This window comes from Mustela erminea, chromosome 2 (assembly GCF_009829155.1).
Source record: "Mustela erminea isolate mMusErm1 chromosome 2, mMusErm1.Pri, whole genome shotgun sequence".
Lineage (NCBI taxonomy): Eukaryota > Metazoa > Chordata > Mammalia > Carnivora > Mustelidae > Mustela > Mustela erminea.
This window is the reverse complement of record NC_045615.1, coordinates 117,354,052-117,426,140: the sequence shown is the minus strand read 5'-3', so window position 1 is coordinate 117,426,140 and position 72,089 is coordinate 117,354,052. Positions and strand designations below refer to the sequence as shown.

The 72,089-nt window shown below is 39.3% G+C and overlaps 1 protein-coding gene across 1 annotated transcript; it reads left to right on the top strand.

Annotated features, from left to right (window-relative positions):
* The first annotated feature begins 32,694 nt into the window (after window positions 1-32,694).
* Window positions 32,695-65,594, top strand: SEPSECS (Sep (O-phosphoserine) tRNA:Sec (selenocysteine) tRNA synthase). The gene is made up of 11 exons (XM_032334004.1): window positions 32,695-32,913; window positions 33,708-33,862; window positions 36,500-36,618; window positions 36,950-37,108; window positions 40,347-40,500; window positions 42,280-42,382; window positions 49,336-49,465; window positions 49,579-49,670; window positions 60,441-60,534; window positions 62,371-62,461; window positions 63,862-65,594. The coding sequence occupies exons 1-11, from the start codon at window positions 32,800-32,802 to the stop codon at window positions 64,163-64,165; spliced, it is 1,515 nt and encodes a 504-aa protein (XP_032189895.1). The 5' UTR covers window positions 32,695-32,799; the 3' UTR covers window positions 64,166-65,594.
* The last annotated feature ends 6,495 nt before the right edge of the window (window positions 65,595-72,089 follow it).

Here is a 72,089-nt window from a genome sequence, read left to right as displayed (position 1 = left end):
TAACTATTTACTGAAAGGGAAACATGTCCATAATATATTAAGTAGGAAAAACAAAGCTGAAAAATTATATATGGTTATTTATATTTTTAATTTTAAAAAGATGGACATTGGGGAGGGTATGTGCTATGGTGAGGAAATAAATAAATACAAGAAAAAAAAGGGAAAAAATCTCCAAAAAAAAGCATACAAGTATTTGCATAGGCAAAATATTTTCTTAAATATTTCTTTTATTTTAGAAAGAGAGAGAATATGTGTGTGCACACATGGGTGGGGTGGGGGGAGCAGAGGGAGAGAGAAAATCTTGAGCAGACTCCCTGGTGAGTAGGGAGCCCAAGGTGGGGCTCGATTTCACAACCCTGAGATCATAACCTGGGCCAAAATCAAGAGTCAGATGCTTAACCAACTAAACCACTCAGGTGACCCTAAGACTCAATATTTTGATGGGCATACAACTAATATGGTAACTGGCTACCCCTGGGTGGTGTGTTTGCAGAGGTGCTCTTTGTCTTCTTATTATATACTTTCTTTTCTTATCATACTTCACCAGTATTTTGATCTTCTTTTTATTTTCTACGAGCACATATTATTTCATAAAAAGAAGAAACAAAACAATTTTTTTCTTTTTGGGTATTACAATGTGAAAGGGTTAGGTAGATATTACTGGTCTGAATAGGTGGATTTGGAGCCTGGCAGGTCAAGAATGACACGTGGAAAAGCACAAAATACAATCCATCTGCAGATTACAGGGCAGAGGGCATTTGCTTTCTGGTCCTCTTAATACCCATCTCTAGACACTAGTGGCTATGTTTCCTCATGTGTCACATGGAAGGGAAAGGGAGGTCAGAAACTGGTTCTGCTAAAGCAAGAGTGTTATGGACTGAACTGTTTCATCCCAAAATTCATATATGGAAGCCCTAAGTCCTAGCACCTCTGAATGCGACTGTAGGAGATAGGGTCTTTAAAGAGGTGATTAGGTGAAGATGAGGCCGTTAGGGTGGGCTTTAGTCCAATCTGATTGGCATTCACATAAGAAGAGGAAATTAGAGACACGGAGAGACACCAGGGGTGTGTAAGCACAGAGAACAGACCGTGTAAGGGCATAGCCAGAAGGCAGCCAAGGAGAGAGGCCTCAAGAAAATAAACTTGTTGACACCTTGATCTTCCAGAGCTTCCAGAACTATGATAAAATGTCTGCTTATGCCACCACGGCTGCTGTTTTATTATGGTAGCCCTAGGAAATGAATACAAGGATATTCATGATTTTAAGTTTCTGCATGTTGCAATGTGTAAATTTTTCAGCCCAAATATTTTCACAAATACTGCCTTTTTTGCCTTCACTGAGAGTACCTTTCTTCAACAAATATTTCATAAGAAAAACCTCATCAAAGAAGTTGTCTCCATTTATGATGCTGCATAATTATAGGCCTCCTACATTTCATTTCATTCCAGTTCAGAACATAAATTGGTCCAATTAAAAATAGGTGCTTTAGCAAATGATTCATCTTAAAGTTGAGATATTTCAAAATGTAATTACAGAATTTCAATATTAATATTGTACACTAGTTGAAGTCTCATTGTTTAATTTGTTCAGCACCTCCTGTGCTTAGGAAAGGATAAATTTCCAGGCTCTCTCTTTGCAAATCATGCTCCCAAAGACAATTTCGGAAGTTGATTTGATAGTTATTTTGATGAGAAAAGTTCATTAAAATCACAATGAGATACCACTATATCCTAGGACAGATAAAATAAAAAAGATGGACACTACCAAGTGTTGTCAAGGATATGGTACAATCAGAACTTATCCACTGCTGGTGGGAGTATAGTCACTTTGGCAAACAGTATGGCATTACCTTACAAAGTTAAAGATTCATCACCATACAAGCATACAAGCAGAAATTCTGCTTCTGGCTACTTACTCAAAAGAGATGCAAACATCTAGCCTAACAAAAACATGTACATGAATGGTAGTAGCAACATTATTCATAATAGCCCCAAACTGGAAACAAGCCAATGGTCCATCACTGTTGAATGGATAAACAAAATGTTATATATCCATAGCATGGAAAACTACACAGCAATAAAAAAGGATTTTTTTTTTCTTTTTTGGAGAGAGGAAGAAAGAGAGCAGAGGGAGGGGCTAGAGGGAGAGGGAGAGAATCTCAAGCAGACTCCCTGAGGAGCTCAGAGCCTCATGTGGGGCTCCATCTTATGATGCTGAGATCATGTCCTGAGATGAAATGAAGAGACTCAGCCAACTGAGCCACTCAGGCACCCTAGAAGGAAATATTAATACAAACAACGACACGGAAACATCTCAAAATATTAGACTAAGTCAAGTCAAACACAAAGTTCAAATTAGGACTATTCATATGAAATTCTATAATATGCAAAACTATAATGACAGGGACGTCAACGGTTGCCTGGGGTCAGGGTAGGGGAGATAAATCAATATGAAAGGGTCTAAGGAAACTTTTTAGGATGGGAGAACTGTTCTACTTTTTTGAGTGTGTTAGCAGTCAAATGCTAAATGTTAATGTTAAATTCATCAAACTGGACACTTAAAATTACTGTAAATATTACCTTTATTAACAAAAAATAGGAAAATTTTCCCATTAGTTTTGAACAACATACAATGAAAATTTAGAGGACTTGCATACAAAAAGAATGTTTGATGCAGTGGGATCAGGACAAGCAGATTTGGTATCAGATCACTTGGTCGTTGGCTTGTAGCCTCAGGCGATCTCTGGGTGAAATTCAAAACTGGCCTCCATTTGCAAAGGGCAAGCTGAGACTGAAGAAAGAGGCATGCCACTCCAGATTGGTAGATGGCAGTTTTAATAAACAAAGGAACTGAACAGATAAAACTAGTCTTGGCTAACAGTAAGATGAGTAGTTCTTTGCACTTGCTTATCAGAACCTTGGGAGTTTATATAGACACTTCAGTGGGATTTAGTCATATGTAAAGTCCAGATGGTCTCAACAACACCTTACTCTCTCAAGGCTACATTCTTGAAGTGGCTCCTGCTGTGGAAACAGTGGGAAGAATGTACATTCCAAGAACAGGGGAAGGAGTGAGGAGCCTCCACTGGTCCCTGTCCACCTGTGCCTGGGTCAGCCAGGTCACATCCTCTTGATGACCTCTGGCATGAAGACATTGTGCCAACCCTTTGAGAAAGCATGATCTTCATTTTGAAGAGGATAAAGCAGAGTGCATTAACATGAGTAACTTGACCAAGGATATAGCTACTAAATAGTGAGGCTGGGATTCAATTAGGTTTGAGTTCAGAGCTTGCTTCCATCTACTATATGCCTTTGCCTTCTTAATTGGACCTGACATTAGTGTTTAACATGATCTTTTGGGGCCACTCAAACATGCTGTGAATAGTATTTAATGAGAAACCTCATTTTTAGCCCATTTTAAATGTTGTTTTCCTATCCATCCTCTATTACAGCACTACGCTCTACCAGCGGTCCCAGAATGAGTCTCAGGGGTCCCTCCCTCACACCAGGGTTTTCTTCATTTCATTATTTTTAAAAGATTTATTTATTTACTTATCAGAGAGAGAGAGAGAGAATTCATAGAGGGAAAGGAAGAGGGAGAAGCTGGCTCTCTGATAAGCTGGGAGCCCAATATGGGACTTGATCCCAAGACCCCCAGATCATGATCTGAGCTGAAGGCAGATGCTTAACCAACTGAGCTACCCAAGTGCCCCTCTATCTCTTTCATTTCAATCTCTCACATCCTTTCACTACCCATCAGTGGTTCATACCCAGGAAAGTCCAGTCCTCCAAAGGGTACTTGAAAACATGTGTGTGTCAGGAAGCATTTTGGACCTACTGGTACTTAAGGGGCAGAAGATGGCAGTGGTGAGCATTATTATCCAGCTCAAATTTCCAATAGCACCCCCCCCCCCAAACCTGGGCTAAATCCTGTCTTTAGAGACCTAACCTAAGGTGTCTCTGTAAGACTTTCTCTGCCCAACCTGGCCCCAAGTCAGGGGGCCTGACTCTTGAATAACTCTCTGCTATTGTGTCCTCTGCTCTTTTGCATAGCTTTTCGTCCTGCCTTTTCCATTTCTTTCTCTCCTTGATGTCAAAGTCTGTATATCAAAGCACATTGGAGGCACCCTGGCTTCCAGAGTGCAGTCTGCCATCCCATTGTGTCCAGCACTTTGGGGCTACCGTGCTTTGCTGGCTTGGTCACTCAATCACAAATGATTTAAAAAGGCTTCCATTGGCAGTGTCGTAGGGATTTCTCTAGGGATCAGTAGCTAGAGAGACAAGAACAGGAGGACCCTCTACAGAATGAGGAAGATACGTGTGCTATGGATGCATGGGAGAGATCCGAGGCTGGGGGAGGCTGGGTGGAGTGGGGGGCTCTAGCCGGGTCTGGCCTTTGCCCGGGCAGCCTCAGAGCTGGTTCTCCCAAACCCTCCTGTTAGCACTTAATTCTGCTCAGGCAGTCACTGTGATTCATGCACCAGGCCATTAATCCAGGAAGAAGCCGCTAAATGGGCAGACGAACAAAAACAGGAGGCCCTTCTGAGAGCTGTAAATTATTTCTCATAACAGCTTTATATACTTGAAAGTGAAGGGTATTCCAGGAGCGTGATGGAAAGTACCCGGAACCTTAGTTTCTAATAGAAACCTAGGAAATCCCATTCAAGCACACATAGAAGACTTATTTTGTACCACTTGCTGGACTGGCACAGAGATGAATAAAAAGACAGTGCTTAATCTCTCAGGAGTTCAAAAACTCCACAGAGTGACTCTCAACTCTACTCTTCCCACCCTGCTATCTTGTCCCAAGACCTAGCCCCTGCTATCTTGTCCCAAGACCTAATCCCTCCAAAGCCTCTCTAGATCTTCTTCTCTCTGCCCCTACTGCTATTGCTAGGTTTTCTGAAAGTCTGAATGAATGGGGAGCCATGGACTCTTCATCTGGTTTCCCAGGCTATCCCTGACCCACGTGACCCAGCATCCACACTCCAGCAGGTGAACATTTCGGAAAAGCCATCTGATCATAATGCCCAGTAAAAGGTGCACACCCAAGGCAGAACACTTTCAAGGCACTCAATTGTTTTAAGGATGAAATTAGAACCCCTCACCCAGGCCTTTCATCACTGCAGCTCTGTTTGCACACCTGGCCTTTTCCTGATATAGTTTTTCCATCCAGACGTGCCAACCCCCTGGCAGATTCCCAGAATTCTATGCTCTTCCTCTTGCTCTCTTATTCACTCCGTGTCTCAGCACCTAGTCTGACCAACCGAGCTCTCAAGATTCACCCCAGGTTCCGTGTACTCCTCCTGCCCCCTGGGTGAGGGGTGCCCCTCTTTGTGCTCCAGCACTTTCTCACACATCACATGCTCCCTAATCTGGCTTCTTAAGGCTCTCTCAGTAGACTTTGATTTTTCTCAACTAAACTGCAAGAACTGTATCTGATCGGTCTCTGACTGCCACAGTAAATGCTTGCTGAATGTATTTGAAGGAGGGCAGAAACAAGATCATAATAGGTAAGAGAAGAATAGGTAATTCAGGGCTACCTTAATGCATGTTTATCTGCACATGGTCCCTGATTCTTTTCTTTTCTTTTTTTTTTTCTTAGCAAATGATACTTTATTTTTTTCTTATTATGTTACGTTAGCCACCATACAGTAAGTACATCATTAGTTTTTGATGTGTTGTTTCATGAGTCATTGTTTGTGTATAACACCCAGTGCTTCATGCAATACATGGATACCCATCACCGGGCTAACTCATTCCCCCATCCACCTCCCCTCTGAAACCCTCAGATTGTTTCCTGGAGTCTGTAGTTTCTCATGGTTCATCTCCCCCTTTGAATCCCTGCCCCCCCCATTTTTCCCTCCCCTCTCCTAATGTCCTCCATGCTATTCCTTATGTTCCACAAATAAGTGAAACCATATAATTGCCTTTCACTGCTCAACTGCTTTGTTTCTAATACTGCATGTGGAAAAGTTGTGGGCAATTGAATGTCTCATGGTTCCTGGATGATGTCTGGGAGTGCTTAGATCTTAGAGGAGACAGGTTTGTTATCTTTGAGGAAATTGAAACACAAGTCTCCAATATAATTCTGTCTTACAAATGATACAAACCTTCATGTTCACAGTGGTATCTACATGGAAGATCATAGAATGTTCAGTAGGTTGAACATTTTGGTGAAGTAGTTGAGTTTGAAACTTCATGAGTTTATTAAACAACCTGCCTTGTTTTTGACTTGGTTTTATTTAGTGGGACTGTATATTGGTTCTTAGGCCTACCCTAACAATGGTGGCTTGAAACAACAGATATTTCTTCTCTCATAGTTCTGGAAGCTGGAAGTCCAAAACCATGTATTGGACAGCTGCGCTCCCCCTGAAGCCTCAAGAGTAGAATCCTTCCTTGCCTCTTCCAGCCTCTCTGGTTGCTCCTGGTGTTCCGTGGCCTGTGGCTGCCCCCATGGATTCATGCCTCTATCTCACACGGACTTCCCTCTTCTCCCCGTGTTTCTCTTTTTCTGTGTCTTCAGAGGACACTTGTCATTGGATTTAGGAGATTACCCAGGTCATCCATGATGATCTTGTGTTGTTATACTTAACATGGTTAAATCTGCAAAGACTCTTTTTTCAAGTAACTTCATATTCACAAATTCCAGAGATTAGGGCATAGACATATCTTTTTTTTTTTTTTTTTTTTAGGAGGCATAATTCAATCTACTACAGACTGTAAGGAGTAATTTTAAATACATTTATAAAAGTCATTTGGATGAAATTCTAGGGACCATGATTATTTTACCTTAATAACAAATATTTTGAAATGCTTGTGTGTGGTGGGGAGGGATCTTATTTCCTCAAGTTGGAAGGAGCTGCAACTGAGTGAGCATTCAGTTTTTTTGTTTGTTTGTTTTTTTGGAACATTCAGTATTAATATCAAATGGGAATGCCACCTACTGGCTGCTAAGATTCACAACTGACAGAACTTGGATCTAACACTGAATGCAGAGCAACGTGTGTTTGCACAGATTGTAAACCTAATTATGTGGTACCTGTTAGGACATTTGAAAATGTAGAATGGCTCTTCAAACACCTTGGATATGTTGAGTTCAGTAAAGACACTTGTCAAATTTAGTTTTCTCTTGGGTTTCGAAGCTGTGAGCTTGAAGAGGGTCCACTTTTTCCCCTTCAAGTGATGTTATTTCATGCACATTAAAAAGTGAGGAGAGGCAGATGTACTCCCTTGGAATCCTTGAGCATCAACCCTAGAGTTTACAATAAAAAGAATGGAAAGGTACTACATTTATAGTACTATGGTGCCATGAAATCAATCCATTCCTTCAGTCCAGGAGATGGCAAACTATGTCACAGGCCAAATCTAATCCACAGCCTGACTTTGTAAATAAAGTTTTATTGGAACAGAGCTATGCCCATTCACTAATATAGTATTTGTGGTTACTTCTGCACTACACTACGGAGTTGAATAGTTGGGACAGAGATATGACCCTCAAAGCCAAAAATATTTACTGTCTGGCCCTTTATAGAAAAAGTTGGTCAACCTCTGATTCCACTCAATCAATAATATTTAACATTTGGAATGTACATTATGTGTTAGGTGCTGTGTTGTTTCATGTAATTTTATTTCATACTCCTTAGTATGCTATTAATTGACTATTATTATTATTATTATTGACATTTTACAGGTGATAAAGCTGAGGCTTAGAGGACCCAGGTCTGGATCACAAAACAGCTAAGTGAGTAGGTGGGACTTGAATGGATGTCTGTTTGATTACTAAACCCGAGTTTTCATTTATCAAACTAAATACAAACTTTTTGGTCTCCTAATTACCTAAATAAGCACAGAGAGTTTTACACCCCAAGGACCGTAAGGAAAATAGTATATATTTCTTATTTCTTTTTGAAAAACACAAAAATGCTTTTTAAGCCTTGTTGGAACAATACTGAAAAATAAGCTTTAGCTTATTTTACTCAGTTAATATTTGGTTACTTAAACTGAATCATATGCAGATAGGCAATGAACTTGCCTATGAAGTATAGTCTTTTCTCCTGGTTATAAACATGATGAAAAGGAGATCCCTTTCCAAAGCTACACGTGGAATGGAACCTTGGACAACAGACTTCATATAATATTATGGTTCTATTGGCAGACCATGTTTGCAGTGGGGAAGAATATCTCAAACCATGTTATCTGATGCCCAATTCTAAACTCTCCCCACCTGACTCTCCTCACCCTGATTCCATGTTCAACAATCAACCTACTGGTTATTCAGACCTGGTATGCTGCAAAGTTATGTCTGTGAGGGACATTACAGTCCATGTGGATGGCAGTTCCTAGGGTTCACAGTATACAGCCAGGATACAGCTTGGGAAGCTGTATATAGGTGGCTCTGGAAAGAATAGACAACTCTTGCGGATGCCTATAGTTCTAATGAAAGTTACACCACTCGTAAAATAAATTGGTGTCCAGTTGTATGCACTGCTATCTCTGAACCTTAATTAATGGGAGTGTACTACTAAAACTAACCCATGTTTTATGTGCTGACACGGTCAGAGCTCACATCAGTTTTGGATTTGGCAGAGGAAGAACCAGTCCCTGGAGAGTGGTAATGCTGTGAATAGGTGCCACATTATGAGGTCTTAAGGTAAAGAGCCACAAACTTCCTTGGCATTACCATGGTCAAACCATGTTTTCTCATTTGTGGAAGATGGTTTTCTGTGCCACTCAGAAGTGAGGGACTAATTCCCCACCTTTTGGGAGTGCCACTGGCACCAAGTCCTCAGCTGTCCAAATGGACTGTTTCAGCTGTAGAGGGCTGCCCTTTCCCCTTGTTCCACGTTGAGACAGCTTCAAAGGTCAACCTACTGTAGGTAGGTTTGCCAGGGGTGGGGGGGTGGCTCCTACTAAGACTTCTCCCACTGCCTAATCCTGCTTTCTTCTCTTCCTCCCCCAGAGGCTGATAAACTTCCTGCCTGTTAATTTCCATCTCAGAGTCCGCTTCCTGGGGACCCTAACCAGTCCCACTCAAGCCTCAAAATCGGAGACCTGCAAACTTAGGGCTCGGCAATCTATGAAAATGACAATGAAGAAATCTCCACTTACTCACCCAACAATTATTTATTGGGCACCAATGATGAGCCAAATTCCTTCTAGGCATTAGAAATACAGCAGTGAATGAGAAAAGTATCTCCCTTTCTGGAGAACTTTCTTTTGTGGGAGATAAACAACTAAGCAACCAGACAAAATCAGATAACACTTTAACATGTCAGGTGGAGTTACATACTTGAAGAAAAACAAATCAGGGTGAAAGGTTAGAGTTTTGAGATGAGCCGGGTGGTGACAGGGAGCAGAAACCCAAGGGAAGTCAGTAATGCAAGTGTTCAGGAGAAGAACATTCCTGCAGTCAGCTAAAACAAAAAGGCCTGAAGTGGGAAGGAGCATTGGATTTTTAAAGAATGGTAGGAGGGCCAGAATGCAAGGCAGGTTGTGAGGGGAGTGATCAGAGGCCCAGATGGGTGTTTTTTATTTTTAGCCCTGTGGGAAGCATTCAAAGTTGTGAGCTGGAAAGCAACAAGATCTGGCTTAGGTTTAGAGAAGTCACCCTGATTTCTTTCCCCCAACCCTGCAGTGGGGGGAAGACTAGAATCATGAGACCCGTGAAGAAGCATTGTCTAGGAGAGGGATCATGGTACTTAGACTAGTGTGGATGGGTTAAGTGGCTGCATCTAGGAACGTATTTTCAAGTTAGAGCCTCAGGACCTGCTGATTGGTATAAACTGAGTGTTTGAGTCCCCCACCCCCATCCATATGTCAAGCCCTAGCCATCCATCCCCTGCCCTCCCCGCCCCATGATGGAATTAGGAGTTAAGGCCTTTGGGAGGTATTTGGATCAGGTGAGGTCATGAGGCTAGAGCTCCCATGATGGGATCAGAGCCCTTATAAGAAGAGGAAGAACTTCCCACTACCATTTGAGGACACAGCAAGAAGGGAACCATCTTTCTCTAAGCCAGGAAAAGGGTCCTCACACTAACTGACCCTGCTGGCACCCCATCTTGGATTTCCAGCTCCTGGACTATGGGAAATATATTTCAGTTCTGCAGAATATTGTTACAGCATTGGAGGTGATTGACACTGATGCGTTCAACAAGGGCCTAGACACGGGGACAGAATCAAGGTGGCTCATTGGTTTCTTGACCTGAGCATATGGATCAATGGTGATGCCATTTACTGAGCTGGGCATTCTCCCCATTTGCAGACTTCTTGAGTTCTTGCATACAATAAAGTGCCCTCCCGGGGGGAATCCTTCACTATAGGCCCTGAGAAGAAAGTAGAGGAGATAATATTTTAGTTAATACAAATACGCACTTACTGTTCTATAAGAAATATTCCTGGCGGTGAAGTGAGGAATCTGGGAGGTTGCAGTCAGGGACATTCTACTTTTATTCTTACTGGGAGAGTTGTCATCGCAGTGCAGAACAGATGTAGGGATGATACATAAGCTTTGAAACCAGAGCAGTGCTGAATGCAATTAGGCTTCTCTGGTCAGTTCTGCTATCCATTCATTTAATTACAGTTTTCTTCTTTAACTCGATGTAATAAATTTTACTGGTATATTTCATAATGTTGAACCATCCCAGCAATGCTGAAATAAAATCTATATGGAAATGGTATACAATCCTTTCAATAGACTGCTGGGTTTGATTAGCTAATAATTAATTATCCAGCTAACTTGTTTATTAATATTCAATGTTCTTTCAAAAATAAGTTAAGGGTATTTTATGTCTATTGTCTTTGATTTTCTGTTTTATGAATTTTAGCTTTTAATTTTATTAACTGCCTTCTCCTGCTTTCTTTGTTTTATTTTGTGCTCTTTCTAGTTTCCTTCTGTAATATTTATTTATTTATTTAAGAGAGAGAGCATGCATGAGAGAGAGAGAACAGAAGGATGGGCAGAGGGAGAAGAGGAGGGAGAGAGAGAACCCCAGACAGACTCCCCACAGAGCACAGAGCCTCATGACCCTGAGACCATGACCTGAGCCAAAACCAAGAGTCAGATAGATGCCTAACCAACTGAGCTAGCCAGGCATCCCCTCTTCCTAGTATCTTAAATTGACCACCTCTTTCATTTGTTTTTCATATTTTTTCAAATAATGAAAGCATGTAAGCATCAACCCAAATTCAAATTGCCATTTGAGTATCATGCTACCTGCATGCATAGGCTTAGGTATGAAATAATTTATTTATTATTTCCTGGTTTAATTTTGCTTTGTTTTTAAAATTCAGTTTTAACATTCCCAAATTGCTTAAGGATTGTTATTTTTTTTTCCTCTATAAACAATGTATTTCAGAATTTATCAAAGTTGTCTTTCTGATCGAGTATATGACCAATTTTTGTAAATATGCCTTAAATATTAGAGTAGAAGGTAGGTAGAAAATGAAATTTCCGTTACTTGTGGGGTTTCCGTGAAATTGTGCGATTCCCTGAGGAGCACCCATGATGTGTTTGACTCCGTTTAACTCTGTTAAGATGGTGCTTCCATCTTAAACTGAGTCTGTGCCATTTCCTTCATTAGGATATCTCACTTGATCTCGTTCCTTCCACCTGGGCAATGTTAGTCATGTCTCTGCACTCGGAGCAGCTGCTGGAAGTGCACAGGCTGTCATTTCTGAGGGACTCAGCATGTCCTCACAGTCATGACATTGGCATGTTTGAGGAAACAAGTCTTATATAGAAGATACGAATAATCTGGTCAACAGGCACCAGAGTATCACTTTATCATTTAAGTCCCCTTGTTATAAAACAAAACCACCTCTTCTCTTCAGGGAAGAAGTGAGGGAATGAGGCCAGTGGGTTTCTACGGAAGTCCGACTTGGGTTCAAACTGCAGTTTTGCCTCTGACTGTCTGTCTTTCACTCCCTGAGCCTCACTTTCTCACTCACAAAGGTGGAGCTTCACTCACTTGATGATTCCCTCACTGAAACACTATTATTTGGGTATTTGGTACCTAGTAGTGGCTAGGGATTCATTGATGAGCAGTCACAAACACAGTCCCCTACAGATAATAATTTCTACTTCATAGTATTGTGTGAATTAAGTGGGGGTAATTCGAATAAAGGGTCTGATACAGAATACATTGGTATTGTTACTCTTAGCCTTAAATTGTATGTGATTCAAATGCCTAATGGAAGCAGCCACAATAGGAACTTGGTCTTTTTGTTGAAGATGTCCAGCTTTAGGAGGAGTACTTGTTGGTTCTTACCCTGCGCTGTTCACTCTGGCCTACAGAAGACCCACCACCACCTCATTTAGCTCAGTTAACTCTGTGCATCTGAGCAAATTATTAGCAGAAAGAAGGAAGGGGCCTGGAGGTACCCTCCCCACCCATTCCAGATTCCTCTTGGTTAGTGCATTCTAGGAGAGATCTTTCGTTCCTTCAAAAATATCAAGTATCTTTTGTACATTGGATTATGTACTAAAAGCAGAATAAACAAAACAAAGGAATGGTGGCCTTTGTCTTCGAGAAGCCAAGAATATTCGAGACCCAAATTCTAAAAATGCACCAGACCTCCGAGTATCCAAGAATGTAATAAAGAGGGTGTTCTTCAATGAATGTCCAGGATAGTGTTTGGAAAAACCTAGGTCTCATAATTTTTATAAATTCAAATGCAACTCAGTGTCACTTGGGGATAGAATTTTCCCTGATGCCTTAATCATCTGCTAAGCAACTTTCTGCCTCCCTTTGCATTCACTTTTATTTCAGCCGGACATCTCCTAACACCCTGAGAAGGAAATGTTTCTAAGCTATAAAGAACTTGGAATGTGTTTTTCAAAAATACACTTTTAAACATTCAAGGAATTTCAAGAAATGTACCATTTGCCTAAGGGCAGATGATTTAAAAGATCTCTCTTGCGATGGCTTCAAATAAGTTAGTGATTGGAAAGCTGATGCATGAATATAAGACATTATTATTCCACACCGATGCTTCAGAGGAGGGAACTAGTTAGGGGAATATTTTCCTCCCGAACATTTATCCCTGCTGAAATAAGTCAAAATACCCAATGTTCTTTGTATTCAGAGGTGACACTGGTACCAGCACGACTGTCAGTTGCTGTCAGTCCTGGGCTTCTAGAAGCAATGTCACGGTGCTTTAACTTGCTTTTCAGTTTGTTCAGCGTGTCTTTGAAGCATCGCCTCTATTCGTCTCTTCCACAGCTCACTGTTCAGCCAAATTGCACTATTTCAGCAGGAACTCAACTAAATACTTAAAAGCCAGTGGGCAAGCCTCCTCCTTGTTGAGGATTTAAGCCTGTGTTTTTCAAACCGCGATCCTTAGATAGGCAGGCAACAGCCACATGGCCTGGGGTGCTAGCTACATTACATACTCCTGGAACTCATCCCCAGACCAAGGCCTTCTGAAATTCCGAATGGGAGATCAGATAAACTGTGTTTAAAACAAACCCCCCACTGATGCCCCGATGGTTAAGATCTACGAGTTGAGGGCTTTCCCAATCACCAACTCTGTTTTGGTTGAGGCTCGTGCATTTCTTTACACAAAGGACATCAACAATCTGCAGAAACGGGTTCCCAGAAATACACCTGAACATAACCAAGGGCAAGTCTGTTCATATGATTCAAATCTTCCCAGAAAACACTCTGTCCTTTAAATTTACTAGGGCTTGTATTTTGAAAATATCCCATGTGCAATCAAGTATACCTTTCTAAACGGCTAGACAGCAAACAAGTCTAGTTCAAAACATTAACATACTCTGAAGGAAGAGGAGCTTGAGTAGTGGGAGTAGATTTACAGCGTCCATAGGAAGGAAAAAAAAAAACCTCTCTTGGCTGATACATATGCAAGAGTTCTTTTGGGCATTTGCTGAGAAAATTAAAAGTGTAGCACCTTCCAAGACAGGCACACCCCTGGCCCTGCTTGGGGCAGGTTATCCTCTTCCTTCTGGCTGCCTTGATGCGGTCCCATGGGCTCAGAATTCCATTTCCATCTGTATTGTTTCTATAAGCAAGACAGCATTTCTGCATATATTTTTTTAAACATTTGCTTTTGACATTGTAGATTTGTGGGAAACTGCACAAAAACAAATATGCAGGGAGATTCCGTATACCCAGTCCTCCGTCTCCCCAAAGATAACATCTTGTACAACTATAGCAAAATAGCAAAGCCAGGAAAATGAGGTTGGCCATTGGTACAATTCACAGAGTTTATTCAGATCTCACCAGCTTCACCTCCATCATTTTCCATAATCACATTTTAATAGCCTTGAGGCAACCCCCAACCATGCTGAACTTCCTGCCTGGACTGTCCAGGTTGTCTCTCTAGGTTCCAATGACTGGTTTTGTTAGTGCCCTGGTTACAAAGTTACATTGAGTGCTTAGGGGTCTGACTATAATTCTAATATTCCTAAAAACATTATTTTGAATGGATAGTTTTGCTGAATGTGTGGTTTTCAGCAACAGCTCTTCCATGCCATAGCAAACATACCTGTATAATGGCTGCAACGTAATAGTTTATTTTTTACCTCCAGGAAGGTGCAAAGAAGACCTTCTGCTGGCAATCAAAGTCACCCAAACTCTCTTCATCTTGTCACTCAGCCACTTTGATAGTTAATTTTGCTTGTCAACTGGACTGGTGCCCAGATATTTGTTAAGACATTATTTCTCAATGTGTCTGTGAGGGTGTTTGTGGGTGTGGTTAACATCTGAATGAATAGACTGGGTACAGCAGATTGCCCTCCCCAAGTGGGGAGGCCTTATCCAGCCTTTCACAGGCTTGAAAAAAATAAAAGACAGAGAAAGAAAGAACTCTTTCTGCCCGACTGTCTTTGAGCTGGAACATGGGTCTTCTCCACCCTTTGGGTTCAGACTTGGACCGGAGCTACACCATCAGCTTCCTGGTCTGTAGGTCTTTGGACCTGGGCTGGCACTGCATCACTGGCTTGCAGGGCTCTAGCTTGCCAGCGGCAGACCTTGAACTTCTCAGCCAACATAATCATGTGAGCTGTTTCCTTATAGTAAATCTCTTTCCCTGTCTATATCTTATTAGTTCTTCACTCTTAGAGAACCCTGCCTAATACAGTCACCCTCTAGGGCCACGATGTAGTTGCAGTTCCAACTCTCCAGTAGCTGGGGACAGAGGGAAAGGAAGACACAGCTGCTTCTTCCAGCTTGGGCTAGGACAAGGCACATTTCATGTTCACTTATGTTCCTTTGGCTAGAACTCAGTCATTTGGCCACACCCAACTGCAACAGGGAGAAAAGTTTTTAGAGAAAGTTTCTCTCTCTTTAACTTCCCCAAAGGGAGGTTTTCTTAAGAGGAAGAGAGGGGAGAGGGAATGGCTTTTGAGTAGGCAAAAACCTAGTGTCTGAAATAAGGGTAAGTGCCTAGATAGGGCTACAAATTTTCATTATGGAATCATTTATAAGGGTGAAAATGTTTTAACAACCTAAATAAGCCATAATAGAACACTTGTTAAATACATTATAATGGATTTATACAACAGAAAGGAAAATGTGATGTTGAAAATGGTATTTTAGAAGAATATATGGTTTAGAAGTACATTGAAGATGTTTATAATGCATTATTAAGGGTGAAAAGCAGGGAACAAAACATATATATGACATGTTCCCCTTTTTTGGAAAACCACCATCACAACAAAACTAGTAAATATGTGCACAGAAGAGGGACTGGATGAACATACACCACAATTTTAACAAATAGTTATCCCTCTGTGGGAAATTATAGCTGATTCTTGTTTTAGTCTGTTTCAATCTGTATTTTCTAAAATTTTAAAGATATAACAAAAATCTTTTATGCTTGAAATAATAATTATAAAAAAGTTGTTTTTCTAGGAAGGAGAATTAACAAAGGTGACCGTAAAGCAAGGATAAAAGGGACAAGGTCACAGAAGTGAACGGATGATCTGGGCTTGAAATTTTGCTCTACCCCTTATCAGTTTGTGACCTTAGATGAGTTATCGACTTTTCTACATCTTTATTTCATCCATAAAATGAGAGCAGTGGTGATGAAAATACTGGCCTCTCTGGCTTCCTGTGATGCTTAACTAAAATATTGTTCTTGTTGTTCCATACTTGGCACACAGTAAGTGCTCCCAGGCCTTCACCACTGTTCTCATGACCATTATTAGTAGTGATAGTAAAGTATCTTGGGGCAAATTAAAGTCATGGGGTAATATGGTGGTGTTTGAATGTTCTCTCTCCATCAGAGCCATATATCAATCTTCATAAAGAAAGCTCTGCTTCTCCCACATCAACATTGGTCTAGTTTCATCTCAGTTTTAGCATGATTCTTGTTCATAAACTTTCAAAGAGGTTCTTTGTTATTACCATCCAACCTAAACTCTGATCTCATTTAAAAAAAAAACTGCAAATTACAATCTTGATTATTTCATCTTAATAGAAGAAGATCATACCATCAGTCAGTCATCGTTAAAGATGACTTCTAAAGAATTGGGGTTTTAAGCAGGTGCATCGACCACATTTCACCGAACATATCTCTCTCACCACCAGCACACACATACACAGCACCATTCCCAGTGTTTCCTTTTATGTAGGGGTAAGTCTCCTGGTTTTCTCCAGTCTTTCTCTCCCTCCTCTCAATCAGGCCCTTCTTCTTTCTTCTCTTTGGGGAGACTGCCCTGGGCTGGCACTGGTTGGGGATAAATCCAGCTGATTCTGGACGCTGTATAGGAAGTCCATTTGGTGATGTCTATGACATGGACTTTATTAGTAATAAAAATGATATTTTGGTTTCTATCTGCCTTATCATTTGTCTTATTTCTTAATTCATTTAAAACGTGGATGGATAAAGCAGTTTAGTTTATTGGGCCATATTCAAAGTTCCCAAGAAACACACACACACACACACACAAGTTTCTTGATAATACAATTTAATAATAATAAAGGTGACATTAATAAAAGAAAGAACAAGAACCATATGATATTCTTAATAGATGCTGAAAAAGTATTTGACAAAAAATAGCATCCTTTCTTGATCAAAACTCTTAAAAGGGCAGGGATAGAGGATACATACCTCAAAATCATCAAAGCCATCTACAAAAACCCCACGGTGTATATCATTCTCACCATTCTCTAAGGTCAGGAATATGGCAGGGATGTCCACTATCACCACTGCTATTCAACATAGTACCAGAAGTCCTAGCCTCAGCAATCAGACAACAAAAAGAAATAAAAACAACCAAATCAGCAAGGAAGAAGTCAAACTCTCACTCTTTGCAGATGATATGATACTTTATGTGGAAAACCCAGAAGATTCCACTCCAAAACTGCTAGAATTCATACAGGAATTCAGTAAAGTGTCAGGATATAAAATCAATGGACAAAAATCAGTTGTATTTCTATACATCAACACCAAGACAGAAGAAAGAGAAATTAAGGAGTCAATCCCACTTACAATTGCACCCAGAACCATAAGATACCTAGGAATAAACCTAACCAAAGAGACAAAGAATCTGAACTCAGAAAACTATAAAGTACTCATGAAAGAAATTGAGGAAGGCACAAAGAAATGGAAAAATGTTCCATGCTCATGGATTGGAAGAACAAATACTGTGAAAATGTCCACAGTTGCCAAACTGTGGAAGGAACCAAAATGCCCTTCAACAGATGAATGGATAGGGAAGATGTGGTCCATATACACTATGGAGTATTATGCCTCCATCAGAAAGGACGAATACCCAACTTTTGTAGCAACATGGATGGGACTGGAAGAGATTATGCTGAGTGAAATAAGTCAAGCAGAGAGAGTCAATTATCATATGGTTTCACTTATTTGTGGAACATAACAAATAGCATGGAGGACATGGGGAGTTAGAGAGGAGAAGGGAGTTGGGGGAGATTGGAAGGGGAGGTAAACCATGAGAGACTATGGACTCTGAAAAACAATCTGAGGGTTTTGAAGGGGCGGGGGATGGGAGGCTGGGGTACCAGGTCGTGGGTATTATACAGGGCACGGATTGCATGGAGCATTCAAAAATAATGAATACTGTTACACTGAAAATAAATAAAAAATAAATTTAAAAAAAATCCTTGAGGAGAACATAGGCAGCAACCTCTTGGACCTCAGCTGCAGCAACTTCTTCCTAGAAACATTGCCAAAGGCAAGGGAAGCAAGGGCAAAAATGAACACTGGGACGACTTCAAGATCAAAAGCTTTTGCACAGCAAAGGAAACAGTCAACAAAACCAAAAGACAACTAAAAGAATGGGAGAAGATATTCATAAATGCCATATCAAATAAAGGGCTAGTATCCACAATCTATAAAGAACTTATCAAACTCAACACCCAAAGAACAAAAATTCCTATCAAGAAATGGGCAGAGGACATGAACAGACATTTCTGCAAAGAAGACATCCATATGGCCAATAGACACATGAAAAAAGTGCTCCACATCACTCAGCATCAGGGAAATACAAATCAAAATCACACTGAGATACTACCTCACACCAGTCATAATGGCTAAAATTAACAAGTCAGGAAACGACAGATGCTGGCAAGGATTCGGAGAAAGAAGAACCCTCCTACAGTGTTGGTGGGAATGCAAGTTGGTGCAGCCATTCTAGAAAAACATGGAGGTTCCTCAAACAGTTGAAAATAGAGATACCCTACGACCCAACAACCGCACTACTTGGTATATAGCCTAAAGATACAAATGTAATGATCTGAAGGGGTACGTGCACCTGAATGTTCATAGCAGCAATGTCCACAATAACCAAACTATGGAAAGAATCTAGATGTCCATCAACAGATGAATGGATAAAGAAGATGTGACACACACACACACACACACACACACACACACACACACAGACACACATACTGGAATACTATGTAGCCATCAAAAAAATGAAATCTTGCCATTTGCAACGATGTGGATGGAACTAGAGGGTATTATGCCTAGCGAAATAAGTCAATCAGAGAAAGACAATTATCATACCATCTCCCTGATATGAGGAATTTGATAGGCAGGGTGGTGGGTTTGTGGGGTAGGGAAGGAGAAAATGAAACAAGATGGGATCAGAAGGGAGACAGACCATAAGAGACTCTTAATCTCATAAAACAAACTGAGGGTTGCTGGGGGGAGGTGGGGGTACAGAGAGGGTGGTTGAGGTGGACATTGGAGAGGGAATGTGCTATGGTGAGTGCTGTGAAGTGTGTAAGATGATTGTGATGATCTGTGATGATTCACAGATCTGTATCCCTGGGGAAATAATACATTATATGTTAATAAAAATAATAAATAATAATAATAATAAAGATTTTTTGTTTGTCTTTTTTCCTATTTTACTAAAGCTATGGTGGGAAGCAGATACCAAAGAGGGTATACTGAAATATCTAAAGTAAAACAATCTGACTAGAATAGGAAAGATTAGGCGAGTGCTCAACATGGATTCAGTTTGCATTTTTAGGATAGGATAGTTGTTTCTTAAAATTTCATAGTGCCAACAAATCACTTGGAGATGTTGCTGAAATTCATAATACGTTTCAACACGTCTGGGGTGAAGCCCAAATTCCATATTTCCAGTAAGCTCCAGAAAATGCTGATGCCTCTGGCCCATAGACAACCCTCGAGCAGCAAGGGTGTAGGATATTATGATATGGGTGTATGATATTATTATTATTATTACATTACCTTCACACTGAATAACCACTTATCAACTTACTTATTTTGAACTCTATTTACATTAATAATTATTCTGTCTAATCTAGTATTTATGATGGACCTCCAATTTCCCAAGTGTACTTTCATCTGGATAGCATATCCCATCTCTCACCTGTCCCTACTTTTCATGGTTTTTCATTATCAGTAAGATTTTGCTGCATTAACAAGCCACCCCAAAATACAGTGGCTTAAAACAACAACCATTTATTTCGTTTACAGTCTTGTGGGTTTTAATTTGGGTTGGGTCCAGCTGAGAATTCTTTTGCTGGTCTTTACTGGGCTGAGGCTTACATTTAGAGCCAGCTGCAGAACACTAGGTCGTTGTTCCCTGGGCAGTGCTGACTATGGACTGGCGCAACAGGGGAACTAGACTACGTTTTTTGTCCTCATCATCCAACAGGATGGAGCTGGCTTGTTCACATGGTGGCAGAAAGATTCCACATGCGGCATCAGGTAAGTCCATATGTGCAAGCCCTTTTCTTACCTCTACCTGAATCACATTTGCTATCATCCACCCTACTGGTCAAAGCAAATTGCATAACCAGTTTCAGCACCAGGATGACAGTTACCTAAGGGTGTGGAGGATGGGAAGCAGAGGCATTTGTGGTTGCTTTTGCAATCCAACTATTCAAGTTCTAATTGGCCTTGAGGGCTAGGCTTGTATTTGTTTTTTGATTTTTTAAATCTCTACCGTTATGGGTCTCCTTCTTCTCTTCCCTTCTCCTGGAGCACTCTTTCTATTTTTAGACAGAGCCTTAATCCACTTTCAAATGCTACCTCCCACTTAAGCTTGATGCCTAAATTGAATGGGGTCTTCAACCATATAGCACATCTCATTTAGATAATTAATTATAGTTACCTATATACAGATGGCATCCTTCTCTACTAGATGAGATATTTCTAAAGTGTTTTTGCTTGTGGCTTGCCCATGTTTGTATTACTGAAGCATTCAGCAAATAATATCAATTTCTACAATTTATTGAGTGCTACTATCTATTGAACATAGTTACTTTGTAGATCCATCATCTCATACAAAGGAGGTATTCATATTGGCTCCTTTTTATAGATTAGGAAAATAAAACAGAGAAGTAAAATAATTTGTCCAAGAGCACAGAGCCAGGAAGCTATAGAGTCAGGATTTGAACCTCTATCTCTTAAATCCAAGAGCTTTGTCTTTTCAATTAGTCTCCCAATTTAACGAAAATACATGGTTTTGAATAAGCCACATGCTTATAATTAAGAACTGACCAAAGAGGTTATGTTCATCTTCTTGGGAACGCAAGTCAGACTTTGAGTACAGAAGACAGTCTCAGAGTTGATGGGCTTTCATAGAGTTAAGCTCAAGATTCTGACTCAGGTCTAGAGGTTCACAAATGGTTCTCAGTTCTCTGCGGAAATGGTTCTCAGGCTCTGTAGAACTCAAACACTGATAAGATGATTTCAGACTCACAAGGTTTGAAATAAGTCTAGAATGCTAACTTATTAGTGTTTGTGGAGATAGAGAAGAGAACCCCACCAGTATAGAGGTCCAATTGTCAGCCTGATCTTTTATCAATAGGGCAACTAAGATGAGAAGGATGCAGACTGTGCTTATTTCCTGCTCCTTCCAAAAACATCTTGAGCCCATTGCAAAGGGAGTGGGTATTTTTAAGTCATACAGTCTTTAGGGAGGCATGATGAGTCATTCTTAATGAAAAGGCTGAGTCTGTCAAACTAATGGGAAGACTCATATTGAGTCATCGTTGCTCAATCTCTCTTGGGCGGTACTGGACAAATTCTTTTCGCTCAATGTCTCCATTTTCAACATTCTCTAAGAAAGTGCATTGATTCGGCTTCACTTTCTCGGTTTGTGATTGTGAATTTGGCTGTATTCTGATAACTCTGACCCTGATATTCCCTTCTCAGCATTGTAATTGCAATTTGGGCAGCTGTTACAGGGAACGTTGATGCCTTAAGTTTAGTTACTTAGGGATAGGGCATTTCATCAGTCTTTCTGTAGGTGTGAATTATGCAGGAAAAGTTATTATTTATTTTTGGTGAAGTGAATGATGCTTTGCACTTGTTTTTCACTTGTAAAAAATGTGGCACATGAGTGAGATTTTGGAGAAAAGAAATGCAAATGCCTAGAGTAGCAGTTAGGATTGAATGAAGGAAGCAGATGTGACTCTGGATATTTTAACTATGAGGGAACTTAGTATAGGGAATAAGATGTTTACAGAATCATTAGGTGGTCTAGAGATGTGGACTCTAGACTGGGCTTCTAGAACTGACTCCCAGAATACTGCAGAACTGACCCACCAAAGGAGCTATCACCTCTAAGATCACCGTGGGGGCTATGATGCCAAGAAGCCATTCCAAGACTGTTCTTGTGTCAGTAAGCCACACTGCCTCTGGACACCCAGAGGATGGACCCTAAAAGGCCAAAAAACCCTCATGGCACCACTGCCTTGCTTGCCAGTGACAACGCAGTTGAAAGAAGCAAGAAAATGCTCTCCACCTTCCAAGTCTGATGCAAGTACATCTAATGAGTTACGCGTAATTTGCTTCTGGAATGCATGTTGGGAGGGTGTTTGGAGAATGTAGTTTGTAGTATCCAGCCTCGGGTAAGGTCCCTGAGAAGGAAGCTGGGCAAGCCAGTGCACGCTCCGGGTCCAGTGGCTCCCTCGCTACCATGGCCATGACTAGCTGTAACAACAGAGATCATGGCCTCACATTTGCCAAATGCTTCTTTGGGCCCCGTGCTGAGCTGAGCCCCTGCGATCCCTCATTGCCTTCCCCTCATTATTCTGATCCCCCTTTCGCAGAGACGCACCTGGGACCTAGAGAGACCCAGTAATTCACACAAACTTATGGGGAGGAAGACAAAGAGCCAGTCGAGGACTCCATCTGCCTGATTCCAGAGCTGCTTTCCTCAGCACCGCTTGACCACTTGCCTTTATCCGGGCTCTACCTCCTGCCCTTTCTCTATGTCAAAGGGCTGGGAGACTCGTCCTCTCTCTCTTTCAAGTGTCAGCAAGCCCCAGGCTCTGGGCCAGTTCATAGACCCCAGACAAGTTTCCTGCAGCTTTTCTCTCGCTCCTGCTTTTACAGGGATTATATCCATCTCTGCAGATTTAGTGCTCAGAGGCGGTTTCTCTACCTACCTCTCCACCCTCTGGAGAGAGAACTGCTTTACTCATCCCAGGGAAGGTCTTAAATTACCTTCTGCTACATCCACATCGACTTTCATTTCATCTCTTTCCATCTGAAATAGAGAAGATGAAGGCGAGACCAAGTTTCTGAATTCTGAGTCTCAGCAAAATGTAATTACTACTTTTCCCCCCCTAATCACAGGAGACTTCTCTGAGCAACCTAGTTACTGATTCTGCTCTTCCCCAACTCCCTCCTTCCAACTGCTCTTTGAAGCTTGGCGTTGGCGTGGAAGTTATTTTGCTTTGAATTGCTTAAGAGGCCTCGTTAATGAGGTTGATGACAGCCATATCCTGCCATGCTTCTCAAGACACTTGTCATTTCCCCTACCCCAAACATTCTGGAACACATGTGAATAGAATGACAAAATGGTACAGTCCTTATTTGTTATTTGCATCTGCCAATGGAAAATATGTCCTCTACAATTCAAAATGCCCTTATAATCTGAGATGTCACCAGTTTGTTCCTGTGTGTCTGCCTTCTGTCCTCTCTCCTCACCTGGGTTCATTCAGCAACCACCAAATGATAAGCTATCTTTGGAATCCATTCTTATCAGTTCTCCATTCAAAAATGTTTGTGAATGCATCCCATGTGCCGGGCCCTGTGCTAAGTGCTAGGAAGATTAGGTGAATAAATACAAGCTTCCAGAAGCTCCCATTCCAGACATTACATAAGCAATCAATTCGTAAAAGAATTTTAAGTGAATATACATACGATTTACTTCAAATTAAGTTCTTGATTAGATAAGACATTCAGGGGAGGCTTCTCACATGAGATGACATTTATACTGGAGGGGAACTAGAAGACAGCCATGCAAAATGAAGAGGGCAAGGTCTTTGAAGGCAGCAGGCAGAGCATGTGTATAGGTCCTGAGGTGAGAAAAGAAACAGGTGTGTTTCTGGGTCTGTAGGGAGGTCAGTGAGGTGGGAGCTCACCAGTTGAGGGAGGGTGGTGCTCAGTGTCTGTGGGGGGCTGGACCTTGTAGGGCCTTACAAGTCAAGATCAAGAGCATGGACTGCATGCTCAGCCTGCTGGGCAAACTTTAAAGGGGAAGCATATGATTTGATGTATAGTTAAAAGATACTTCTTGCTGCTGAGTGAGGACTGGAGTGGGATAAGGGATGATAAGCCAAAGTGGAGAGTGGAGTGCAGAGAGGCCACTGCATTTGTCCAAGGGGAGATGGCAGAGGCCTGGTCTACGTGGTGGCATCGGCAGGGGGAGGGGGAGGAAGGGGTGGAGTCAGGCACGACGACATTGCTGACGGAAGAGGTGTGAGTGGTTCAGGAAAAGAAGGGTCTATAATGCTTTCTGCACTTTCAGCATCAAGGAATCTCGGTCCTACTACGGTGGGGTGCTCTTCTGCTCATAGGGTCTAATGAGCTTTGTGGCTCAGTACACTTCTTGGCAACTTGTCCTCTCTCCCCTCTGGTCCTAATCTTGTTACTCCATGCACATCTCATTGGATAGAACCCTGATACTACATATTGACAGGGTGGAAGAGTGGGAGAGAGCACAGTCCCTTAAGTCAGACGTCTGGTCACAACCCTGGCTATTTCCCTTGACCACCGGGGCCATCCTGCTTAACATTCAGCTTTGCCAGCTCTAACGTGGAGTGAAGATACTCATACCGGCATTGTAGTGTTCCTGGGAGGATTGGATGAGCCATTGCAGGTAAGGATAGAGCAGCACCCAGCACGGGGGCTCGGTACAAATGTTTATTAGTGTAAATCAGAGGACCAGGTGCTTTTGAGCTATCTTTATTTCACTCTGTGACCACCCTGACAGCAGGATATAGTGTTTCAAGGCACCCCCCAAATACACCCAAACCTTTAGTGGATTAATAAGAAAAGACTATTTTACTAAATGTTTCATAAGGATATGGAGGATGGGAATTTCTTCCAGAAGGTATAGCATTTCACTTCAAATCCCCCATTGAAAATCTGGCCCCTTCTCTCCCTCCTTGGCCCCTTGCTGCCCATCAACCTCCCCCCCACACTGCCCTCTTGCAGTTTCCTGGTCTTTGGACCTGGACTCTCCTCACTTCACCTGTAGCTTTTTCAACCCCCCAAAAGAAACCACTATTGGTTTCGCTAATCTCCTTTTTGTTTTCTATTTCCCTAATTTCTGGTCTTTCTTCTTTCTTTCTTTCCATATTCTTTGGGTTTATTTTCTGATATTTTACTAAATTTTGAGATAAAATCTTAGCTCAGAGAGTAAAGCCTTTTTTTCCCCCTTTTCTACTCTATGCTTTCCCTCCTATTCCCCCCACTCCCCTCTTGTATACTTTAAAAGTTTCCTTCTAAGTATGCTTTGAGCTATTTCCTGTAAATCTTGATATGTGGTATTTTTATTACTGTTCAGTTAAACATTCTTTTTAATTTCTACTGTAATATTTTTTGATGTATAGATTATGCTTAATTTCCAAATAAGCCTTGTTTTTATTGTTGATTCTTAGCTTAGTTGCCTTATGTCAGAGAGTGCGCTCTGCATGATTTCGCAGCATTGAAATATGTTGTGACTTGTATGACCCAGGATATGGTCAATTCTGGTAAATGTTGCACGTGGACCTGAAAAGACTGTACGCTTTGCAGTTGGATATAGTATTCTACGAATGTGCATTAGGTCAAGTTGCCAAACATCGTGTTTCTGTGTCTTTACTAATTTGGGGGGTTAACTTGTACTATCAGTTCAATATCCCAGTATGACTGTAAATTTGTCTATTTTTCATTTTTTTCAGTTTTGACCTTACATATTTTTAGACTATGTTATTATGTATATACAAATTTAGAAATTCTATCTTCCTGATGAATTGAATCTTTTATCATTATGATGTATTCCTCTTTATGTTTAATAATGCTAATTGTCTTAAAGTCTACTTTTAAAGTAATATTAGTAATCTATGCTGGCTTTCTTTTTGTAAATGTGTGCAAGTTATAACTTTCCCCACTCCTTTTCTTTCAACTTTTAATTTTTTCATAGGTTTTAGTTTTAGATGTGCTCTCAGGAAAGAGCATGCAATTGCTTTTGTTTTTAAAAATTTAGTCTGATGGGACGCCTGGGTGGCTCAGTGGGTTAGGCCTCTGCCTTCAGCTCAGGTCATGATCCCAGGGTCATGAGATAGAGCCCCACATTGGGCTCTCTGCTCAGCGGGGAACCTGCTTCCCCTCTCTCTCTCTGCCTGCCTCTCTGCCTACTTGTGATCTCTCTGTAAAATAAATAAATAAATAAAAGTCTTAAAAAAAAAATCTAGTCTGATAATTATCATTTTCTAAAAGGAATATTTAGCTCACTTATATTTAATACGGGTTTCTATGTGTCCTACCCATTTCTTTTTCTCTCTTTCCTGCCTTCTTTTGAACTGGTCATTTTTTATTATTTTTCTTTTTTTTCCTGTATTCATTTGGAAATTATATAATTTTTTACTATTTCATAATTGGTTACCCTAGAGATTAAAGAATTAGTTCTATATTTGTAAAAATCTAATGTCAATTGGTACTTTTACTCTCTTTTGAGATAATACAAATACCTTTGGAACAGAATTTCCTAAACTTTAATGTGTATGTAAATCACAGAGGAAGACTGTTGAAATGGGAATTTTGACTTAGCAAGTCTGGAGAAAACACCAGGATTCTCCCTTCTAATAAACTCTATGGGCCACTCTAGGAATACAAAGCCCTTGGGACACTTCTACTCTATTTACTACACCCCTCCCTAATTAAACATCAGTTAAGCTCTTATATAAACCCCTCAACACATAACTGTAGTTTTTTATATAGCTAATATTAACCCACTTTCACTCACAATTAACTAGCCATTTTTGTTGCTTTTTACCCCTTCTTGCATTTGATATTCCATCTGAAACCATTTTTCTTTTGTCTTATGGACACCCTTTAGGGTTTCCTTTCATGGTGCTCTATTGGCGAAAATTCTGTTTTTATCTGAAAATGTCCCTTTAATTTTTTAAAAATAAACTTTTTATTTTGGAATGATTTTAGAATTACAGAGATAAAACAGAAGGTTTTCCTATATCCTTCATCCAGTTTCCCCTAATGTTAATTTTATCTTACCATAATACATTTACCAAAAATAAGAAGCCAACTTGACACATACTCTTGACCACTCTTCAGTTATTACTTGGATTTCTCTAGTTTTCTCATTAGTGTCTTCCTTCCACTTCAGAATCCAATCTAGGATACCATAAGTGATTAAGTCATTTGAATATAATGTACACCTGATATAAGAAGGGCAGTGCCCCTCTGTGGCATTCTCCAAAACCAATAACCCTAGTCTAACCATGAGAAAATATCCAACTCCAATTGTGGGACATTCTAGAAAATACCTGACCAGTATTCCTCAAAATTGTCACAGTCATGGAAAACAAGAAATGAAGGAGACATGATAACTGAATGCAATTGCTTTCTTGTATTGGCACACTGAAAAAGGCAAAGCAAAGATTGACTACAAGAAAGCAACTCACTTTAGGTAGAATTATGTCAAGATGATATTTGGGTTAGGTACTAGTGGGAAGCAAGGGACAACAATTTTATTGATTTTTCTGAAATCTTGAAAAAATTAATAATCTTTACCTGTTTGGTTTCTTTACTGACGAGAGTGGAGTGTTACAGGGGTTTGTGCATGGTCTTAGAAGGCCTTTGGATATAAGACCTTCAAAGATTTTACTTAGGAGAGGGGCAGAGGGAGAAGGAGAGAGAGAGAGAGAATCTCAAACAGACTCTGCACTGAGTGCAGAGCCTAGACACAGGGCTCAATCTCACAGCCCTGAGATCATGACCCTGAGATGGTGACCTGAACCAAAGTCAAGTATCAGATGCTTAACCAACTGAGCCACCGAGGTGCCCCTGGATATAAGACCTTCAACTATAGTTTTGAGCCGTTCCTTTGTTTCTGGCTTCAAAGGATATTGGAGATATTGGGTAGCAGTTTGGTAGTATCTATCTACTCTCTGGGTTCTGCTCCAATTATTTTTTTCTGCATCAAGAGACTTTGAAGGTCATAGAATGTCAGTTGTGATGACAAGCTTTATATCTAGGAGGACATATATATATTTTATCTAGGAGGACATATATATATTAAATATATATATTTAATATATATATATATTTATCTCAGACACAACTTGATTATGAATAGAGGAGTCCTCCAGAACCTTAATAGTTCCTCTGTTAAGCATTTAATATTACAATTCCATTTGTAGAGTAAGTTTCTCCTTATTAAATTTGCAGGAATGCTATCACAGAGCAGAAAGTAATGTTTTTCATTCAAGGATTCAAGTGCTACAGTTAAGAACTGGCAGGTAGGAAAAAAAACTGGGAGTTGTTTGAAAGACAAAATAATAAGTCTATTAGTAGACCTACTAATTTTCAGGAGTAGAATTTAGTGATTCATCACTTACATAAAAATCCCGGTGCTCATCACTATAAGTGCCCTCCTTAATACCCATCACCCATTTATTTGAAACCCTTCTTAAAATGTTCCAACAACTGTTCATGAAAAGATGCTATTTCCTATTCTATTTTTGAATCAGTCTTCAGCTTCAGGTTTAACCCCATTGACAGATTGAGATGAAAGGGCTTCTTTCACACTGACACCTTTGGTAAACTCCCAAAAGTTGTCAGAGGGATTTTCTAGTCTAGCACAAAAATCTCTTACATTTTTACTTTTCTGTTTTTATTATTAAATTATGGTCCAATCAATTTTTATTGGAAATGTTTAGGGATATTACTGGTAAGAGGCTTTGCCCTACTTTTCAGGCTTTTTTTTTTTTTTTTTTTTTTTTTGACCCTAGCTTTATTTTGGCAAAAGAGATGCTGTAGTTCTCTTTCTGGGTCAATCCAATCAGCTTTTGCTATTCAAGATTTAGCATCTGTGGTCCTGACCAACACATGGACAAGCTGATGTAGTCTGGGTAACCCTGAATCATATACACACAAAATAATTGTAAATTCTTCTAGGAATAGTTCCTTCTTGTTGGGGGTCTTGTAGGGAGGCCCTTAACTTAATTGACCTTGGGTCCAAAGTTTAAATTCTACAGTTGCTGTATATCTGGCTCATAAGAGAGATGGATCTTTAGAGGCAACTGACATATTATGGCGCTAGAAGGCTGTTGGGAAATCATAGAGGGTCTGCTCAAGAGGAAGAGACAGACGTAATTGACAGAAGTGAAGAAAGACAGAGATGAGAAGGATAAAGAGGAAAGGGGATATTGGATATAGGGAGGCAAGGGGAGGACAAGGAGAGGGAGGATTTACTAGGAAATGAGTTTAGTTTCTTGTTGCTTAGGCTTGTCAAATTGCTCACTAGCTTTGGCCAAATAATCTTTTAATGAAATTATTTTTGAACCAGAATTTCTTTCGGAGGCGTTGCTATACCAATTAAAAACTGCTGCCCACTCACCTAGGAAATCCTAATTCCCCCTCTTTTCTAGGGTGCCCATTAAATACAAAATTTATTCAAGTCAAATGTTCCGCAGAGTGGCCACTGAAGGCGCAAATCCTTACAGCTGAAGTTACACCATTTAGAGAGACAGCCACCAGAGCTGGGATTATAATGACAACACATACAAGAAGCAGCAGTTTTTCCTGGAGGAGGAGCGGATTTAGGCTCAGACAACCCCAGAAGAGCCTGCAAAGACTGACTGAAATGATGCTTGTGTTCTTTGTGTGTCAAGAGCCCCGCCTGAAGGCTGGCCCCCTCCAAACACTGACTCCCTGGCAGGTAGAAAATTAGAGAGAGCACTCCCTCTAAATTAAAGGCAAATTATGAAGGGGGTGCCTCACCCAGTTAATAAAACTGATCACCCAGTTAATAAAACTGATCCACAGTGAAGTTTGTCTAAATGGATGCCCATCTGGTGAGAACTGCAAACTCATTGATTGGTCTGTGACGCTGGCTTGAACAACAGGTTTATAGGGCCCATGGCTGTGTTCTACCCTATGATCCTCCTTCTTATGACAAATCATACTTTCAGATAACACAATACAAAATGAAAGTATAAAAGAGAGCTCCCCCACAAAAGGATGAAAAGGAATAGTGTGATTCCACCAAGGATAACTTAAGTAGAATAAATAGCTGAGGAACTCAATGCAAAGATAGCAGAGTTTGGACCCAGCACTGATGATGTTGGCACAGACATTACAAACCACACGCTTCAAGGCACAAGGGTTCTCTGTGGGAACCACAGTGGATCAAAGCTTGGGGTCCAGGAGGGGATGGACAGTGCAGAACGTGTCTCAGTGCAATCTTCAGGAAAACTGTGGTAAGTAACAAAGACTACCCAGATAATAAACAGAAACTATTCATTCAGAGCTCGCTAGAGCAAGGGAGTAAGTCACCATCAGTTGCATTTGGCAAACTCAAGGGCAGCCAGGGAAGTAGAAAAGCTTTATGGTGAAAACTGGGAAGGGTTCAGATGAGCTCTGATTGGGGTTTGTTGGCAAGGGCAAGATGGAGGTAGGTTAACTAGAAAAGAGCATCTTAGATCACCGGTTTAGGGAGAGCATATCTGGCTTTCTCTGCTTGGTCCCGAGTTGGAAGAGAGTGAAAAACCCGGGAAGCTGGCAGGCATTGACTGAGTCCTAAATGTTCTGGCAAGATTTATGCAAGGGTTGTAGTTTGGCTTCCTGAGCTACCTGTTGCAGAGATTATGGACTGGGGTTCTAATCCTATCAGATAGGGTCTGGTCCTTGTCAAGTCCATCAAGGCTAAGATGGCCCAAGCAATTACATCTCATTTAATCATCATGATGGTCTTCTCCATGTCTTTGTTTTACAAGTGAGGAAAGCAAAGCTCAGGGAATATGAGTAATATATCCAAAGTCATACAACCAGCAACACAAGCAAAGTTCAGATCTATGAATGTTGGATCTATTTTTAACAATGTTATGTCTTGTAAGGGCAATGAAATTATTCTGATGTCCTATTAAAAAATTAGATGCTCAATAAGTACACATTGGGTGAGAGAATGGATGAAAATAATTTCGGAACACTTCTTTTGCAACTGTCTCCAGAGTTTGTATTTTTTAAAATAACTTCTATGAAGGCAGAGCTTGATTATGGATTTAGTTTGTAGAAACAAACATTTTTTCCCAAATTAAGACTAGAAACTAAGGTGAGAGAAACTGCTGGCTCAGAAACCTAGTGTATCCACTCAGTAATGAGATGGATCTTGTGATTTTTGCACGTTTGCTTGTGATCGACAAATCAGTTTAGAAGGCTTTCCCAAAGGAGAAATTGCAAGAAGAGTTATATTTTGGGAATAAGAACTCATCATTTCAAAAGTTTAAGTTTATGCTTACTTTAAAAAATAAGCTAAATTCTCATTATTTTTGTGTTTTATCTTTCTGCATAATTTCACAAAGTTCTCAATGGTCTATCATTCAATAAATATTTGTCAAATATCTATTATGTGTTTAGTTCAGTGCTTTGAACACAGTTATCAAATATTGCCTTGTCAAACAGGGGCTCACAGTCTAGTTGAGGAAAACAGAAAATTAACAACTGAAATGCAGTTTGACAAGTGCCAGGCTGACAAATGGTGGGTATTGATACCCTGGGAACACTTAGTAGGAACAGCAGTGAATTGGTACTTGTTAAACAATTAATTCCTGGGGGGAGTGGCAGGAAGGTCAAAGCCTCATTTGCAGCATTTGTTGACTATTTATTATATAAATACTCCCACCATGGCCAATTTCAAACTAACAATACAATGCCGCTTAAAAGGGAGTTGAAAAGAGATGTGCGGCAGTACACCATCATGTCCTATTTCCACTGTCCAGATACAAGAGATGTAAATAATCTCAAAAGCACAGATAACTGTAAAATGTAGAAAAAGTAGGTAGGAAGTGACAAGTTTGTGTAGTTACCACGTTTGCTTTTCATATAGTTAACTTTACCGTAAACTTACATAGCCTATTGTTAAACAACAGCCGTATTTAAAAACCAGCCCATAAAATTACTGAACATTTAACAATCAGCTCTTGGAAAGCAAGTATGAACCAGTTCGAGTGGACTCTAGCAGACCACTGAACAAGAGCAATGTCAGGAATTACTGTCGGCTCACCTAAGGAGACGAGGGCAAGGAAACTGAAGGCAGGGATCCTACCTTTTCATTTCTGTATCTCCCATATCGAGCGCTAGGTTGTTGAAGGGTCAAAGCAATTCATCAACATGGGTTTTTTGTTGTTGTTTTGTTTGTTGTTGCTTTTGTTTTTTAGCCCTACTGTATTCTGGGCACTGTTCCAGGTGCTTGGGGGGTATAGCAACGAAAACCAAATCTGTACCTTTAGAAAATTTACATCCATTGGTGTGTGGTCGTGGGGTGTACAAGAAAAAAGTAAAATCAGGTGGTGGGTGATTAGCGTTGGGGGTAAAAATTCTCTATTGCAGAGGCACTGCTATTTCACAGCGGGATGTCAGGCAATGGCAAACACGGAGACCTACGAAAGTAAGGAGGAAAGGTTCTGGAATATGAGAAACACGGTGTAAGTAAGACTAAAGCACAGACTGCACAAATCTGACCTTCAACAGAACTGGAACATAGAGCAAGTTACGGAAGCTTTTCTCCAGAGAAGCCCAGACAGTTCCGTTCCCCCTTACTCTCCTCAGCCTCTCTGCACAAGGGCAGGTCTTTCTTCAAGTCCGTCTCAGGAATACTCCGAAACCCGCTTTACACTCGGGCAGCCCTGCGCATGCTCAAATCCACGGTTTCTGGTGCACAAACTAGGGCAGTTTGCGCATGTGCGAAAGCGAGACAAGCTTTTTGTCCCAAGGCCTTGCCGTACCGTCCGGGCGGCGAGCTGCATCCTGGTTCAGTTAGTGTGCACGGCGTGTGTCGAGTGTTTGCTGATCACGGTCGCCACCAACAAAATGAACCGCGAGAGCTTCGCGGCGGGCGAGCGGCTGGTGTCGCCGGCTTATGTGCGGCAGGGCTGTGAGGCCCGCCGCTCGCATGAGCACCTCATAAGGCTGCTTCTGGAGAAGGTACCGAGCTGTCGGGTCCCTCCCCAGCTGCCGCGCCCCCCAGAGCCTCTGCTCCGCCCAGCGCCCCTTTAGTCCCGCGTACTGCCCACCCGCGCCTGTTTGTTGGTTGAGACCTGTGCCCGGAGTGTCTCGCAGCTTGCGGTGCGCTGTGCTGACTTGCTGCTCTCCGCAAATTCTCAGCCTCACCATAAACCAGCAAAACCCAGAGCGTGTAGTTAAGGGAGCTTGCGGGAGTCCGGATTTGGAGTCCTGTTTTTTCCTAACTTGGGGACGTGAAGGGAGGGGAAGTCCCAGTAGCTTTACTCTCTTGTTTGCGAAGAGGGCAAAGTTCGCACCTTCTCTCTTTCACTATCCCAAGGACTCAGGGAGTGCTTTGTGTTTGTAAACCAGGACACAGTAACCCAGAACTGCTGCAGAACCTTACGGGTCTCGTTCCTGCCAGTAACCCGAATTTTAATTTCAGTCAAGTTTGACAAGACCTACTCTTAGCAGTCTGGTTTGAAGAATCCTCATTGAAGATACAGTTGTTTGGTTTTCAGTTACCTTAACTTACTGTAACTTTAAGCCCGAGTAAATGTCGTTGTATTCATTTATTATCCCTTCTGGGAATCTGTAGATAATTGAATGCAATGTAACAAATGTTTTGCCTCTTCGAGGCTTCTTTGCTGAATTTATGTCTGAAGTTTAGAAAGCAAGAAGCATGGCCAAATACACACTGCAAAGTTTTAAAAATTCATTGAATACAGTTCTAGGGGATGATTTTCTGAAATACAAGCTTTTCTATTTTTTTCCAGGGCAAGTGTCCAGAGGATGGTTGGGATGAAAGTACACTTGAACTTTTTTTACATGAACTTGCAATCATGGATAGCAACAATTTCCTGGGCAATTGTGGTGTGGGAGAAAGGGAAGGGAGAGTGGCATCTGCCTTAGTTGCTCGGCGTCATTACAGGTATATTTTTAAAGTAGAAAACCTTTCTTTCTTTCTTTCTTTCTTTCTTCTTTTTTCTTTTTTTTTTTTTGTTAAAAACAATGGTGTTAATACTAATGTTAAATTATAAAACATCTGTTGGTGACCTCCTTCTTCCCTGTTCAAATGGACATACAAACCAGATGCAACAGGGAGATGGAAGCAGTTTGTGTGAGTAGTTGCTTTTTGAGACAGTTGGGAGAAGGTTCTAGTTATCCTGTCACGTTCTGGGTGTTTAAGAGTACTGCCCATGCATTTAACATAATAAATCTGTTTGGTTTTAAGAGTTTAAACTATGTTAAGGTTGTTGATGGTTTGCCATATTTCTTTTCTGGTATTGCACGGTTCTTTAGAGAATGATATGTAGGTGGAACTTTAAAATGTTTATCAGTATCTAAACCGAATCCTAGTTTATAAATAGCTTGCTTTGTTGCAGTAGATGTAGGAATGGTATGCTAAAACTTTAGATTATTAAGTCACTTTCCTTTTGCAATATTTTAGAAAGCTTTTTGTCAATTCTGCTAACCATTTAATTGGTAGTGTTTCCAAATATGATCATTTCTCTGTTCTTCCACTTTTCTGTGAAATATAGGTAAACTTTTAAAAACTCCTGTCTTGAAATTTTCAGTGATGAAATTTTTCTGAGCATAGTAGAATTTTATTTCAATCAAAACCATTGCAGTCAGAACTAATGATAATGATCTGTAACTTGGCTGAAAAATTCGTGGTTAAAATGGGCTGATAACATGATTTATAATACTTGTTAAAAATGCTTTGTTGTTTTTTGTTTGTTTGTTTGCTTTTATTTCTTTTCAGCCTAACAGTATTCATTGTTTTTTTACCACACCCAGTGCTCCATGCAATCCGTGCCCTCTCTAATACCCACCACCTGGTTCCCCCAACCTCCCCCCCCACCCCCTTCAAATCTCTCAGATTGTTTTTCAGAGTCCATAGTCTCTCATGGTTCACCTCCCCTTCCAATTTCCCTCAACTCTCTTCTCCTCTCCATCTCCCCTTGTCCTCCATGCTATTTGTTATGCTCCACAAATAAGTGAAACCATATGATAATTGGCTCTCTCTGCTTGACTTATTTCACTCAGCATAATCTCTTCCAGTCCCGTCCATGTGGCTACAAAAGTTGGGTATTCATCCTTTCTGATAGAGACATAATACTCCATAGTGTATTTGGAGCACATCTTCCTTATCCATTCGTCCATTGAAGGGCATCTTGGTTCTTTCCACAGTTTGGCGACCGTGGCCATTGCTGCTATAAACAGCTTTGTACGTTATGTTTCAGTAGTGATGAAGTATGACACCAGTGTTCTGTGATAATCCCAGTGTGATGGATTTCTGATATTACTATAGGTTGTACAAACAGATTTTTGATTTTGAAAAATACTCAGATGTATCTTTCATGTGTATAATTTCATCTAATTTAAAATGAGTGGATTTGCACACTGATTTTTCAAGGAGTGTATACAGTTGACCCTTGAGTAATATGGGTTTGAACTGTGCAGTTCATGTGGATTTTTTTCAATGAATGCAGGACAGTATTGTAAATGTATTTGCTCTTCCTTATGATCTTCTTAATAACATTTTCTTTAACTTGTTTTATTGTAAGAAAACACTATACAATACATATAACATACAAAATATGTGCTAATTGACTGTTTATGTTACTGGTAAGGCTTCCAGTCAATAGTGGGCTATTAATAATTAAGTTTTGGGGGAATCAAAGTTATACATAGATTTTTGACTGTCAGGCACCCTAATCCCCCCTCCCAAGGGTCACCTGTAGTATTTTTTAAATTAAGTCTATATTTGAAATAACAGCTCATCCCCATTGGAACTTAGTCCACTGCTCTGGTTAAGGAGATGAAAGAAAGAAGAGAATCTAATGTCACATACATTCTGGTTTTCTGTTGCTGCTAACAAACCACCTGAAAACTTAATGGCTTAAAACAGTAATTTATTATTGTCTTTCACAGTTCTGTAGTAAGTTAACTGGGCTCCAGCAGTATGATTATTGCTTCCAGTCTCTCATGCAGTTGTAGTCAGAAGTTGGCTGAGAGTTTAGCTATTAGGTCAACTGGGGCAATTGATCTAGGTTGACTGGATGACTAGATGGCTGGGAGCTCAGAAGGCCTTCGCACCTGGCATGGGCCTCTCCCAGCATGGCATCTGGGTTATAGGAGGGAGCTCCTGCAAGAGCAGGCCCTTCTAGAGGCCAGGTGAAGCTTTAGGTCTTCTTTGACGTAGATCAGAAATTCCAGAGCATCACTTCCGCTAGATGCTTCCTGGCCAACCAAGTCACTAAGGCCAATTCAGATTCAAGTGGAGAGGAATTTGATTCCATTTCTTGGTGTTGACAGTAGTGTGTGTGCGTAGGGAGAAAAGGAATTGATGGTGGCCATCTTTGGAGACTAGCTACTGCAATATAATTGATTTCAGTTTAACTAGGATATTTTCACATTTTTAATAGTTTATGAAATATATCTGCAATAGTCAAGTGTTGCCTCTAGTGTTTTTTTTTTTTATTATTGTATCTGTATACTTATACAGTGAATTACTTAGAACACTGAATATTTTTGTCCAGTTGTTGGCCCATTTTTTGCTTAGGTTCATTCATGGAATTGGACGATCGGGTGATATTTCTGCTGTGCAACCAAAAGCTGCAGGTTCTAGCCTTTTGAACAAAATTACCAATTCTTTGGTCCTGGACATCTTAAAGTTGGCTGGTATGTACTATATTAATCATAATATTTTGGCTGACCAGCCACACCCACCTTTGCTTAATATCTTTTGTTAATGCCTCTTTCCAAACAGGTCCTGAAGGGCTCTTGAAAAGACATAAAGACATACATATTTTTAAAAATCCTTTAGGAAAAAATAGAAAATCAGAGCCATAAGCCTGGAGGATGAATTTGGCAGTGAGCTTCCTGAGGTCAAGTACAGAGGAAGCACTGTCTATAACTCTTATTATTTGATTGAAGAGTTATATCATTTCTTCAAGAAGGATGCTGGTTTTTTAGTGAAATCACTAATTTCTCCTTTACTTCTTATTTGTAGGTGTCCCTACAGTGACCAACTGCTTTGTAGTTCCTATGGCAACTGGTATGAGTCTAACCTTGTGTTTCTTAACATTACGACATAAAAGACCAAAGGCGAAGTATATTATATGGCCGAGAATAGACCAGAAGTCCTGCTTTAAATCCATGATCACTGCAGGTAAAAGAAGAGAAGTGACATATATAATGTAGAAAATTCACCCTTTTAGAGGTGATTGAATGAAAAAGAAACTAAATGTGTTCTTATTCTTCCTTTTTATTGTAATAAAATATACATAATAAGATTTACTGTTTTAATCATTTTAATTTGATTTTTTTTTTTTAAAGATTATTTATTTATTTATTTATTTGACAGACAGATCACAAGTAGGCAGAGAGGCAGACAGAGAGGAGGAAGCAGGCTCCCGGCTGCGCAGAGAGCCCGATGCGGGACTCGATCCCAGGACCCTGAGATCATGACCTGAGCCAAAGGCAGAGGCTTTAACCCGCTGATCCACCCAGGCGCCCCTAATTTGATTATTTATTTTTTAAAATATTTCATTCATTTGGGAGAGAGAACGAGTGTAAGCATGAGCGGGGGGGAGTAGAGGCAGAGGGAGAGGGAGAAGCAGATTCTCTGCTTAGCAGGGAGCCCAATGGCATCTCCATCCCAGGACCTTGAGATCATGACCTGAGCCTAAGGCAGATGCTTAACCAACTGAGCTACCCAGGTGCCCCAATTTTAATCATTTTTAAGGCTAAGATTCTATGACATTAAATATATTCACAGTGTTGTGCAATCATTATGTAACACCATCTCGAGAACTTTTCCATCCTCTTTAATTGGATCTCTACCCATTAAACAATAACTCCTCCTTCCCTGCTACCCCCAGTTCCTAGAAATCACCGTTCTACTTTGTGTTTCCATGAATTTGACTACTCTGGGTCCTTCATATAAGTGGAAGATAGTGTATTTGTCCTTTTGAGACTGGGTTTATTTCATATAGCACAATATCTTTAAAAGTTCATCCATGTTGTATGTATCAGAATTTCTTTCCTTTTCTAAGAGTAATACTCCTCTGTATATATTTATATCTTACATTTTGTTCATTCATTCATTCATTGATTAATACCTAGATTGCTTTCACCTTTTGGCTCTTGTGAATAATACTGAGTAATCATGGGTGCAAGAATACCTGTTTGAGTCCCTGCTTTGAATTCTGTAGGGTCTATACTCCAAAGTGGAGTGGCTGTGTCATATATCCCTATTCTTTGAAATGGGAATATGATTATCTGTCTCACAACATTGTTTTGAGCATTGAGCAGGATGACATATGAAATACCCAGCAGTAATCCCTGGAGCATAAAGGTACTAAGGGGCTTCAGGAATGGTGGGTGTAGATACATAAATGGGATACATATAAATTATTACCATAAACCCAAGTGTAAGGATCCAGGCATCATTACATATAGGTGAGGCAAAAACTTTATGTTGGTATTTTAGTATTTAGCTTGCTTAAGTCAAGGTGAATTTGGGAACTTAAGGTTAATTTTGAATAGCCTCAGTCTGTTGTAGGAAGTAAACTATATTAGCCTATAATTAAACTGCATAAATAATCCTAAAGAAATCCATTTAAAGGGATTCATAATAAGGACTTATAGCAGAAATTGATAAAAAGATACACTGATTTATGTTAAGTAGTATAAAGTTGTCAAGTCTGTTTACTTATATCCTGTTAACCAAAGAACTAATTACCAAAGTTATGGGAAAGGTTGGCATATTGAAAAATGGGAAATTTTTCCAAAAGATATTGGGATTTGTATTACAATGTACAGTTTATCCTTTCTTAGGATAGCCTATATTCTTAGGAAGCCAGATAGTTGTATCCTCCAAAAAAACCTTGCATTTTAAATGTTTGAAGGCAAAAATAGGACTGGGTCAAGAGAATTTGAAAAATAATAGAAAATAAGCTGTCATTAGGAAGCACTACTTATTTAAGTTTTTTTTATTTTGAAAGCTGTGAAGGTATAGAAATAAAACCCGGACATCTCTGAGCCAGTATAATTGAATTGATGATTTTAATAGTGGCCATGTTTTTATATTTCTGTAGATAGAATGCAGACAACTTGATACGGATTATTAAGCACAGAAGAAAACTACTTGCTTATAACTGTGCTTTAATTTGCTGTATGACCTTGGGGAAGCCACTAAATTTTCCTGAACTTTGGCTCCCTTATCTTTGAAATGAGTGAGTTGAGGTAAATGGTCTCTAACTCTCTTAGAGCCCCTAAGTGTGTAAGTCTAGCCTGCTGTAGATTTGCTATTTAGGAATACTGAAGAAGTGACTACATAATAACTTGATGTGTAAAATCTCCCAAGTTTATTTTCTATCCAGTTTGTAAGACTCTGACCACTTAGATTTTACTTATACCCTAAGTACTTAGTAGCATTACAAAATATTTGGTTATCTAAGTGCTCTGTGCAGTGTTTGGTGTATATATTGCACATATAACTCTTGAAGTTTATGGATACCTAAATGTTCACCATACAAGATTACACAGTTATTATTTGGGGTGATCTTTGATCATATGCTAGTTAAGTGTACTAATTCAAATGAAAATTGAGAAATAGTTTTTATATTTAAATTGTAGAAGGCCCTTGTGAAACTGTGGGATGGGTCAGTGGTCGGTAAACTACTAAAGTTCATTACTTTTTCTTTAGGAGTAAGATATTAAGTTGGTGATTGTGATTTGTTTTAGTACTTGAATTATATGGTTATTCTTGTCCATCTCTGAAATAAAGTGAACTTAAAAATGAAATGTTGCCAGGGGTGCCTGGGTGGCTTAATCAGTTAGGTGTCTGCCTTCCGCTCAGGTCATGGTGCCAGGGTCCTGGGATTGAGCCCCACACTGGGCTGGCTCCCTGCTCTGTGGGAAGCCTGCTTCTCCCTCTCCCACTCCCCCTGCTCTGTTCCCTCTCTCTTGCTGTCTCTCTCTCTCTCTGTCAATTAAATAAAATCTTTTTTTAAAAAAAGTGAAATGTTGCCAGAGAATGAGTAGATTTACTTTTCTGGGGTCTGAAGTTGAATTGTGCCAAATGATCCTTTTTGTCATTAATGACTGTGTTATCACTTTTATAGGTATTTATTTGACATTTGTTTTCCTTCCCAGAATTAGTCTTTGTAGTCCTATCTAAGTGTTAAGTAAATTTGTGGTTCTATTTGTGGTCTACTAGTCCTTCACATTATTTTGGCCTGCTTTTGAGTCCTACCAATATCAAGCCATGTCTCTATTATTCAGGGAGGGTTCACTGACCGGATTTAGAGTTCTTATGTGGAATAGCACTGCTTCTTAGAGTTCCAGGATCTTCCCTTATTTTAGTTTATCTAACATTTTTGATTTCTGATTGGCTTGGTTAGGTTTTGAGCCTGTGGTGATAGAGAATGTTTTAGAAGGTGACGAGCTGCGCACAGACCTGAAAGCAGTGGAGTCTAAAGTCCAGGAACTTGGGCCTGATTCCATTCTGTGTGTTCATTCCACTACATCCTGTTTTGCTCCAAGGGTGCCTGATAGGTAAATCATTTGCAAATATTGTCCTTTAGGTTTTCATTGGGTCTTTTAGTTTTTTATCAACAGATTCTTAAATGCCACTTTTTAGTTCTGTTATCTAATGAATGTTTCTGACAAGAGTAAACTTTAGGAAAATAGTGATGCACAGTTATTAATATGTTTGAATTTCTGATTTTATTAAATTTAAAATATATTTTGATTTCTTTACATTAAGCTTATTCCTTTATAGTCTTAATTTGAATAGGTATATGTATATATTATCTTTATCAGTTAATTGGACTGAATATTGTGGGACCAGATCAGTCAAAGGAAATGTAAAAAAGAGGCATATCATTTCTTCTATCTGACAGACATCTTAAATTGGCCACTAAGTTACAATACAGTTTGATCCACATGGAGAATATTTTTTGTCTCCTTGCCTTTCATTAAATACCTTTATGCACCCCCTAAATACTAGCAGATTTGATCAATTCTGTATATTTAAAATAATTCACAAGTGATTTTTTTTTTCCTTCTTAAAATAGTACTTTATGTTATAGTATCATACTTTCAAGGAGCTTTATTATTAAGGAATGCTTTTATTAGAACACAAACATACAAAAGTGACTTTTATGAAGAAAATACTTGTTTGTACCCAGAAAAGTTCTGTTTTTAAAAAACAACATTTGATTACTTTGAGTAATAGAAAGGTTCCTCTGTCAGTTTGTGAGGTTTATGAAAATGAATGATAAAATGACTTTTTAATTCATAATACCTTAAGGAAATAGTAAACTGAAAACCTCTGACAGAAGAACAGAATAATGTCATTCCTATCTGTACTTTAAGAACATATTAATAAACATCTAAAAAAGAAATCTAAACATCTAAAAAAGAAAATGTATTTTGCAAAAATAAATAATAAAACCATATAATATATATTTGAAATACATCCTTATGGGAAAGAACTTTTATTGAGTAAAAATGCTTTGCTTCCAAATTCTTTGTATTGTAGAAAGAACATTTTTTAGAAAAATTAATTTATTAAATCGTAGGATTTAGTTTTAGCTTCATAGCATGTGAAGACATTTCTATTAGAAATGGCCTCAGTCATAAGTAGTATTTGGTTTTGCAAGGGAACATCGTTTATTACACTCTAATTGAAATTTATTACCTTACTTTGCATAGAGTTAGACTCTCAAATTGTTTTAATATAAGGAGCGTCAAATGAAAAAGTAAGAGTGAATTTAAAACGAGCAGCTATTTAAAAGATCCTTTAGTTTGCAAGTTGTTGGAAAATGTTATTTTGGTACTGAAACATTTAATGTTCTGTATTTTTTAATACATTAAAGTCTACTTGAAAATGTATTTTTTACTTTACGAGATGTTAAATGTAAGATTTCTTAAGATTTCAAGACATGCTAATTACTTTGCAGCTATTAGCTTTAGTATGATAAGCAACCAAAAGCATTTAAAAATGAACATACCACCTTGTGAAGGGGTCATTATAATCTGCTTCTTGTTTTTTATATGGGAAATCTTAAAGTGATTTAAAAGCTACCATCTATACAGATTTTTATAAATACCCGTTATCTCATTTATTGGTAATATTAGTTTAAAAGCTTTTTTAGGTTTATCCTAAAGTGCCTGCTGCTGAAAATGCTAAAATACCACTGTAGAAATTTCAGTTTTCCCATTTTTTTTCTGGTGTACATTAAGAATAACTTGAATTAAAGAAGTTTTCACACTGTAATTTATAAAAGCACAGTAGGAATATGTCTTTCTGTTGAATATTTATGTTTGTAGAGTAGAAGAACTGGCTGTGATCTGTGCTAATTATGGCATCCCACATATAGTCAACAATGCATACGGAGTGCAGTCTTCAAAGTGTATGCACCTCATCCAGCAGGTAAGAAAGTTTAAAAAGATAATGTCGGGAAAAAATGATTTTAATATATTACAAGATTATCCTTTGTTTTTCTTACTACTTAATATAGTAAAATCGACTGTGGCATCTTCACCTTCATGGAGCATTAGAAATTGGCATCTAATATCCATATAGTAAAAGTGACTCTTCTTTGCTGGTAATTGGACTGATAGCTTTGGTCAGGACCAACATAGAAATACTTTAGTAGCTTATTTCTTTTTAACTTTCTGAGATTGTTTCATTACCAGTATTGTTGCTTTTCTAATATACTGGTATTGTATTTTAAAACTATATTGATGATTTATTCTATATTTAAGGAATCACTATACTTCATTATCCTAGGTTGGAAATGGCTTCATTTGTAAACATTTGAGTGTATAACTATGAAGTTGGCAGGTTTAAAAAAAAGTTACGATTTTGTTACTTTAAGCATCAACCAGATCCTAGTCATCTGTTTTAGATTCTTTTTAAAAATTTTTTTAAATTTATTTATTTTGAGGGAAAGAGAGAGAGAAAGAACAGGAGCTGGGGGAGGACAGAGAGAGGGAGAAGCAGACTCCCCATTGAGCAGGGAGCCCAACTCAACCCTCCCTCCCTGGACCCTGGGATCAGGACCCCCGCCGAACCAGATGATTAACAGACTGAGCCAACCAGGTGCCCCATAGAGTCTTTTTTTTTTTTTTTAAAGATTTATTTATTCATTTTAGTGAGAGAGAGTGTGCATGTGGGGGATAGGAGCAGAGCGAGAGGGAGAGAGAATCTCCAGCAGATTCCTCCAACACAGGGCTCCATCCCACAGCGCTGAGCTCATGCTCTGAGCCAAAACCTAGAGTCAGATACTTGACTGAATTTACCACCCCAGCACCCCTGTTGTAGTTTCTTATTTTGAAAATACTCCTGGGCATCCTGTCCTGCTCAGAATTAGAGGCATAGCCATGGCTTGCGAGGCTTTGTGTACTCAGGCCTCTGCACCTTCTCCAGTTTCATTTACTACTGCCCTCTCTGACCCGCTGCCTCCGGGCACATTTTTTCTGTTCATTGTGCCATGTGTATGCGCACTGCACTGCTTTTGCTCTTGTTCCTTCCACTCATTGGGTTCCTCTTCCAGAGAGCTACATGGCTTTTTACCTCTCTCAGACACCCTTTCTAAAATTTCAGGTTCCTTTTTTTTGCCTGCATTTTCTGACTCCCTTTTCCTATTTTATATCATACTCATTTATTCTAAAGTACACATTTTTCCACATTATAACATCTCTAAAATTGGGGTGTCTTAGAATCAGTGGTGTCTTATAGTGTTAATTGACAATGTTTTTTCTTACCTAGTAGTATGGAAAATTTGGGTGCTTCTTAAAATTGATGGCCTCTTGTTCTTTTTCTCCATAGCACGTATCACCATTTGATATGATGTTTATTTATTTTTTATTGTTTAGTTATTGGTAATAACTAGAATTAAGATTTTGTTAGAGAAAGGACTTTGTTTTGTTCACTGTTATTTCTTCAGTACTTAAGACAGAATGTAGTACATAATTGATGTTCAGTGACTGGTTCCTGGAAAAATTGGATGAATAAATGAAATATTATATTTACTTAGAGTGGTTAATTACTTGTATTAAGATGTGGATAGCTATTATCCATGTATGGTATGAGTTATATAATCTATGTGCATAATGGTGTTAATTACATACTCAATTTTGACACACATGTGGTTTATGTTACCTGGGGAAGACTTATTCACAGATTATCTGTGGCCTTCTCCAGTGCAGTGGTGAATTCTCCTTAGCCCAGTAGGTCCTAGCTAGTAAAAAAAAAAATAATAATTTTTGGAGTATACTAGTATCATTTCTCATATAAATGTAGTTTATATGATAGTATTAGCTGATTTGCTTAACTTCTTTACTGAAAGGTTGTATCAGGGCACAACTGGCTGCAGGTAAGAAGCCCAACTCAAATTCAGCTCACCAATGAGGAAATGATTAGTTTATGTAACATAAATCCCCAGGTGGAGTGGCTGGTAGGCATGTTAAGCCAGAGGAAGACTATTTATCATTACTTTCATATCCTTTTCCATTATCCCTTAACTTTTTAAGGAACTTTTCCATCATAATTCTATTTTTTTTAAGATTTTTATTTATTTATTTGACAGAGATCACAAGTAGGCAGAGAGGCAGACGGGGGGGGGGGGGGAGCAGGCTCCTTGCCGAGCAGAGAGCCCAATGTGGGGCTCGATCCCAGGACCCTGAGATCATGACCCTGAGCTGAAGACAGAGACTTATTAACCCACTGAGCCACCTAGGCAGCCTTCCGTCATAATTCTAGACAAGATTATTTCCAATGTGAATGGTAGCCAAGAAAGGTTGTATAGTTTTCTACACTGGAAATCTTTTTTTTTTTTAGATTTTATTTATTTACTTGAGAGAGAGAGAGAGAGCACGAGAAGAGGGGGGTCAGAGGGAGAGGCAGACTCCGGGCTGAGCAGGGAGCCTGATGGAGGGCTTAATCCTAGGACTCTGGGATCATGACCTGAACGGAAGGCAGACACCTAACCAACTGAGCCACCCAGGCACCCTCTATACTGGAATTCTTGAAAACATTTTGTTTCAGTGATTTGTTTTTATTTCCCTTTTCCCCTTTCCTCTTTAGTTTTTAGCAGACTCAGTTCTTTTGAAAGCATGCTGTACTTTGTCATCACTTCTAATTTGTGAGGTGATTTTACTGAAACTTTAATCAGAAAATAACACTTTAAGATGGGTGAGTGATATTTAAATAGTTACTGTATTGTTCAGATACTATATTAACTTCTAAAATTAGCATTTCTTAGAAGGAAAAAAACTGTACTTAAATGTTTTAATGTTCCCCAGTTGGCCCTCACAAAATGAGGTGGTGGCACTGTTGCTTTAAGCCAAGGAAATACTTGGGTCTTATTGAGTGAGACTTGCTGTTGATGACATTCTAAAAAAAAATTATAGTTAGCTTTAATTCATCTCCATAGTTCTTCTTAGTAATATGCCATTAGTAATGCCATTTATTGAGTACCCACCATTTGTCAGGCATTCTGCTAGACTTGTAAAGTTTATTAGCTTAATCCTAACAATTTAAGGTGTACTTATTATTTATTTCCTTTCTGCAAATGAAGAAACAAACTCTGAAGGATTAAGTGACTGGCCCCAGGTCCCGTAGCTACAAAATGGCCCATTTAGTTCAGTGTGAATTCAGAGCCTCATATTTTCTCTTAAAAAACAGAGTGCTGAAATTGCAAATACATTCTTGAGAAGATAGTATTATAGTAATCAGTCAGTGGAGAAAGAGCTATAACTAAAGTGTTTCAGCTTTATTCATTTAATTTTATTTTTATTTTTGAAAGATTTTATTTATTTATGAGAGAGGGAGCATGAAAGCAGGGTGAGGGGCAGAGGGAGAAACAGTCTCCCCGCTGAGCAAGGAGCATGATGCTGGGCTCTGTCCCAGTACTCCGAGACCATGACCTGAGCCGAAGGGAGATACTTAACTGATTGAGCCACCCAGGCGCCCCAGTTTTTTCTTTTTTTATTTTAAAGATGATGCTCCAGAATGGTTTAATGAAGAGCATATAAAATATTTTGGTATGTATGTGTCATCCTCAGGAAGGTGGCTTTGAGGAACTAGTACTTCTGTTTATATAGTAAACTAATTTAGGAGACTGACGGAATATGGATGGTAGGACAGATTAATGGAGAGGGATGTTGTAGAGTCACAGAAATACATAAGATTGATTATTTTAGAGTTGGAATGGATTATAAAGCTCCCAAAGTGTGGGAAGCAGCAGCTTTGCTTACTAAGAATTTGCAAAAAGTAGGTGTTATACTACTTATTCACAGACCTACTTGTCAGGTCATTCAACAGATCCCCCTGATGTGCCAGGCATCAGGTTAGGCACTGGGGATATAGTAGTAAATACCACAGTGTCCTTATACTCCTGAAGCAGAAGGAGACAGTACACAATAAGTATGACAGGTCTTGATAAATGCTCTGGATTGGGGAGGGGTTGTCAGAGTAAATGGAGTGATCCAGGAAGTCCTCTCCAGGAAGTAACATTTGAACAGAGCCCTGAGTAATAGGAAGGGGTGAGCCCTGCAGCTCTCTAGCGTCCAGACAGAAGGTAACAGCAGCAAGTAAGTGAGGCAGGAGTGTGCTTGGAGGATGTGAGGAAGAGCAAGGAGGCCAATATGGCTGGACCTGGGTGAAGAGGACAGCAATGATAGTAAGAGATTTGAGGTGCCCTAAGGATTGGGGATTTTATCCGTGGTCTGGTTGTCAGCCACGGGAGGGTTTTGAGCAGAAGAGTGACGTAATTCACATTTTTCAGCCCTCATTCTGGCTGCTATGTGGGGAGTAGACTGTAGGAAGGCAAGAGTGGAAGGCTGTTGCAGAGCCCACATGAAATGTGTTGGTGGCTCAGGCCAGGGTGGTGGCCATTAAGGGTTAAGACATGGTTGGGTTCAGATGTATTTTGAAAGTGGATCTTACAAGGTATGCCGATGAATCAGACGTGAGGTATGAGGAAATGAGAATTCAGGGACCCCAGGGCTTTGGCTTGGGTACTGGAAGAATGGAAATGCCACAGGAATAATATTTTGTTTTATAAACGTGGGCTCTTCCTCCAGGTTACCTCGGTTTTAGACCCTGCTGTGCCTTTGATTGCCTGTGTGACTTCAATAAGGTGCTTTAACTGCCTGGATTTGAATCCCAGCTGTGCTGTTAGGTACATTTCTGACCTTGGACAGGCCACTTTAATTTTATTATGCCTTAATTTTCTCATCTGTAAAATAGCTATTATAGTAGCATCTACCTCATATGGTTATTATGAGGGCTAAGTGGGTTAAAAATATAGAGTGCTTAGAACAGTGCCTGATGTTTAGTAAGTTCTCAGTAAATTCTGGCAGAAATTTTTATTATATGAATAGCTATCTATTTTATTTGCTACCAGGACTCCTAGAACCTTAAGCAATGTTTGGCAGCTGATAGGTGCCCAGATATTTCTTTTGTGAATAAACAAGGAAACAAATGAGCTGATAAATGGTAGCCCTTTCCTTCATAGCACATGCTCATATGTTCCCTGTTTTATTTAAGCCCTTTCAGTCTTCTGGTGTTTTTTTTCCCTCCTCATTGATATCCTCTGACTTCAGCGAGAGTGGGTCCAACTTGCTGCTTTTTGTTGTTGTTGTTCTTTTTTGTGGAGCAGTTAACGTATTGAACCATATTTGATGGATATTAACTAAACTTACTATGGTAGTCGCTTCATAATATATGCATATATTAAATCATCATGTTGTACACCTCAAACATGCACAGAATGTGTCAGTTATATCTCAGTAAAACTGGCAAAATAATGTTTTCATTTAAAAAAATGAAAAACCCATATTTTACTTCCACATTTATTTAATTTTTCTTTTGAAACATATGTAGGTATATATTGGGGCTTATTCACTCTGTTTCTTTGATAAAACCATTTGTTATTTGTCAGGCTGTTTGTTTTCTTGCCACGGAGTGTGCTGCCCTTTATGCTTTCTGTGTTTTAGTGATGGAGGGTTCTAGCAAAGTCTGGCAGCGATAGTTCACTTAAAACTCCTGCTCCTGATTGAGACTCACATTTCTCTCAGGAAGCCTTGGACAGTACTTAAATGTTAATAAAAGACAACGCTAAGAATCCCTCTTTATTTTTACGTTCTACTACTTTGCGTGCTGTTTGGATATTTATTCCATCGGTCATTATATGCTTCTTTCTGTTTCCTTGTGATATGGTGAGATTTTCTTTGATTTTAATTTATGAGGACATCAGAAGAGTAACAGGGAAAGGTTAAGATTTAAACAATCATGCGGTAGCTTCCAAAGTAGTCTGCTTCCCTTTCCTGCTTTTGTGCTTTTCCCTATTGCCTGGATCTGGTCTCTCAGATTAGGCCAGCTATCTGCTCCTTCTATTCTCCCTCAGATATGGATGTGGAGGGAAAGTGTGAAGATGAAGGTCAAATGTGGTTGTAATATTAATAGGAATGTAGATTGTGAATACAGATTGAAAATCTGTCACTACAGATAAAGAAAAAAACGATCTTAGTTGAAATTTAGATAATATCTCTATTTTTAAGAGGAGAAAATTGAAGCACATTAGATAGAAGGTCACAGACTATGTTGGATGGGGACTAGAACTTAGTTTTTACGTTTCTGGTAAGTAAGTATTCAGTTTTTCACTGGGGTGTTAGATTTTCACTTGAAGTTCATTTGCAGTAGAATGAGATCATCTAAGATTATAACATTAGGAAACGTGAGTTATACAGAAACATTGCCAAGAGTGTACAAAAAAAATTCCCTAAGTTGATGTTAAAAATAATTTTTTTTCTTTTTTGTGATCTGAGTGGTGGTGGGAGCAGAGCTTGTTGCTTAAAGTGGTCATGCAGATGGTTGATTGTCCCAGCATCAAAGAGAAGGATGTAAATGTATAACTGATTGATGGGCAACATGGGTGGCTGCCGTCCATTAGATACTGGTGGCCAGTCTTGAACTCACAGAGGGTATTTAAAATGACTTAATAGTTGCAGGATGGACTGTTGGTATTCTTGGGGAGGAAACTACTCTCCTAGCCAACTTTAAGGTGAAAAGCTGAGTTCCCACCTAAACTAATACTAAAACTCTGCCTTCCTCCCGAGGTTGTTGTGAGGTTTTAATGATTTTTTTTTTTGTATAAAAGCAGATTGTAAATAAAGTGCTCTTTCACATAAAAGGAGCAACATTTAAAAACTTTTTCATGCCTAAAAATGTTTTATTGGCACTGTTACAAAGAAAATAAGATATTTGATCTATTTATGATTTTTCATGAATTATTTAATGGTATTTATTTCTTAATAGCAGTTGCTGTTTTTTTTCCTAGAAGCCAATATTTAACGTTACATGTTCTTTCATTCTAGGGGGCTCGGGTTGGCAGAATAGATGCTTTCGTTCAGAGCTTGGACAAAAATTTTATGGTTCCAGTAGGTGGCGCTATAATTGCTGGCTTTAATGATTCCTTCATTCAGGAAATCAGCAAGATGTATCCAGGTAAAGAAATAACTAACAAAAATCCATTTATACCTAGGCTGCTATAAAAAAAAAATCTTAATTTCTAAAGGTTTTCCCCCCTTCCTGAATATAATTTGTTTATCTTATCTCAGGAAGAGCTTCAGCTTCACCTTCTTTAGATGTCCTTATTACTTTATTATCACTTGGATCAAATGGCTATAAGAAGCTATTAAAAGAAAGAAAGGTAAGCTTTCCCTTTAGGTATAAAATAGGTCTAAAATCTTGACTAGAATTATTCCAAATTATTGGTGTTTTTGCCTTTGGTTCACCACTTTGAGAGTATAGATGGCTAGTGTGGTCCTAAGGGATTTACTTTGATGTGGAATCACTCCAGGTGATTTCATTTAATCATTTTGTCCTGTTTATTCAGATATTGTGAGTGATCTTGGACAGGTGAGTTTGCTTTTTTTTTTTTTTTTTTTAAAGAAGCTCTTACATCAGAGATTCTTATTAATATAGTTTAGTAAAATTCAGTTCATTTATCACTTAAAGATAGAGTCTTGAAAAACAAATGGACAAGTTTTTTCTTTTTAGTTTTTGGAAGTCTGAAGACTTGTGTAGGTGTGAGATGACAGTCACAAGAAGAAGAACCAGGTTAGAAGTTGGCCAGCTTCTCATTCTGAAGTAATACATTCATCTCTTGTCATTACTGGAATGCTGAACTCATTGGTTATGTTGGCTGTGAAAAGAAAAGTGACATTTGTGCTTGAAAACTGGACTTTGTCTCCAACACTGAAAACTGGCTTAATTAATTCAGGACAACTCCAAAATTGTAGACAGAGACAGTGTTGGCAGGGTGGGTCAGACTAAAATGTTTTATTCATCTCCCATCTGGGAGACCTAGAGGCCCCTGGTACAGTTTTTGTATTTGTGTAAATCTCTAACATTTAGTAGCAATTATAATCCCTGAGATTTATAATATATTTATGTATTTTATGTTTTTTCTGATAGATCCTCTCAACAGCCTTATGAATATGTAACAGAAGTTGAAAAATTTTGTTCCTACTTTCCTCTAGTTATCCCTTTCCCCCCACCAGTGCAGTCCATAGGAAAGTAATTGCTTACTTTGTATTATGAGGACATCTCTTAAGATTTACGAGATATAGGAAAAGAGGCTCAACCTTGGTCTTTGGGAAATGCCCCTGAAAACCTGGGAGATACCACTACTCACCTAGTAGGAGGGCTAATATAAAGAACACTGACAAGACAAAATGCTGGCAAAGAGCTTAAGCAAGTAGAGAACCCTCAGACATTGCTGGTAAGAACACAAATGGTACAGTAACTTTGGAAAACACTTTCATGGCTTTTATAAAGTTAAACATATGCTCACCATATAAAGTAGCCTTCCCACTCCTAGCTATTCACTCAAGGGAAATGAAAATTTATGTCTGTACAAAAACCTATACATAAATGTTCATAGTGATTTTATTCATAATTGCCAAACCCTGGAAACAACTCAAATGTCCATCATCTGGTGTATAAACAAACTGTGGTGCGTATATACTCAGCAATAAAAAGGAATAAATTACTGATATAAGCAACAAAATAATGGCTCTCAAATGCATTATACTAAATGAAATAAGCCAGACTCAAAAGGCCTCATGTTGTTTGGTTTCATTTATATGCCATTCTGGAAAAGGCAAAAAATATCAGGACAGAGAAAAAAATCGGCGGTGGACAGTTGTGGGTTGAGGGAAGGGACTCATGGGATGGGAAAATGGGCTATATCTTGACAATGGGAGTAGTTTCATAACTGTGTATGTTGGTCCAAATTCATAGAAGTGGACCCCTACATACTGGGCCTCTGAAATTTTGCTATATGTAAATTATGCCTCAATAAACCTAACAAAGATTCTCAAATGATTAGAATAAAAGTCTGGTTTGATATACTCCCAAAGGTAATCATCATGGTCATAGATTATTGTAGCTACAAAGAGAAGACCTCAATAAATGTTCCAAGGAACCTTTTCCACATGACAGATGAAGCCTGATTATAAATGAGCAAAACTATCATGGGTTTATATTGTTTATATGAGAGCTTAGTTGTATTAGATGCCAGTGGGCCTTAGCTCTCCTATAACTGATTGTTTCACTATGAAGAAGATGTTTGAACTCACAGGTTTTTTTGTGAGGTGTTCCCATTATCCTCATTTTTATAGGAAGTAAAAGGATAGAGAACTAACATGTATGAGGTGAACTGTGAGACATGGGGTCAAAGCTAGGCAGTTGAGCCTTTGATCTACTGTCTTAACCTCTAAACTCTACTGCTCTTTCCTTACATGGATAAGTAGTCTGGCCTGGTAGCTATATAGTTATCTTATATAGCTATAAATCTGAAGACTTAGGTCTACTAATAGCCAGTGGAGGCAAAAACAATGAATAAATTTAGTGATCCTGCCCAAAAAAGCTCAGTTATATTTTAGAAAGGATATAATGTATTTGCCTTGTGCAGAATCACTGTTGTTGGGAATGGCCCATCCCTGACTCCAGGTGATCCTAGCGAGACTATCAATCACAGCACCCCTTCCTGCTCTGTTCAGAGCAGTGGGCATGTGATCTGGCTAACTTGGTTTGCAGGTGGGCATATAGAGGTAGATTCCATCCAGCAGGTTTGATAGGTCCTTTAGAGAGAGAGGGTTTGCTGCTTTGCAGATATATAAGGAGATAATACTCAGCTGCCGTATTTCTGGCCATGCCAAGAAAGCCTTCTTGGGACTCGAGAATAGGAGAGGGAAATGAGCTAAAAGTCATTTGGGTCTCTGGATCGAGACATGCTTGCTTATAGACTTGGCTGTGAGATGAACCAACAAATTCCCTTTTCTGTTTTAAACTAGATTTCTGGGGTGCCTGGGTGGCTCAGTCCGTTAAACGTCTGCCTTTGGCTCTGGTCATGATCCCTAGGTCCTTGGATCGAGCCCCACATCGGGCTCCCTGCTTAGCAGAGAGTCTGCTTCTCCCTCTCCCTCCTGCTCCTGCTCTTTCTCTCTCTCTCTCAAATCGATAGAATCTTAAAAAAAAATAAATAAATAAACTAGATTTCTAACACTGATTTTGATTCCCCTTACACCCTTGAGTCCTTTGTAATGTTTCTCAACATACATTTCCTCCTTTCCCCTTCCACTGCCACCACTTGTAGCTCAGACCCTTACTGTAGTACACCTAGATGCGTACAGTAATTGACCAGTTCTTCTCCCAATCCCCAATTTTAGTCTACTCTAATTTGCTATGTTATAGCATAGCATAGTGCTAGATTAATATTTTAAAGTTCTTCAAGTTATTCTGCTTTGGGTTATGGTTGCCAGCAAGACAAAGTCCATATTCCTTAGCCTGCCATCATGATCCTTTATAGTCTGCTCTCACATTACTTTGGCAGTGTTGGACCCTGTCATTCTTTTATTCAGGCAGAGAAATGTTTATGCATAGGCCCTAAGGTAAATTCACAAATGAGACTTGCATAGTCTCTACCGTCATGGAAATTATAGTCAGGGGAAATCTAGATATTAAATAAACAATTAAAAATCTGTCCGGCATTATGAAAAGGACAAGCAGAAGGTAGGGGAGTGTGTGGCAGCTAACCCAGATCCAGCAGGGGTGGGGAAGGCCTCCCTGAGGAAGAGACATCTGTTCTACAGAAGTACAGCTCGTCCATTTATTAGACTCCTATGGTGTCATCATTAACTCGAATGGATGGCTAAAATAACTGTCGAACTCTTAAAGGGTACTTTAGACTGAATCTAGAAAGCAAAGTACTATGCCAGTTATTGGAGAGTTTGTTCTAGATAACTTCATAAAACTGGCCTTCCTTTGGGATAAATTCAGAGTCAGTCACTCTGGAGTGAGGCTCAAACACCTGCATTTGTAACAGACTTCCCTGATGAATATGATGCACATCCTAGTTTGAAACCCATTGTTTGGGGGGCACACAGGTCACTTGTATCTATCGCAGAAAGTTGGAGAAGAAACATAACAGTGTCCTAGCATTTGAATACATAGGTTGATAATATTTTATGGAGTTTGAGACAGACTGTATAAATATCCCAAATAACAAATATAACTTGTTAGTTATAACAATATAACTAACAAATATATAATATATAACTCCCAAATAACAATATAACTTGTTAGTTACCTCTTTATTTCTGATCTTTTCCATTATCCTAGATACAGCCTTACATTGTGGCCGCTCTTTACCTTACAATGATCCCTCTGCAGATTTGGCTAAAAATTCATTTTTGGAATCTATAATAGCTCTCATAAGACTGTTACATAAAGTTTTAAGCTAGACATTTAAAGATTATTCTTTATAATATAGAAACTTTAAAACTTTTTATATGCTCTTTTTATTATATCAAGCAAGTATACTATTTAATATTTCCTATTTCTGTTCTTGAATTGAAACTGTATGTGATAACTGATATTATTATATATTTGCTCTAATAAACTAAAACAGGTCTTGAGTGATTTTGTAGTTAAATTTATTGAACTAGCAAATTAAGCTGATTATCTGAGCGCATGCCCCCCAGAATCACCATCAGGTCTCTGAAATGAAACTTGGTCCTTGATTATAGGTAGTCTGGGAGACTAGCGTCCACCTTGGAGTTGGCATTCATCCCTGTACTCTTCGTGTCCTTTGCTTGATATTAGTAGATGCTCATCAGCTGTTGGTGGAATGAACTAATGGATGGTATTTGGGAACACCTAGGTTTAGTTTCATATAGTCATCTCTTACGTTGCACAGAATGAGTATCTTTCTGGATATTAGAAAGTAAATTAACTTTTTGATCCTGACTTACATTATGAGTTAGATGTTGTCATAGAAATATTTCTCTATATAGTTATAGTTGGAAATTTGTGAAAAGAAGTGAGTTGAAAAGGTGATACCTGTTGTGTGTGACCAGTATTATAGTTCTGGAAGTAGGTCTTCCTCACTAGCAGGTACTTCTCTTCCAAGATAATTTCCTTACCTTGGGATTTTGGACTTGTTGATTTTAGGGGTGCCCTGTCATCTTTTCGGAATCTAAGAATTTCCATGATGCCATGGTTCTTTTGACTTTTGACATTGAGGTTTTGACTTTAAAATTTTCAGATACTTATAGGGAATTCCAAATACCCATGTGTGTGTAAATTTTGCTTAGCATGAAAAAGAAAATCCACCTGCTTTGGGAAGGACCTCTAGGAATATGTAGCTTGACTGGTAAATAGATCCAGCAGGTAGCCCGGCTTTGCTTCCCATGGGGACTTTGTTAATCATTGTATAAATATTCTGTGGGCCAGATTTTATGTTCTGGTGATATATATGAATCGGATGGCTCCATCTCAGATATCAAGGGGTAACCTCTCTTTGTAACATCAAGAACTTTGTTCTTTTCCTTTTATCTAGATGGAGTAGAGTTGAATTCACAGGGATAGGACAAGAATAGGATTGTAGCTACAGGGTATTAGCACATGTCTGTAAGGGTCCTGCCAGCTAATGTTAGTTACTATTTTTTAGTTATTTTAAAAAAGATTTATTTACTTATTTGAGAGAGAGCAAGCAAGCGAGTGCGAGTATGAGGTTGGGGGGCAGAGGAGAACGAGAAAGAATCCGAGCAGACTCTGAACTGAGCGCAGAGCCCTAGGCAGGGCTCGAACTCCCGACCCTGAGATCATGACCTGAGCTGAAACAAAGAGTTGGATGCTCACCTGACTGCGCCACCCCAGACGCCCCACTAATGTTATTTTATCTGGAAACTCTTCTAGGATGGAAAAGTAGGTGGGTGGGAAGTCAGCATTTTTATGAATGTTTGCTGTGTGCGAGGAGCTCTGTGAGGTTTATTATATTTATTATTTCATGTGCTACTTAAAGCAAGTTTATGAGGTAGGTATTACCCCCATTTTACAGATGAAATTGAGGCGCAGAGACATTAAGTACTTATCCAAAGAGCACAAAAAGTGCCAGAACTGCCCCTGAAACCAGGTCTGCGTGATTCTAAAGCCTCTGCGCTTTGTGTCTCATCACCCTCTTCTAGCTGCTTCCGCTCACTCGTCCAGCATTGAGGGAGGGCTTTCCCACTCTGGGCTAGGCATTGGCGCCCTAAAAATTATGATCTCGTGACTCTCTGTTCTTAGCTACTGGAGGTATGTAAAACCCCAAAGGCTCTAATATATTAATTGATTTTATTTAAAAATTCTTTGTATAGAATTTACTTAGAGACTACCTGAAGTAATCTTCAAAGGATCGAAGTGCTCCTTTGAGAACTCTGTCATTGTAAGTGACTAAAGTTTACTCTTTAACAACTTCATTCAACAGGCAGATCTTTTCCTTGAAAAACGTGGATGTCCTCGATAAACCCTAATTGCATATATGTAGCATAAATATTGTTTTTTTATTGGATTTGTTGCAGAAGTAAGGGCCTCTTTTGTTTAAATGGACTTGCTTTTGAACTGTGAAAATTTAATCGTGATAGTTTATCGGTTCAGCTCTGGAGAAGCTGAGGTAAAGCTATTTTGCTTCAGCCAGAGCTATTTATATACCATCACTGAGAGCTCCTTTTCATATTATCGGTGTTATTGCGTACTAAAAAAAGGAGTGTTAAAAGAAAACTTAGGATTTTTTTTTCCTGTGCCCTTATTCACCACAATGATATTTTTAGAGGTTATTTCATCTAGTATATCTCTTCAGAAAGGGCTTTATCTTTTCACAGTAGAGGCAGACAAGAACTCAGCTTGAAGCCATTCCTTCTCAAGTCTTCTTTTTTGAAGGGTGAAAGGATCAGAGAGAGTGGAACTGTGTGTGTGAATTGAACCTCTGCCCTTAGCCTCTTGCCGAGTCACACATCTTCACCAGGGGAGAAATGGCCATAAATTTAACTGAAGAGGCCTTTAAGAAAAGGGGTTAAAATTTAAGACACTATTTCTAGGAGTTTCTCTCAGCAGAAAGAAAGAGCAGTCTTAGAAGTTTCTCCTGACTTCTCTTTGCTTCCAGAGAATGCCATCATTCTGCTTAGCTTTCCTTTAAAAGAGTGCTTTGCTACAGGGCAAGCAGATAATCATTCATTGTTGCAAATACCTGCTGAACTGGCCGAGTACAGAAGAGGAATGACAGCAGATGGCTGCTCCAGTGGCTAGCATTTGTTAGCAGAGGCTCTGGAAGACAAGCTAACTTCTAGAAGAACATCAGACATACAGCTGCAAACACTGTTCTGTAACAAAGCTAAGTTTGGAAACATGAGTAGATTTCACCCTGAAAGTGGAGTTGTTGATGTCAACAGAAGCATCTCATTTTGGGCCTGGCTGTGGGGTCTTGACAGAAGAGTGTGTGGAAGCCGCACTTTTGCCTGAGCTGCACAGCCGGCCGAGAATGCCCAGGTTCTTTCGGAAGGCCGCAGGCAGAACCGTGTGCTGCATTTAGTACTGGTATCCACACCTACGAACCTCGGTCTGCATGGATCTGTACCCACAGGCTCTTGTCCATCTGCCCTTGCATGGTATTGTGAACATGTTAGACCACTTGTTAGGTTTCCCTTCTGATTTATTACCGACCTTGTAAGACATCCTATAATAATTTGCGAAGTTCTCTTTTCGTCTGCTCTTGTAACATGAAACAGTATGTTTCAGAAAACACGATTACATAGGACATTTTCCCTTAAAATTTTGTGAATTATGCACATTGGGGGCTATGGGGAGGGATAGGCTAAATGTTGGGCTTCGCGACTGCAAATCAGTTTACGAAAGGCCATGTGAGAGATAATGCTTAATATAATTCAACTTCCCGTCCATTAACATCCTGAACTATGGTGTAAAGTTTTGTATTTTTATTCTAGAAATATAGCTGACATTAGCATTCAGGTATGCAGTTCAGTTTATCTCTAGTGAAGAGTCTTTTAAAATTAAGTTAAATATAGCACAAAAGACATAGAAAATCAATAATATTTCATTTCTTTTAAGTAAGATCTTTCTATATACATTTGCTTTGGGTGCTTATAAATTTCTCCCTTTACAGAAGTATTTTATAATAAATGTCAGTTATAGATTTAACTGTGGCAAAAAAAAAAAAAAAGTAGTGCAGGTTTTGTAGTACCTTTAATATATCAGGAAAAAACTGCTTAGCTAAGTAGTAGTGTAGGAAATAGTGGTACAATCTCCTAAACGATATTTTTAAAATGTAGTGATATTAATGGGAGACATTTAGGACCTTAAACTGTCAAATGTTATAGGATTCAGTATCTTGTGCTTTAAGGTATTTAAGCTTCTTTGCTTATTGAATTACCTATCATTACCCTTTATACAGAGTATTTGTAGATGGATGTGAACTTGACTCACAAATATTTTCTTTTTTGTCTAATTACTCCCATACTAGTGATAAGTAAGATTTATTTTACCTTAGCATTATGTTTGTAGTCTTAAGATGTTAGCTGCAGTTAAAACTGAATTCTAGTGGCGTTAGGAATTGATTGCTAGAACCAGTTAAAACTGATTTAAGTATTAGAAATGGAATATTAGGAAAATCTCAATTTTTTAATAGCATGTGTGTCTCAGTAAGTTTAAAAACAGCCTCTAGGGGTGTTACTAAGGAAACATTTCTTCTTTTTTTTTGGAAATAGCTAACTACAAATTAAGTACATATTAATTACTCATCAGGCTTCTCTTAGCTTATGTGTGACCACAGTGTGATTACTGTGGCAGCCATACTAGAATAGTATTTTAGATTTGTCCTCATCGCTGAAATAAGTATTTTGCTGTTACTGTTCGGGTAGAAAATGTAGGAGTCTATAAAAGGCATTTCCTGTCTATCAGATTTGTTTCTGCTTATGAGAAGTTGAATTTGAAACTAAGAGAGATGCAGATTAAGACTTTGGTGTGTAACATAGTTGATGAAAAATCAGCAGTTTATATCTAAATTAAAATATGTTACTGCTTTTTTTTTCTTTTTTATATAATACAGAGCATTTAAATTAGTGATCTAATTACTTTATAGTTGTTAAAAATATAAAATGAAACCCAGAAGTTCTACTGGTCATTAACATTGGTATAGTACTAAAAGATTACAAATTACTCCAGTTGCCTGGAAAGCTCTTGATTTATGCATTCCATTTGATTATCTTACTGCTTCACCTTCTGAAGTGAATGTCAGAATAGTAGTATAAGAGGGAAGGCCTTTCTATATGTCTAAGAAAAGATGCCCCAAACAGCTTTTTACAGTTTGCAAGTGGTGATAACAGTTGCCTCCTTAAATATTTCTCAGCACTTTTTTTTTATTAAAAAAGAAAGGCTTACTACGTCTAATAGTAACATTTCCTCGTAGCTTCATTAGGTATGACAGGTAATGGATGTTAACTTTTTCATTTAAAAAAATCAGTTTATTTTAGTGATCTAAGATTTCCCAGTTCTGACTTGATGAGAGCATTGATATTACAACATAGTCTAAAATTTTAAGAATGACTATTTAAATTTTTTTCAGGTCAGAGTATAAAATATACCATGTTGACAAGGGAAAAAATGTTTGTGGTCTTAAGTAGACTCATTAATAATTGACAAACTTGGTACAACTTTTCCTCTTTTTAATCTTTACTTAACAAAAGATGGATTTAGTAGGATCATACTATCTAACTTTACCTTAGAAAAAATTGAAGCAGTTTTTGTGACCTTTGAAGCAGAAATATCTTTTTCTACTGTCTCTGCTTGGGTCCAGCTCTGTTGGTAATTGGCTCTTTGAAGTATCTCTAGAGTTTTATGTGTTTTTACTATAACTTGGAGGAGGTGAGTGCAAATGGGCTTCTTCAGGAAAGACTTATTTGGGCAGATTTTTATTTTAACACTTTATAAAGAGCTTACTAGAAGAAAGTATAATTTTCAGTCAGACAGTTGACAATTTAATATTTATTTACAATATTTTATTAAACTTTGTTGAACAACTTACATGTGTACATGAAATTTTATACTTCTAAAATATTTTTATTTTCTACTATTAGATATTATTTATTTTCCAGAGTAAGACCAAGAATACAGTTTTTCATTTTTAGTTGCTATATTCTTTTGATTTGAGGATATTGTTAATTTTGAGTTTGTGCAATTTAAAGGAAATGCATTTTAAAGTACTTTTTCCTAAGTTACTCACATACTAAAAGTCTGGCACATTCTTCTTGGTGTTTGGAAAACAGTGAAGAACACCAAGTCCCTGCTTTCAAGTTTTCCCATTTGAGCAGGTAGTCACAAGGAGTATTCATTTAAGCAAGTCTGTGAGGTATTTTCAGATTGTGATAAGTATAGTGGAGAACCCAGAATATGTAGTGGTTGGAGGGAGATGGGAGTACATGAATAGGGAAGTCATAAAGGGAGGTCCCATTCAGGGAAAGCAGGCATCAAGGTTCTGACCCTAGAAGGAGCTTGACATGTTCAGCAGTTGGAAAGGAGGCTGCTGTGATGCTCTACTAAGTAGGGAAATGACTGTTGCTCAGTTGGCTGTGTTGGCTGGCAAGTTCATTTGGGACCTTCTAGGTAATACTTACAGAGAAGGGAGTCAGTCATTGGGAGGGACATGATCTGATTTATGCTTTTCAAAGACTGCATAGGGCCTGTGCATGTAGAATAGATTAGAAGGGCCGGGAAGTTGGCAGAAAAATCATTTAGAATCTTTGCTGCGGTCCAGGGAACGAACGGGTTGATGGCTGCTTGGACTCCAGTGGTCGCCCTGGAGGTTCTGAAAAGAGGATGAATTTGTGATAGATACATAATAGCCCCAAAGCAGGATATATGCTGGTTTTGCCTTCTTTACCTAAATCCTGTGGTTTCTGATCATTGTGGCAGCTTCGAATCTCACTATGTTGTGTCAAAGGAGGAATTGCTCGTAGGGCATGTAGATGAGTTAATTTACAGCACAGACATCACACCAAACAGATTTTGTCTTATTTAATCTGGCAAGTTGCAGTAAGCATTTATTTGATTTTTTAAAAAATGCACCATTTTGTTGTTGCAGGAAATGTTTTCCTATTTGTCCAGCCAACTAGAGAAGCTGTCGGAATGCTACAATGAAAGACTGTTGTATACACCTCACAATCCCATATCTTTAGGTAATATATTTTTCTTAAGGAAAATAAAGAATCATTGCTTCTTAACCCTCCCCTGCAGGGAGCTGGTATTTCTAGAAAGAGTATGAATTCTTTGTGGTTACAATGATTTCTAAATTCATTACAGTATTAATTTGGAAATTGAAAAAGTTTAGCCTTTTGAAATGCTTTACTGTATTTCTGAGATAAAAAGGATACACTGAAAAAAATCCAAATCAATATTAAATATCATAATGCATATGCAGAAAATGATACTTGAACTCCTGCTTCTAACCAAAATAATTTAGTCACTAGTAAGAACTCTAAAAATTTTAAAAAGTTTCTACCAGTTAACAAAAAACTATAATATTAGAAATTAAATCTGTGTTGTTTTTAATGCTGTGATTGTTTTCCTGACTATGTTAGAGAACTCTGTATTCATGATAATTTCCTTTGTATAAGGACTATATATTTTTGTCACGTAGTACAAGGACTATGAAACCGGTTAATATGAATGTTGACTTTTATGCATTTAACTTTCACGTTTCCTCATTATCCTTTTTGTGAATGACAGTTCCCCAACTTCATATTTTATGTGTATCTAAGGAAAGTAAGGACTCAATCATTTGTAACTGAAGCCTATTTCAGGAATAGGCTTCCATGGAAAACCATTTGCCACTGATACATAATAAAACCCACCCTAATTAGTCCTTGGCTGGTTTCTAATTTATGTAAATGTTGTAGAAGATGATAAGGTATGGTCTGATCCCAGTTCTGCCATTTACTAACCTCTAACCTCCTTTCCCCTATCTATAAAATAGAGACAACGACCCCTCACATACAAAATTGTTAAAGAATGATTAAGGGGCACCTGGGTGGTTCCATCTGTTAAGTATCGGACTCTTGATTTAGGCTCAGGTCATGATCTCAGGGTCATGATTGAGCCCCATGTTGGGCTCTGAGCTCAGTGCAGAATCAGCTTGTCCCTCTCCCTCTGCTCCTGTCCCTACTGCTCTCCCTCCCTCTTTCTCAAATAAGTTTTTAAAAATCTTTTTTAAAAAATGGTTGAGATTATCAAGTATCTAGTATACCCTATCAGGAAATGGTAGCAAGCAGTAGTGGTGAGAATATAGTTTACTCACGTAACATCAGAAAGATCATTCTCCTTTTCATATGCAGAAGTTGATTTTACTTAGTCTCACATATCTACTGAAAATTTCCCACATTCTCATCTTACATGTTCTTAAAGCACCGTTGAATTTGAATAAACTGCCATATTGATCATGTCAGTGTTCCATTTTCAATTGGCAAGTTCACTCTTTAGAAGGGTGATAGGGAAATTCTATTCTGATTCTTACTGTGTTAATTTGTATTAACATCTTTTTGTCTGATAGATAAACAGATCCTTACTATCATTTATTTAGTGCATTAAAATGAAATCATGCCACTTGACAATGAATAAAAAGTAATGTCTCCATGCCAGTTACAAAAAAGTATATGATCCTTTTGTCAGAGGTACTTAGAGTAGTCAGAAGCATAGAGACAGAAAATAGGATGGTGGTTATGGAGGGTGGGGATGGGCAGGAGGAGAATGAAGAGTTACTGTTGAGTAGGTGCAGTGTTTCAGTCTTACAAGATGAAAAGAATTATGGGCGTGGATGGTGGTGGTGTTTGCACAACAGTGTGAATGTGTTTAATGCCACCGAGCTGTATGCCTAAAAATGGTTAAGATGGTAAATTTTATGTTATGTGTATTTTAACACACACACAAAAGTAGAGTCTCCTTCATTAAGTGTTTATTTTTTGAGGGATTCTGTGCTGGTGAACCAAGGTGCATTGGGATCCTTTTTTCTTTTTCAGCTATGACACTTAAGACACTAAGTGAACACCAGGACAGATCTGTCACTCAGCTTGGCTCAATGCTTTTTACCAGACAGGTTTCTGGAGCCAGGTAGGTATGTGTGAAAGAGGCCTGGACTTATTTACACCTCCAAAAACTTAACTGTAAAGTATTTTTCCTAAACGGTGGACCCCAAGAATATGCTGAGCTCCATGTGAGTGTTCCTCATGGGTGAAGGAACGGTGAGGTGGAGAGTGTGTAGGGCTGTGGTAGCCCATGTGTAGAAGGCCTGCACTTGAAGCAGTCTCAGAAGGATAGGGACCTTGTCTGTTTTCATGGACATCCAGAAACAAAGTTTCATCGTCCCTCCGTACAGATTTTTATCGTTATTTTCCTTTGTTAGATCATCTTCAGGGGTGTCACATTTTGGTGCTAGAGATAAGTCATCTTCATTACTAAATTCAGATGAAAACATTTTTAAGGAAAAACTCGTTTCCTAAACCAAAAGTTAGGCAATTCTTGTCTAAGTACTGCCTTTGAAAAATGTACTTTTTGCTCTTACATGTACGTGTCTTAAAAATGCATTTCATTTTTCATTTTATATTTGATGAGGTCAGAGAAAAGGACTTGAGAAGAAATATCTTGCTCTAAGTACTCTTCTTTACGTGCCTTTATTAAAGAATTTCTCTCTGACTACCAGAGATTAGAGATTTCACATCAAAGGACAACTTTTTAAAAGAAAAAATCTTAGATTAATTCAGCTTTTACCTTGATGAACTATATCCATTCATGGCATAGTTTTGACGCTTCTAAAATGGTTTTCTTGGCCTTGCTTTTAGTGTTGCCACTATTTGTCTTTTTGTTTAGGATGATTTAATTGACTTATTTTTTTTTTAAAGTACCATTAGAAATCTGCTTATATCAAGTATGCCAATGAAGTCAAGCTTACCGAGTACACGTGCCATCGCTAAATATCCCTTTATGCTGACCACCACCCCCTGTAAGCAGTCACAGAATTCTTTCTGGATCCTTGCTTTAAAACCCTCCATTGCACAGCACAGATCAGATAGGTGGAATTTCAGTTTGTTGATTGTTGGAGGTGATACACAGCAATTCGTCAACGTGGTTTGACTTAGAAATTTCAGTATTCCATTTGAAGTATATATATGTGAAGTCAGATTCCATATTTAGTACGAAAACAGAAATAATTTTCTTTTTTTTCTCTTTGAAAAAGGTGCAAAGGTATTTGTGATTCCTAGAAGTAATAGCTCTTAATGGAAGATAAGTCAGTGGTCATCTCCAGGCAGCACTCTTCTATGGAGATTAGCCATGTATTGTATAATTTTATCTTAAGGCTGCCACCGTCTGTTTTCATAGGCCCTGATTTATGGCTGCTTTTAATTTCTTTATCAGTAGATCTAAGGCTTAGTAACACTGGTATCTGTTGTTTATGGGTAATATTCTGTTAACACCACGAGACATATTAAATTGCTAAATCTTCTCCCTTTCAGGGTTGTGCCTCTTGGGTCTGTGCAAGCTGTGAGTGGCCACACCTTCCGAGGCTTTATGGCACATACAAATAATTACCCTTGTGCTTACCTCAACGCTGCAGCAGCCGTTGGAATGAAGACACAGGATGTGGACTTGTTCGTGAAGAGACTTGACAAGTGTTTAAAGACAGTAAGAAAAGAACAAAATAAAGAGAGTAATGCATCTGCAGTGGAAAATTACAACAAAACTGAAGATGTAGATATTGAAGAAATGGCTTTAAAACTAGATAATGTGCTTCTTGACACGTCCCAGAATTCTTCATGACATGTGAAAGGTTTCTTTTTGATTACTTGAAAGAAGTGATGAGGCTACAGTACAAATAAGCAGTTTAAAGATAGGGCTTGAGGTTTCGGAACTGAGAATGTCTTGGAGGATATGGAGGATATTTGGTCAAGGTACAGATGGGTCTGAGCTAGCCATCTGATGACTTGTTATGTTTTTTTTATTCTTAGACTGCCTCAGTTACTATGTTCCTTAACAGATAAAACTACCATTAGGATTTTTCTAATTATTAGAATATTTGTCAATTAAGCATTATGATTCAGATCATTCTTACTAATGTGACAAGTAAAATTACTTCTAATTCTTTTGGAAATGTGTAAACTGTTTCCTCCTGACCATTCTCTACCATTCACAAATGACTTCTGTTTCTGGTCACAGAGAATTGAGAACGATCCAGTACTGCTATTTACAAGATGTTGGTGTCTGTAAATCACAGTCTGCCTGTGAAATGGTTATTCCCCAGGGAAGCAGAGTCCAGCATAAGCTTTAGCTTTCACTTAGTGGTTCTCAGCTGGGGATGATTTGCTTATATCTAAGCAACACCTGGGGACATTTTTAGTGCTCACGACCTGTGGCGTGCTCTTGACATCTAGAGCTGGAAGCCAGGGGTCCTGCTGCTCAACATCCCACAGTGGGTGAGTGGCTTTCTGGAACACAGCCCCAAATCTCAGTAATGCTGAGAAGGAGAAATACCACCCTAACCCAACTCCTCAAGCAAAGTTTCCTGCAGCAACTTCCGTTATTCAGTAGTGCTTCAAAGAAGAAAGCAGTAAATTTTACCAAATTATACAGCGTTAGATTCTTAAGTGATAAGATGGGCTGCCTGTTCTAAACCTGAGATTATATGGCATTTGTGTGTTTTTCCATTTGGGCCAGTGAAAGCTTTCTCCCACTGTTTCTGCTCTAAGCAGGCTTTGCATACTGGTTAGTTCAGGTGTTGTGCACAGCCATTATCAAGAATGGTTAACTTGGGTATTTGGGGATCTGTTTTTGCTAGGAAGGTGAAAATGATGTAGTAGGATGAACAGGTGTATTTGCCACCCCCCCTCCCCCAACACGCTCACTTTCTTAGTCTGATATTCCAGACTTACCGGCTGTAACAATTTTTGTTGTTTATGTTTTAAGAAGTAGACTAATGCCTCCAAGCCTGAGGAATGAGCGAAGCTTTTGAATACACCAAAAATGCCAAAGCCATAGTCCTCAAGACCTGCTCGCTGGAGCGGTGTTCCTACGAGATGCTCACAGGGATAAAGTATTCCATGGGCAGATCATTTTGGGCCTTTGTAAACCTGCCTATCAGCACATTAAAGGCTCTGAGAATTCCTTGGAAACCAACTTAAGTGTGCCCTTATCCAAACATGGAACCCTTTTCTCAACTAAAAACTTACTGACATCCCACTGAACATGCTTTCAAAAACACTGGGGGTATAGCTCAGTGGTAGAGCATTTGACTGCAAAAACACTGCAGTTGAGAATGCGGCCTTGGTTTCTGGGTTGTGTTTTTCTCTGTCACTTGGTGGTGTAAACTGTCACATATGAGCTCAGACAGATACCACTCCCATCAGTGCGTAAGTTAAAATACTCTAACCCTAGCTCGATCTCCTTGGACGTCATAAAATTTAATTATCAATATTGTAAAGGTTACTTTTAAGTTGTTTATTGTATTTGGGGTTCTAATATTTTAGATATCTTTTTTTTTTTAATAGCTATAACACACTCTAGAGTAATACCTGGGTGAAAAGGTGGTGTGAGGTTTTTTATGTGGATTTGGGACCGAGTTGTAGAACCGATAAAGCGAAAGGGTCCCAGCCGTGCCTCTGGAGTCTGCAAGAGGGAATGGAGCCGTGTTGCAGATGCTGAGTGCTGCTGGCACAGCTTCCTGGATGAGGGAGCCAGGGCGGGTTTCTAGAACAAGTGATCTATACCGTGTGAGCGTCATTTAGCTTGAGAAGGCCGGAGCCGAGAGACCAGCAAATGTTTTCTCATCTGCAGTGTATCAGCAGTTCTTGGGCTTCAGCTGCTGAATAGATAATAATTCTAATTGAAGATAAATTACATGAACCCACATGTGAATGATAGATGTGTTGTAACATTTCATTCCTGGTGCATAAAATCAGCTGCAGTTTTTATTGTTAGTTCTTTCTTTTCAGAGGTTTTGGAGTAACAGCTCTGGTCCTGCTGGCTTAAATTTGACCTTGAGGTCCTGGAATTCACAAGAGTTTTTGAAGGGGTGCTGTAGGTTCTGCTGATTCGGGCTTGCCTTTGCTCCCACCCCAGTGTTGTTTTTGCTCACTCTGGCCCATTTCCACATGTAAGTGTAAAAAAGTATGTATGTACAATTAAATTCACTTCAAGTGGCTAGTACTGATTGGTAAACCTCGTAGTTGGCCTTCATTACCCTTGAACTGTGGTGGAGAGGCAATGGCTGATCCATTTTCCAGGCATGACTAAGATGACCTGTCCTTATGATCCAGCTGCCCTTAATAAGGCTCTCCGGTAGAGTTTTGGAATTTGGTTTTTAAAGTCATTGGACTGTGGTAGTCTTCCCAGAAAGGAAAATCGAATAACACAAAATATTCTTTAGGTCACTACACAATGTGTTACTTCTATAGAGAGCAGGGAAAGGTATTTTAAAATCCAGCTCTCAATTTGGCTCTTCTGTCCTCTGTTGATGAATTCTCACTCTATCAGGGAATGATACGTGATACCAGCCTCAGGAGTTCAGTGTTCAACCATAAATCTTTCTAGTTAGCTTTTTGCATTAGTTGAGTGAAGTTATAGAATGTGAATTATTGAATACAGTTCTGTTCAGCCAATAGGCCCTTGATATACAGAATGGTAAATTTAAATATAAATTAAGTTTTTTCTGATTTTTCTCCCCAGCACATAACTTTCCTGTGGTTCTGTTTCTGTAAGCACCCCGTCATGACTGTCATCGAGCCTAAGCTATAGGCTGTGTTTTCATTTGTAGACAATATGTCTATGAGAGGCTTTAGTAAAAGTAAAATGAACTAAAGACTTTTTTTTTTAACCAGTGATATTACTTTAATCTTGAATTAGTAGCTCATCATGAGAGTAAAATTCTGTGTTCTTTCAAAGAGGAGAATAGCTAACAGCAAATAATTGAAGCAAACTGGTGAGTCTCATTCATGTAACGCTCAGAGAAAGGTTTTTGCGTACATACACATCGGGTGCACACAAGACTTGGGGTTTCTCCTCTCATTTCCTAAGATGTCCAAATTTCTCCCAAGCCCTTAAGTGATTTTGTTGTATTTTGCATTCATGGGGTTGACTTTATTTGGGAACAAAAATCTAATCTGGTTTGTATACACAGAAGCCTGGTCATCTCAGAAGTTAGGTACCTTCTAAATAAAAACTACGAATATTCTGTTAGCGGTTAAAAAACAATTCCCATCAGCAGCTTTTCCTTGTCTGTCCCATTGTGTTGCTTCTCTGTCTCTTCTGGCCGCGCCTAGTATACAGGTACGAGACGTCCCCACCACGTCCCTTTGTGCCTTTCATCTTGTTTTCCTGTTCCTTCAGCCATATGGTGTGTACACAGATCAGCTGATGAGTGCAGGGCTAATGAATATATCTTTATAATCTCCTAAATACTATTTAGGTCAATCTAAGGCCTTAGGCAGAATCTGGAAGTGTTTATACTGTCCTGTTTTTAGTAAGCAGTGTCAACTTGAACTTCTAGAGAAATGTGAAGAAAAGCTACATTCCACTGTGTAATTGTGAGGGGACACTACCTACTAGAATTGAAGCTGATGTCAGCCTGCTACCCTGTACGCTTTACCATAAGAGAAAGATGTTTCAAAAAATATTTTTGATGTAGACTGTTTAAAAATGAATTATATAATTTACAACATGAAATAAATTTTTAATAAATCATTGACAGTGCATTTCCTTAGTTTACCCAATCATGGCTTCAGATAAAATCTGAAAAGTACAGATAATGAACACCAGATTACTTACTCATTTTTTGATTCAGTCATCAGTACCAGTCAGCAAGAAAAGTCCTATTTGTAATGGGAATCACGAGTCTCACAGGGTTGGGGGCTAGTTTGTTGTTTAAGAGGAAGGAGATGACATTACAGCAACCTTTTGCAAAAGATCTGTTGACTACAGAAAGTTAGATGCGTTTCATCTTTTCTAAAAGAAACGCTTTATCTTTTATTTGAAAATAAAATGTGTTCCTTCCCTCTTCAGATTTCATTTTTAAATTGTGCTGTTTGAATTTTGCAGGTAGTTCTCATTTTCTTTGGAGCTGGATCTCTGCATGGGTACTTATTAACCATATGAGCTCACATATTTAACCTCTGAGTATTGGTCCCATCATATGTGAAGTGGGTACAATCTTACAGGATTGAGGATTAAATAAGATGATAATATATGTAAAGATTTAACTCAGTGCCCGATATAGCACTTTCTGTTAATAACTGCTATGATGCTCTACATAAAGTTAATTTGTACTAGAGTTAAATTAAAATACATTCATTTTCTAGTTAATTTAGTAGAACTCTTTTTGAGGGGGGTCATCAATGGATTTGGTCCCTTCTCCAGTGGAAGTTAAAAAGTGTGGTTGATTTTAGATGACCACCTTTTTTTTTTTTTTTTTTAACTTTCAGAGTTTCTATGAATTTCTTTTTGTTTTCTGTTTACACTTGAGAATTATTTTCAAGAAACATATTTAAAATGCATTCACTATTTTATGGACTTGAATTCGGATCACTCAGGAGAACTCAGGAGAGTTGGACAGAAATAGTTCATGCCATAGTGACTTCCAAATTGGCTGTATTATGGACTCAAGTTTTTGGGATAGCCAGCAGACCCGCAAGCATAGCTAAGTTCATTATATTTAGCCCTATTCTTAGATGACTTTCCACATTCAGCAGAATGACTAACGCTCCCAAATTTACATCTCTAGTAGACCTCTTCCCTCAACTCCACACTCAATGAAACTGCCTGTTCATCTTTTAGATGTGCTAGACATTTATCTCCCTCATGCTAGAAGGGTGATTCCTTGATCTTTTCCCCCAGAAAACGTGTTCCACCCACAGCCTTCCCCTTCTCAGTTGAATAGACTTCTGTTCTTTCAATTACTTAATCCAAAAACCTTGGAGAAATCCTCTGCTCCTCTCTTTTCTCACAGTCTATGTCTTACCCATCAAGAAATCATATTGTGTCTACCTTTTAAAAGTATCCAGAATCAAACCCCTCCTTACCTCTTCCTCTGCTCCCAGCCACCTATGAACTGTCTGTTCCTGGTCTGGACTATTGCAGTACCCCACCCCTCGTTGTGTCCCCCACCCCCCAAAGAACCTCCCTGCCTTCTGTCCAGGCCCCTTTGCAGTCTATTGGGAATACAATATCCAGGGTGAACCTTTAAGACACGGATCCTATCGGTTGTCTGCTCGGACTCTGATGGTGGCTCCGTATGCTACTGAGCAGATGCCAAAGTTCTGGCTGGCCCCAGAGGTTCTGCAGCATGTGGCCTGCCTGGCCCCACCTCCGGGATTTTTCTGACTCTTCTTCCCACACTTTACCTTTGCCTCCTCCGCTTTAGCCCACCTGGCTGCCTTGCTGTGCCTCAGGGCCTTGATCCCGGATACCTCCAACCCCCGCCCCCTCCACCGCATGGGAACCCTGCCACCCAGATGCTGGCTACACGCCTCCCCTGCTTCTTGTTTTTAATCAGAATTTTCCTTTTTGATGGTGTCTACCCAGACCATCTCTTTTGTTTATTTATTTTTATTTATTTTTAAAAAGATCTTACTTATTAGAGAGAGCATGTGCATGAGCAGTGGGGGAGGGGTAGAGGAAGAGGGAGAAGCAGACTCCCCACTCGATGGGGAGCCTGACTTTGAGGCTCCAACCCAGGACCCTGAGATCATAACCTGAGCCGCCAGCAGATGCCCCCAGACTATTTATTTTTAAGACCATGGTTACTCCCCTCCCTCCCTTAATAGTGTCTCTAAAAATGGTCTTAAAATTGAGAATGAAGCCTCAGTTTTACTGTGTGTAAGAATCTCCTGGGGTTCTCTTTAAAATGCAGATTTGGAATCAGTAGATCTGGGGCGAAGTCAGCATTGCTAGCAAGCCCTGTGGGGATACTGATCTCACGAACCACACATGAGCAGAGATCCAGCGTACCATGTAGTTGGCATATTTATTGTGTCCTGTTGTTTGTCTCTGTCCATTCGGTTAGAACAGAACCTCCACTAGAGCGGGATCTTTGTTTCGTCCACTCATGTATCCCAAGCACCCAAAGAGTACCTGGCCCGTGACAGACTCTCAAATATTTGTGGTAGGAATGATTTGCTAGGCACTACTACATACTTCTAGAACTATATATGAAACCCTGTCATGTCTGATTGAAACTCTTCTGTGGTTTTCTACTACTTCTAGAACAGAGTCCCCAAACTCCTGGTCGTTGTGGCCGACACAGAGACCTTGCTCGGACCCCCCTTCAAGAAAAGACTAACTACCTAGCTGCAGGGAGGGCACTTAGCTGACAGCCTCCCTGCCTTGAGCTCCTTCAAGTTTAGCACAAACCTCGTTTTTGAGCCAAAGTCACACCTTTGGCCCATTTCCGAGCAAGGCAGTGACATGAAGGCCTGGCTCTTTCCACCTGATGGAGGAGTCCTCAAAGGGGTTGTCTTTGCTTCAGATCCCGCCAGGGTAGGCTGAATTTGGTGGGTTCTGAATTTGGTGGGTTCTGCATTGCAATCTGCTGGCTCCCCCCTGCTGCAGCCTGCCCCACCCTTCTTTGACAGGCCTCACTCCCCATAAACCCCTTGTGTTCTTAAGTACAAAATGCAGGTTCTTTCTCCGCCTCTGCTTCCCTGAGACTCCAACCTAGGACACCTGTGGCCTCAGGGTGTGCTCTAGTCCCCTGCCTGCCTTTCCCAGGACCACGTCTCCCACCCCTTTCCCTGGCTCTAAACAGACCAGACAAACCCAGAGGGCATCCGCCTATTACTATTTAAATAATATGAATGCATAATACAGTTCCTCATTAGCCTAATTAATCTTTCACTTGTTGGCCATCCCAGATTCTTATGTTGTTTTTGTCTGGCATCATTTGTTAGCTGTTTCATAACTTAAAATACTAATTAATGTTTTTGACTATGTGTCAAGCCTTTGTAATTGAGCACAACTTTGATGAGTGGTCAGTATTCTGGGAGAGAAGTAAATCCCCTCCACCGACCAACCTTCGGGAGGAGTTTCGTTCAAGGCCCTGTCGTGGCTGTGAAGTAATTAAAATGCAGGCTCCCCCTGGGCCAAGGGGACTTGCACAAGTCACTTTTGACACATCTGTGAAATTGGGGACAAAAAATCCAAAAGGGTTAATAAAGGTCCTATGAACTCATGTGTGTCAAGTACTGAGCAAAGACTCTGATTCAGAGCAAATGGTCTGACGGTAGCTATTTTTATTTACCTGGTGAGAGAAACGGAGAGTATCTTTTATTAAGTAGACCAAAAACCATCATTTCACAATACAGCTGTGTGATCTTTATTAGATCCTATTTGGTCAGATGAAAACAAGAACACGGAGATGAACTGCGCTGTGAGGTCTTGTTCACATGGCCTGTTCCCTCCTGGCCCGCTCCCTCCCTGCCCTGCTCTTTGCTTCTGCCCCACCCGCCAAGGTTGGATTCATTGTTCTGTCTTAAGTCTGTTTTCTCCAGTTAATAGATCCCTAACGTTGGGGCACTTGGGCAGCTCAATCCGTTAGGTTTCTGACTCTTGATTTCGACTCAGGTCATGATTTCAGGGTCATGAGATAGAACCCCACATTGGGCTCTGCCCTCAGCATGGAGTCTGCTTGAGATTTTCTCTCCCTCTGTGTCTGTTCCTCACCCTGCCCATCCACTCTCTCTCTCTCTCAGAATAAATA

Bases quoted from the DNA above. Each gene is read 5' to 3' on its own strand.
- SEPSECS (XM_032334004.1), top strand. From the start codon at position 32,800: ATGAACCGCGAGAGCTTCGCGGCGGGCGAGCGGCTGGTGTCGCCGGCT. The intron at 33,863-36,499 runs GTATATTTTTAA...TTTTTTGCTTAG, and splicing joins GTTGCTCGGCGTCATTACAG to GTTCATTCATGGAATTGGAC. The intron at 62,462-63,861 runs GTAGGTATGTGT...TCTCCCTTTCAG, and splicing joins AGACAGGTTTCTGGAGCCAG to GGTTGTGCCTCTTGGGTCTG.